At 31.9% G+C, this 72,089-nt stretch overlaps 2 protein-coding genes across 2 annotated transcripts; one reads left to right on the forward strand and one right to left on the reverse strand.

The window, feature by feature from the left end:
* Positions 1 to 3,762: 3,762 nt before the first annotated feature.
* LOC134688140 (chitin synthase chs-2-like) lies at positions 3,763 to 45,670 on the reverse strand. The gene is made up of 11 exons (XM_063548613.1): positions 45,628 to 45,670; positions 44,675 to 44,819; positions 41,518 to 41,671; positions 19,394 to 19,453; positions 19,192 to 19,357; positions 16,436 to 16,636; positions 12,667 to 13,061; positions 10,002 to 10,166; positions 8,052 to 8,260; positions 6,307 to 6,419; positions 3,763 to 4,865 (listed from the first exon to the last, which is right to left on the reverse strand). The coding sequence occupies exons 1-11, from the start codon at positions 45,668 to 45,670 to the stop codon at positions 3,763 to 3,765; spliced, it is 2,754 nt and encodes a 917-aa protein (XP_063404683.1).
* Positions 23,147 to 31,585, forward strand: LOC134688501 (collagen alpha-1(I) chain-like). Its single transcript, XM_063549272.1, has 6 exons — positions 23,147 to 23,514; positions 26,526 to 26,624; positions 26,954 to 27,007; positions 27,752 to 27,811; positions 29,181 to 29,295; positions 30,837 to 31,585. Exons 2-5 carry the CDS (start codon positions 26,583 to 26,585, stop codon positions 29,265 to 29,267), a joined length of 243 nt encoding a protein of 80 aa, XP_063405342.1. The 5' UTR covers positions 23,147 to 23,514; positions 26,526 to 26,582; the 3' UTR covers positions 29,268 to 29,295; positions 30,837 to 31,585.
* Positions 45,671 to 72,089: the final 26,419 nt, after the last annotated feature.

Genomic DNA, 72,089 nt, shown 5'->3' on the forward strand with positions numbered 1-72,089 from the left:
TGTCCCAGGTTAGGGGAAGGGTTGGGATCCCACTAACATGTTTAACCCCGCCACGTTATTTATGTATGTGCCTGTCCCATGTCAAAGGTACCAGGGTTATATTTTAATACGCCAGACGCGCGTTTCGTCTACATAAGACTCATTAGTGACGCTCAGATCAAAATAGTTATAAACCAAAACTAATACAAAGTTGAAGAGCATTGAGGACCCAAAATTCCAAAAAGTTGTGCCAAATACGGCTTAGGTAATCTACTCCTGGGCGTAAGAAAATCCTTAGTTTTTCGAAATATTCAAAGGTTTGTAAACAGAAAATTTATAAAAATGACCATATAATTGATATTCATGTCAACACCGAAGTGCTGACTACTGGCTGGTGATACCCTCGGGGACGAAACGTCCACCAGCAGTGGCATCGACCCAATGGTGTAAATAGTTATCAAAGGTACAAGGAGTATAATTTAATACGCCAGACGCGCGTTTCGTCTAGATAAGACTCATTAGTGACGCTCAGATCAAAACAGTTATAAACCAAAACAAATACAAAGTTGAAGAGTATTGAGGACCCAAAATTCCAAGAAGTTGTGCCAAATACGGCTAAGGTAATCTACTCCTGGACGTAAGTAAATCTTGAGTTTTTCGAAAAATTCAAAGGTTTGTAAACAGACAATTTATAAAAAATGACCATATAATTGATATAAATGTCAACACCGAAGTGCTGACTACTGGGCTGGTGATACCCTCGGGGACGAAACGTCCACCAGCAGTGGCATCGACCAAGTGGTGTAAATGGTCCGAGTACACAGTTATTTCGTAGTGCATTTCTGTTAGACAATAAATGTAAATAAAAAAATCCCACCTGCGCTTTCTCAATAACATTTTAACAGTGTGTACTACTTTTGGGACAAATTATATCAAAATTATAGAACACTTCATCAGCTCTAACTCAAAATATGGACAATTTTGTGTTAAGGGGGTCTTGAAATCTTTTGACAGCTTCCGAAGTGCTAAATTTTGACCTTTTTCAGCTGGACCTAATCACTACTTTACCTAAATATTTATGACCCAAATTTTTTTACAGTGTCATTTCACCCCCCAACTTGCTATATGATGCATAAAACATGGAGAATTAAATTTGGAAGGGGTATAGCAAAAATTGGCAAGTAACACACTGTCCACATTAAGGACTATATTCGTGAACAACGAAAATCAAAGGACGATAACTGTGTACTCGGACCTAATAGTTATCACGCGTTTCGTCTACATAAGACTCATCAGTGACGCTCAAATCAAAACAGTTAAAAACCCAAACAAATACAAAGTTAAAGAGCATTTAGGACCCAAAATTCCAAAAAGTTGTGCCAAATACGGCTTAGGTAATCTACTCCTGGGCGTAAGAAAATCCTGAGTTTTTTCGAAAAATTCAAAGGTTTGTAAACAGAAAATTTATAAAAATGACCATATAATTGATATTCATGTCAACACCGAAGTGCTGACTACTGGGCTGGTGATAACCTCGGGGACGAAACGTCCACCAGCAGTGGTATCGACCTTATGGTGTAAATAGTTATCTAAGGTACCAGGATAACAATTTAATACGCCAGACTCGCGTTTCGTCAGGAGCTTGTTATTCAGTGGTTGTCGTTTGTTTTTGTGTTACATATATGTTTTCTGTTCATTTGTTTTACATAAATAAGGCCGTAAGTTTTCTCGTTTGAATTGTTTTACATTGTCTTAACAGGGACTTTCATAGCTGACTATGCGGTATGGGCTTTGATCATTGTTGTAGGCTGTACGGTTACCTATAGTTGTTAATGTTTGTGTCATTTTGAACATTTGTGGATAGTTGTCTTATTGGCAAAAATACCACATCTTCTTTTTCTATATAACTAAGAAATCAAAAGAAAATTTTTATTCTAGTTAGTAAAAGATTTTTTCTGTCATTGATGAATTGCATTTGTCTATGGTGCAGAGTTGCTTCATTGGCAATCATACCACATGATACTTAGAACACTGAGTGAACATTTACAAAAACGAACAAACAAAAAAACTGAGCATATTTGATTCAAATTAATTTAATAACTCAAATTGTGCATAACTACTGTAAATAATTATAGTGCTGCATTGATTATAAATAAAAAGATATGATTAAAAAAAAATCCTATGAATCGGAATTTCAAACAAAAAGAAAATGAAATTTAATACAAGGTATAAAAAACAAACACTAATTTGAAACCAAAAACAAATATACACATGTTTCAAACAGCAAAAAATTTTTTTTTTTCTAAACACGTTTTCAATCGTTTTGTTCTAATGACCAACCAACACAAACATAGATAAATGAATCAACCTTCACTGCTTGAATACATTATTAAGATGATAAAATCAAATGAGAGAAAAGCAAAGTCGAATATAAAAATCACCATGATCCGAGAAGAAGACGACTACATATGTATCACTAGTTTCTATTTACACTGTTCAAGAACAATTTGAGTGACCATATTCATACAGATATATATATACCTGAGGTGCAATCAATATTTTTTTAGACATAACTGATAAAAATCAAAATAAAATTCTTGTAAAGAGTGTTAAGTGCCAGTCTGCCTAAAAATCAGGCAGTGTTGAAAACATGACCAAAAAAACCCACCCAACTTGACATTGATTTCAGTTCATAATATGTAGTTATGCAAAAAATAACATTCATTTGTGTTTTCTGTTCTGGTAATAGAAGATACAATTTGGTTGAAATGCACTAGAATTGTAAACCAATGCATACAAACATCATAAAGTTTGTCTTCTGTTCAAGATTTTTTCCTTTTTTTCGCATTATTTTCGTATAATCGTCAATTTTTTTTCAATCGGTCAGTGTTGTTGTGAAAAAATGGCAGGTAATTAAAGGCCATGTTTTGAAGGCGAAGTTTAACGATTGTCACCGGTTTGTCAACAATCAACAAAAAACATGGAAATTGAGGAAGTGTATTCAAATAATAGTTTATTTAAAGCACATCCATGCGTCTTGCGATCACCGGATTTTTACGAGATGTGTCACACTGAGGTCACTTTGCATACGGAACATATGTCGGGAGAATTGCTTCCTGGAAGGAAGCAATTAAAATCAAGTGAACTTCTTCTAAATATGAATAAATTAAAGAATGTTCTTCAGAAAAAAAGTATATGTACATTAGTTTTATAATGAAAACTATCCATTTAGTGATACAAATACACATGCATTAATTTGTTTAATTGAGGTTTCATATGACTTAAAGCAAGACATGAGTTGCCCATCGTGTGTGAGTGTAACAAAATTATTTGAAGAAAAATGTGTTCTTTCTTATCTCACTATAATAGATATGTGATAAATATAATTTTTATTTTTTTAGAAAACTGTTTGAGTGAAGCTTTTGTATAGCGCAAACAATGCAATTTGCAGGAGTGCTTCTTTAGTTTTGAGTTACTATTGTATCGTAAAAGTAAACTTGAAAGGAATAAAGTTAATCTTGCATGATTGCCGTAAAGACTTTATCACCTGTTTTAAATAGTTAATAATACTAATATCATTATATCATACACAATTTACACTTTTTTCTATATGTAACTTATGTAATGTTTTAAATGTACTCCTGACATGACTGCGTAATAATTCAAACACGTTACTAATCACATATTATAGTTATCGTAGGTTTTCATTGTATCCCTGTCGATAGCAATTGAAGGTAATAAAATATGATGTAATATTCATTGTTAAGGGGAGGATTTAATCAATTACGTTTCGTTACTGGGACTCACTGTTGATCCTCTACATGCCAACACACCTTCGCAGCAGCTTTGTTTCATATCTTTTGCGTTCATTTTATTTTCCACATAGGATCTCCATTTCTTGAAATATTTTGATTCTAAATTGGGTCTCCTTATAATATTCAGTAAGAAAAGCATCTTAATATTATCAACTTGTTCTCTATGTGCTTCTATCATCGTTCTGTTTCTTTCGAGTAAGTGTCTGCCTTTATCGGTTGTTGATTTAGCGACTTTTGGTTTGCCCGTAAGTTGTTCCACCAATTGTCTCACAACTTCTTGTTGTTTTAGATCATCTGATCCATTGATATTTGTTGTCGCTGCGATATGCACAAGTGTAGAAAATCGATGGTAAAGCATGCACAAAAACTGGATGAGAAGAAGAAAACCAAATACGACTGCAAAGAGAACAGCTATTGGTACAATTGGAGTACGAGTACCGCCACAGTCGAATTGAATAGACAACGATTCCGTAAAGGAGTCTACCTGCGTCAGAGAAAACATAATAGTCACAAGGAAAGCATTTAGCATGTAAACAGCTAGACACACTTTGTTTCTTAACTCAATTAATTTCTTTTTATTGATGTCATCTTTTTTTTTGTTCGTTTTCAGCGGTTTAAGATAATTTTCGATAGTTTCCTTCCAAAATGTTATTTCTTCCGAATCAATCGGTTGACCTTCTTTTTGAGAAAAGGGGATAGATTCTAATTTTCCTGGTGTAACTGTCGTTCCTCCATTTGTCTCGTTTTCTGTTTGAGATACTTGTTCAGTTTTCTGACTTTCATCCCCTTTGATATCTTTTGTGTCTTGTTTTGTCTCGTTTCCAGTTTGAGATGTTTGTTTTACCGACTGACTTTCACCTATGATATCGCTTCGATTTCCATTTGTCTGGTTTTCAGCGAGAGATGCTTGATCTGTGGATTGACTTTCACTTATGACAACATTCGGATTTTCATTTATTTCGCTTCCATTTTGAAATGTTTGTTTAGCTGATTGAATTTCATCTGTGCTTTTGCAAGATAATGGTTGAGAATTTAATTCTTGGTTAGAAGCATTTCCACTCACAGGTTTATCTAAATAAAGAAATAAGTATTTTTCTTCAATTTGAATTTGTGTGCGTATTTAGAAGTATAAGATTTAAAAAAAAAACTAAGATTTATATCCTTGGTTAGAGGTATAGGGGGAGGGTTGAGATCTCACAAACATGGTTAACCCCGCCGCATTTTTGCGCCTATCCCAAGTCAGGAGCCTCTGGCCTTTGTTAGTCTTGTATTATTTTAATTTTAGTTTCTTGTGTACAATTTGGAAATTAGTATGGCGTTTATTATCACTGAACTAGTATATATTTGTTTAGGGGCCAGCTGAAGGACGCGGCCGGGTGCGGGAATTTCTCGCTACATTGAAGACCTGTTGGTGACCTTCTGCTGTTGTTTTTTGTTTTTTATTTGGTCGGGTTGTTGTTTCTTTGACACATTCCCCATTTCCATTCTCAATTTTATTGAATAACATCTTTTTTCTTCTTATGTTGTTTTTATGAATTTTTTTAAATGGATAGACAACCATACCTCATCAATTCTTTTGAATGATACATAACTTGAAACAATGCATGCAGTTTAGTATCATTAATGCAAGAGTGGCACATGAATTGTACACGAAAATATAACACTTAGATTTAAAATTAGTTGGCAACACGTGTACAGGAAAGGTTTTTTATTCGACATAAACAGAAATTTACACTTTAATCATGTATATTATTGGTCAAAAAGAATCCCCATTATTAAAAAACTTCTGCAAATCTTTCAATATTATGTTGGTTGATATAAATATAGATAGAAATTATTTGCTTAATTTAATGGAGTGAAGTCTGCAATGATTTAAATGGATATGTTTGAAATTTTTTATCTAAACAAATGTTTTACCCGATGGAATAAATTAAAAAAATTAATAAACACTTATGTGTAAGATATCTAGTAGGTACCTCATTGGCTTGTTTCATCATATCAAGGGATCATTTCAACACGCGGTCTATTTTGGGTATTTTGCAGTTTGAATCATTTCATGTAAGAAAACGACAACACAGGTAAATACTCAAATCAGACAAAGATACATTTTGTGAGCATTCGGCGAAATGCAAATGATATGTTCAACACACACAGCTAGCTACTTATGATAAATTTCCAACCCTTGGTATTCAGAAAATGTTTGCTAATATTAGTATCATATAGATTTTCTTTGATTTACTCAAAAAATGTTCATGACTTTTTATTGAATATTCAATTTAATCAAACAGTTCAGGTCACTGTAACAGTTATAATTTGAAATCGGTGACTAAAGTGTAATGAGACTAAAATTTGTTTTAAGGGAAATCATTGCTTGGGACTTTCGTTCTAAAAAAAAAAGACCACATGTGATGCCCACTTTAACAGTTTTGAATGCTATAAATTTAAATAAACAACGTATGAGAAACGTTCTCACCAAACAAACTAAAACTAATTGTAATTGTAAATAACCTACTCGTAGTCACATTGCTGCTTCTGTTTATTTCGCTGATCTTGTCAATTTTATTGAGCAAATTATTATGAATGAGGTCTTCCTTTGTGTAATCATTAGTTGGACAGAGAATGCAACTGGAAAACAAAACAAAGGTTCAAAGTCCAATGTATGAATTCTTGAAACAACTTGTGTGTGTAAAAACTTTGTTAAATATAAATATACATAGTACGCATCAGGAATATCTAACCAAGAAATCATAAAAGTATTATTCTCTTTAGTTTAAACATATTCATTTATAGTGGATTAGAATTGTTTTTTTCGACTAATATTAATCCCTTACCACTTTGCAGGTGCGAGTGCTTCTTTGTAGCGCTAATTAGCCTGATCTTTTTTCGAAATCTACAAGGGTGTCTTTAACGTGTAAGAAATATGGCTCTCTCTAAAAACGGGTTACCTATTTATCGTCTTCTTCCGACGGACTATTATTACTATTCTCTTTGCATATTTCGACAGTGCGTACACTTTGGGTAAAATTTGAAAGAAAAAATTGAGGTAAAATCTGTTTTTATCATATAAGGACAGTTATATCAACTCTCAATTTGCAGAATTACAACTAAAACTATCCTTGAACATGTCGTTCAGTTCCCATTATGAATTGACTGTTTAAGTTCGTGAACTAGGAATAGTAAAACTCTTTCATTGATTGCCATCTTGAACTATCAATACTTTTGTTTGTTTCGAATTCGAAACATATACTTGTTTTTTTCCAAATCGTGACGTGATTGATATTGAATAATAACCATTGTATGAAAAAAAGATATTACATTATCTCCTTGACAATACCAACATATTAGTTGATATTTAATTTACTTTTTTTGTGTGCATCTTATGTATTTGAAGATATTTTTCGTCAAATAATCGATCACAGACATCATGTGTTTCAATAACATGACGTCACATATTATATCGGTTTTTAGATATTCTAAAAATAACCGTGCGATATGCTTTTTGCCGGTCAATATGCTTTTTGCTATCCGCCGTTTTCTCTCTACCTTCGAAAATATATGTGACTTTCCCTAAACGAATCAAATTTGTTAAAATATACGAATTAATAATACTAAATAATAACCATTGTATGAAATCGATACCAGGATATAGCAGACTAAAAGAAGCATATTGACTGAGGAAAAAGTCCGAGATAGACATGCTTCTCTTTATCTATATAACGTCGTATTGACCGCAACCAAAGGCAACGATGGCTATATTATCAATCATTACATATTGCTTCAACAATGTTCCATTGTTTCCTTGTTAGAGTTGATGCGTTTCCCTGTGTTTTAGTTTGAAACCCAGATTTGTTTTCTCTCAATCTTTTTATGGCTTTTGTACAGCGGTATTCTACTGTTGCATTTTGTTATTGGCATTGAAATATCTGCCGGGATTATTCAGTTACTGCGAGTACAATTTGAACTTAGTGTCTTTTGTAATCATAATGCTATATACCACAAGTTAATATTTATTGACAACACAAGATATGAATGTGAATTAACAGATTATTGCATTTTTTAAAAGCATGATGAACTTTTTGTCACATATTGGCATAAATCATTCATTATTTGATATTATATATACATATTTTTAGTATTTACAAAATGTGTTTTAGCTCGAATACAGTATATGATTATAATATTAATTGTATATCAGTGCAGCTACATGAGAAACGAAATATAGAAATCGAGTTCGTGTTCTTTGAATCAATTATTTACCTCATGAAACTACCAAATTTACAAAAGTATCCTTTTTCTTCATTTTTTGTTCTTTCGGATTTTTTATTCTTAGATGTACTTTCCTTGGTGCTTTCTCGTGTTCCCCAAGATACATCATGCAGGTTGGCGATAGAGTACAAAAACATAAGCATAGACATAGATGGAATCGCCACAAAATACAAGATACCAGGCAGCAAGCAGAGAAATTCCTGAAAAAATCATACAAAACAATTTATAAATATAATGTAAGATATTGAAATTCAACGCTTTGAATCACAGGATTGTTTCTTTGATTGATTGCTGAACTTTTCGAAGTGATTACAAAGCTTCGTGATTCTATTTTATACACTTCCTAAGTTGTTATATTAAGGTAAATTGCTGAAAATGAAAATCGGCAAACTTCAATTAATAAGCGCATTTACACAGAGTGCCTGTCTTGAAATTTTAGTTCTTTCGACCGCATGAGGTCATAACTAACTGTTTATTCCTTCGACATTCATAAGAAGTGCTTTTTCAACCTTTATATTTCCTTCAGCTTCATTTGAAATCAATTTTTTTTTATGTAGACCGTACCTTGCCAATGCAAGTTAATTACTATCTATTTACATAAATAACAAGAACTGAGCGGTACATGCATGTGTTTATTGATGCAAGTTAATTGTTTTAAGAGAATTAAATATATTACAGTGGACATATCTAACACTTGCCTGAAAAAACTAGCAATGAAATTGAATTAGGTAACCCTTTTTCACCTAATTTTTACAGTTTCATTTCTTATATGGTGTTGTTACACGAATGACCTATGTTACGGGAGTGGTTGTGGTATCACACATATGCTTGACTTCTTTCCAAAATCAGTGGCCTCTTATTAAGTGGTCATTGGCTGTTGTTAGATACATTTGTGTACATAATTGTTTTTCACACATACAAAGCGGAGAGACTTCTTGTTCAAATTGGTAAAATTTTAATTTTGAGGCCCTTTTAAGCTTGCTATCTGGTATTTAGTGTATTGATAACATTGGAGTTCATACGGTGACCTATTGTTGCTAACTTCGTCATTTGGTCTTAAGTGAAAAGTTGTCTCATATGCAATCCTACTTCATCTTCCTTATTTTGTACCTGAACCTTTTGCAAGAGGTTCAACATTGCGTAAGAGTGCTCGATGCAAATGATAGGCTTACATAAAGAAAATTTCAATCCTCTAATTGGATATGAACTGTTGTAAATAAATCATAATTTCTTTATTGTTGGAACACGACAAGTTTCGAAATATATTCATTTTGTTCTTTGAAAATTGCACTTCTTGTAAGTGTTCTCTTACACATCCATTAACAGACTTTCCTATTTGTAAAATTAGGACAACATACTAATAAATACTATGTCGATTTTACGTGAGTTATGGAGGCTTCTATGATACTTAGGTTGCTAAAAGGTTAGGAACAAATATGAGAATGGAGAATATCTTGATTATAAATGGACATAGATACACTAAAACGTTCTTATCCTGTTCACTCACCTTAGATTTATTCAAAAATATTTGATAATGCATGAATCATTTCAAAACTCTATATGTTTATACTTCTGATATGCTGTTTTGTATAATGATTAAAGCGTCAGAAATGCTTTGACCCCTACAAAGTGTGTGTGTTCATGTTCAAACATACTACTTCGTTGTAAATTAGATAATTATTGCAGAATAATGATTCTCGTATAGTGATTTGGCACTGAATTCGGGGTTTGGATGTCTTTATTAACCTCACACCTTGTCATGACCTAGACTAACTAAGAATGTATTGTATGCTGATATGTTTGTGTCCTAAATGATTATTTATTCAATATTTTGATGATTTTATCTTGCATCCTTTTTAAATGTATTCAGTTTTATCACATTGACTTTTATTGTTATGTTTATGCAGGTTCATTTTTGATTAAATAACTAAATCTCCTTACCTTTGGATGGAGTAAAGCAGATACAACAAATACACCAACAACAAACATAATAAATATTGTAGTAGTTGAACAAAATCCCTCTTCTACGGCATCCCTAATGACGCCAATAAGTACAATCAACATCACTACAGCATATATACAGGAAAGAACGGCTGCAAACTGAAGCTATAACAAATTGTTTCAGTAATTGTCAAATATATAACAGTATCATGTTACTCCTTGAGAACAATAGACAATAATAATCAGGTAAACATCATATTTGTTCATATACGACCCCAAATGATAGGAAGTTATCAGGGAATTTATATTGGTTATATTGACTGGTTTTTTTTATGATATCAGTATATCATGTGTAAGGACCTGCCATTTTTCCCTTTAATTTTACAAAAACTATTGCTAAATTGACACTCCCCAATTCAAAGTTCACGCTTCTCACTTCTAAGATTGACTGAAGAACTTGGAAATGAAAAATTAAAAATTAAAACACAAATTTATCAGTAGATATATACTTATGTGTATTTACGCAGATAAACTCAGTTACTTCGTTACTATTAATGTCTGCATTTGACCATGTGACTTTTTGTGTTTATTTTTTTCTCTTATATATGACATTGCCCTGTCCTTATACATTTTTTCTATTGTGTTATTGTTCTATTAAGAATTTTGTTCTTTAGTCTTTCATATTGCAAATGTTTTACCTATATGTCCTTTTATGTCTCTTTTATACATTATGACGTTGTTCTTTTCTCAGAAGAAATACACAACTATCCCATGGACAAGCGACACGAAGGAAATTTAAACTCCTAATTTACTTACGGCATATCTTCTACATTATGCAGAAGATGTGCCTTGAGAATTATAGACTATTATTTTCATACATTGAACGACAAAACTATTTTATATTTATATCTGTGTTCCGTTAATATTCTGACATTAAAAGTGCGATTCTACTCAAGAGCCATGTTCAGATCCCCATTCGGTCCCAATGCTTAAAATCTTTTAATAATTCATTGGTTGATTAAACATTTATCAATTAAATTCAAAAATAAGAAAACCATCAACGAGGCTGTTAAAGTTGATTTATGACTTTTTGTGCTTCTGTGTTTAATGATTGTTTTATTTATTGTTATTAAAATACTTAAGGTACATTTTTTCATTAATTTTCATGATATTCTCGTATTCTTGTCTTTTATAATGTGCTTTGTCTATATGCCATTTGGTTACTTCGAAAACTTGTTTGTTGCTTGGTTTCATTTTTGCTCTTTGCTTTGTGTTCATGTCTTTTTATGTTTCTTTGTTACATATTTGACGTGGCTCTGTACATGCTGTACTTAAAAATTCCATCATTGTGTTATTGTACTGTGGTTTTTGTAATAATGTCTTTAATTTTTGCTAATATGCTTGGTATAAATTCCATTTTGTGCTCCTGTGTTACACTTTTGTATGTTTTTGTGGGTGTTTTTTATTGTCTAAAATTATAACACAATGTTAACTGCTGTATTTGTGACAATTTTACTTTTTATGTCTGGTTGTTTTGTTCACACATCGTTGTCAATACACTAGTTATGGAATTGCAACTGTTATAAAAGTGAGAGGTTTAGCTAGCTATGAAACCAGTTAAAATCCATCATTTTCAACTTAATAAAATACCAGTACCAAGTGGGGAATATGACAGTTGTTATGTGTTTTTGCTTTTGGTTTTCCCATTTGATTAGGGACTTTCCGTTTTGGATTTTCCTCGTAGTTCAAAATTTTTGTGATTTTACTTTTAACATAGAATTAAGTATGTTTGATTTTGATACTGTCTTAAGCAGCAAAAATATCAGTCTAGTTCGCAAGGTCGAGCTAGTATTCGAGCTGATGAAGTGAGTAACAAAACATAAAATGTCATTATTGTGTTTGTTTAAGAGTTTGACATAAAATGAATTAATTAATAAAAATAAAAACCATTTACCAGTACAAAACGTTTCAATAGCTGTTTTTTGAATGATTGAAACGTGCATTTCGTTGTTAAATTCATGCTAATGTAGATGAACGGGCAATTATGTAACAGTGATGCGTGAAATCATTGCCTCATATTTTCAAGTACCCATTCCTCTCCATTACCTTAACAAATATTAAGCAATATGATCAACGAAAACATGTAGAAATACTCGAAAAACGTGTATGCTCGTGTTTGTATGTTAATGAATTTTATTGCATCAACTTTTTTCTAAAACTTCCAAATGAAACTTTATTGTTTATGTGTATAACACACATTGCTGCTTTTCAAATTTGTACATGTTTGGCTTTATAAATATTTTGATATGAGCGTCAATGACGAGTCTTATGTAGACGAAACGCGCGCCTTGCGTACTAAATTATAGTCCTGGTACAGTACTTTTGATAACTATTGACCTAAGAGTGAATGGCAATTAGCTTATTAGCATGTTATATTTAAAATAATTAGCATTCCCTTTTTAACGTTTTTCCTTTATTTTTAAGTAATTTGATGAACTGTGATATGCTTTTTGGTATATTGGCCCTTACGGCAAAATTATGTAACAATGAAAATTAAAAAAAAATATATGTTCATCTTAATACTTTATGTTTACACAAATACCATTATTTCCAAACTCGCAATCAAAATAGACCTATTTTCGTGCCTTTATTTTTATACATTTACCTGTCTTTCTGAAGATGCATATAAGCACATAAGCAGAAATAAAATCACTGGAATTAGATTCAGAATCAGAGCAAGCCAAGGTGGAATGGATCCAAATCCCACTAGAATTGCTCCTAGTATAATCATGAAGATTGTTCCTGGTGTCAATAACGTTGAACCAAAAAGCAATGCTTGGTAGAGGATATAAAGAGAAGATATATTTTCGTTCTTCGTAACATTTTTGTAATCGAGTAAAAGATCAAGTATGTTTGCCATTGTAGAAGGTGTCCAGCGGCGTCGTTGTTTAAAAAAATCATAAAATCCCTCTGGTGCATATGTGTAAGAATCAGATTCTGCACAATATTCGACTTTCCAACCTTGCTTCAGTAAAAGTGTGCATAACCACCTGTCTTCTCCTATTAAGGGGAATAATTTAATTTATTGTTGCAAAATATGCAATGTCTAAAATTCTGTGTAAGTTCATCAAGATTATATAAAAAAAGATTTGAATAAACTCATCGAATTGATTAGAAAGTAATAGAGAAACAAATGAAATGAATGACGTTTAATGTTAGTGATAATTTTCATTATATTTGAGTGTTCCTTGTGAAGGCTAATCCAAATAAATGCTTGGATCCATGCAACAAGAAGTGTTATTTCATTTTTTCGCGATAGTTGAAGTGTTTGTATTCTGATATATGATTTTAGTTTAAACATATTTATTTATAGTGGATTGGGAAACAAGTTTTACAACTTATATTAATCCCTTTCCACTTTGCGGGTGCGAGTGCTGCCTTGTAGCAGCATTAGCCTACTCTTTTTCGAAATCTACAAGGGTGTATTTAACGTGCAAGAGATATGGCTCTCTCTTAACACGGGTCAGCCATTTATCGTCCCCGTCCGACGAACTATCATAGTTTCCTCAAGACCATACTCGCAAGGGTGTCAAGGGAGAGCCGAAAATTGAGTTCCTGAAATTTTCATCCCAAACGGGAATCGAACCAGGAACCTTTGTGTTAGTAGTCCGATGCGCTAACCACTACACCACGGCCCTCTTGGTTTTGAGAAGATATTTGTCAGAAAAAGACGACTTATAGATAGTATGGAACTTATGTTATTCATGTTGGATAATGGCTAAAAGTAACTTTATTCCAAAATTAAGTTGGTGTGGCACGATCTCCATTGCGACAACTATCAACCCAATTCCGAAATGAAGTGGATGCATAAAGTAGGGGGGAAAATATTAAACTCTTTCACAGGCAAAACAACCCAAACATGTAAATCATAAGGACATTCTCCTCTATGTTCACTTATCAAATATAATTCATTTATTATGCATAAAAAGATTCACATTTGGCATATTTTTTTTTTGATAATTGTATACTTCGATATGAATTCAATATCAGGAAAACTTTTTTCTGTGTCTTTACTTGTTTGGCTTTATAAATATTTCGATTTCAGCGTCACTGATGAGCCTTATGATTACGAAACGCGCGTCTAGCGTACATAATTGTAATCCTGGTACTTTTGATAAATATAACAAATGGGAAACACGCATTGTGTCTTCGTAGTTCATAATTTAATGAAACTAGAAAAAGAAACGGGACATTTCATTGTCTTGTTAGAATAACAAATGATCCGTGAATATCAATATCTGTATTCTTCAATTAAAATATGCAATTGAAATTCCTAATATCAACCGAGGAATTTTGTATTTAATCTTTGCTAATATAGTTCATAGAGCAAATATCACTCGACATTGAACGCATAAACAAAAACTTAACATCTTAAACAAATAAAAAAAATAATGCTTACATGTACATTAAAATACACCCCTTATAATTTTATATTTTTGTCAAATGAGCGATGTCATTAAGAAGCCGTATTTTCAAATGACTAAGCGCAGTACTTTCGTATTGTATTGAAAGTAGGAATATTGTGCGAAAACATTGACTTACATAAAACTTATGAATTATTGAAGAATACCGAATGATTCTCCTGTAAGATATAATATTGTCCTGTGAAAAAAGTCCACGTGGACAGTTCTTCCTTGACATTTGGTATTTAATAATGTCCATTGCCATGGAATGGTGTCCCTTAACAGTACAGATTTTAACTGCTAGCAATATGAAATAGTGTCCACTCACAGGACAAGTTTTCATAGTTGTTACTATTAAATGTGTCCTCCAAGGGAAATAATACAATAGTCATTACAAAGTTTCTATTATACTTATAAAATATGAAGGATTGATGAGAAATTGATCAATTTAAGTTCTTAGAAATTCCCAGCAAATGGTAATGACAATGAAATGATAATAATTAAAGAAGTGTAAAATCAAATTTGAAGAACTTTACTATATTTATAATGTCAGAGAAGAAAGCAATGGAAAGTCCATTGCCATAAAATAGTGTCTCCTAAGTGGACAGCATTTTACATGTGCAGTTGTGAAAAATGGTCCTTCAACAGAAAATATTGTCGTAGTGAATGTTATTAAATTGTTATTTTTTTTAATACATGAGGCCGTTAGTTTTCTCGTTTGAATTGTTTTACATTGTCTTATCGGGGCCTTTCATAGCTGATTATGCGGTATGGGCTTTGCTCATTGGTGAAGGCCGTACGGTGACCTATAGTTGTAAATGTTTGTGTCATTTTGGTCTTTTTGTGGGTAGTTGTCTCATTGACAATCATACCACATCTTTTTTTATATGTTATTAGATTGTGTTCTCCAAGGAAAATAAAACTGAACATCATCTGTTACTTTTTTAAGTTTGAATTATACATGAACATGTATATAATAACACCTTATGTTTGTGGCATAACATCGTGGCCACAAGTTATTTGTTTTCTGTTTATTATTAAATTTATATTTAGATCGGTTTTGCTACATCTTGTGATCAATTGTATATGGCAATCGCCAATGGCAGTCAGCAGGGTTAAAGCACATCAGTTGTTTGACCTCTTAGTCAAATGCGTTTTGTTAAAATATACTTTTTCATTTTTTTGGTCTTTTGGAAAATGTTGTATGTGCTGTATTTAGACCCTTCTACAACAAAATTTGTTTTACATGCACACGTATAAAAATTGCGGTTTTTATCCAATGCAATCATTGGTTTGAACGTAGTTTTCAATTTAGACTCGATTATATTAAAAAATATAGATATGAAGATAAGGATGGTATGAGTGCCAATGAGACCATTTTTATGTCAAAGTAACAATTAATTCAAGTTCGAAATAAAAATGAAAATGCGTCCAGTAATAACAAGGCAATGGGAATGATTTAATACTTTAACCGTTTCACAAAATGCCCTGGCGGACACAATGTCCTGTGGAAAAAATGTCCACCTGGACAATATTATGGTAGTGAATAATGTCCATGAACAATCCTGAGGACATGTTTTCATAGAAAATTGTGTCCTTGGCACATTTAAATAAGTAAATATTGTCAAAAATGTGTCCGGTGGACATTTTGCATTGATTAAATCCTACACTCCCTCAAGTAGTACCTATCGTTGGTTGAGTGAAATACTGGTCCTTGTTATAATCGTATCAGAGTGGTTTTTATATGTTTTGCGTTTTCAATTTCTTTTGCCTCGTCTATTGCTCACCCAAAATTCAATGTCATAATGTGAATCTGGTGCATTAAACAAAATTTATTATCATCTCGTTTGTTAGTTGAGATATGAAAATTTCCCTGGCGTTTTGAATTTATTGTTTGTTGTTTACGCTTGGTTTCACTTGTTATTGGTTATAATTATACTAGGAAATGATATACTAGTAATTATCACTTACCTTGGTCATATTGTATATAATCTTTTGGTTCTGTCGATACAGTTGTATAAGTTTCTAGCACATCAGGATCTATAATTGCAGCCCCACGGAATAAACTAAAGCAACCAGGGCTACAAAGTACACACCCAGTAACATGTTCTGTTGCCTTTTGCAACCAATGACTTATTGCATATTCAAACTTCTGGTACCACACCATTGGACCTAAGAAAACGAAATATAAAAAAGAATTATTCAAGACTATCAAAGAAGTTTGTGTTAATACCGGCCGACACAGCAGTTCAAAATGTGGTTGTGGTATGCCGTAATTACTAAATGAGCGTTCTTAAGAATTTAGAATTAATCTACTATCAATTCCGTGCTCTTTACATTGAGTCATATAGTAAACAGATATATCATAAATACACAGTGTAATGCCTCTTCTGATCATTTACCATCCCTACTGTGTATCGGTTGCCTACACTATTAAAATAAACAGTAAACTATCGTTTCATATAGGTTTCTAGACGATGTAGCTGCGAGTCCTCTCAGATCTGTACCCATTGGTTTTTTTTATGTTGTTGGGAAGTGCAAGTACACGGTCACGTCCATGTCTGTTTTTTTATACGTCTTTCCATTTGAATCAATCTGATGAGTGAAGCCTTTTTCAATGATTTTGTAGTTCGTTCTTATGTTGTGCTGTTACACTTCTGTTCCAACAGGTTATGGGAGGTCGGGATCCCGCTAACATGTTCCTCGTTCATTCTTTGTACATTAACTAGGCTCTCGGATTTTTTGTTAAAATTTCTCATTGTTGAAGGCAGTACGGTGACCTATAGCTGTTAATTTCTGTCTATATGCCATTTGGTTACTTCGAAAACTTGTTTGTTGCTTGGTTTCATTTTGGCTCTTTGCTTTGTGTTCATGTCTTTTTATGTTTCTTTGTTACATATTTGACGTGGCTCTGTACATGCTGTACTTAAAAATCCATCATTGTGTTATTGTACTGTGGTTCAATATTTCTGTGTCATTTTGTCTCCTATGGAGAGCTGTCTCTTGGCAATGATCGTTCCACAATCTAATTTTATATTCTAACATAATAAGATATAAAGACAATATAAAAAATGCTCTTCATAACATTCTCGATCACCTTTTTATTAAATGCTCTGTAACAACTCCCAAACCCAATAAAATTTTCAAATCTGCCAAGAAATGAAATTAACCCAAATGTTTACATTATTCCTCTTTCCTGAACTATTTGCATTTTATTATCAATTGTCACGATATTTACTACCATTTTAGTAAGATAAGTGGATTCTTACCTCTTCCAGAAAATTCTAAAATTCCTAATTTATTGTTTCATTTCAAAAAGTAAAAGTAAAAGTTTGAAAACGAAAGCATGGTTATTTCATAGAAGTAAACATTTTCAGCGCAACCGATCAAACTTGAGAACACTTTCTTTTGATCATATTTTTCCAGGAAAGGGTTGACAAAATATCATTCATGTGCGTTTAAATTTCAATCTACAGAACAAGATTATTACTGTCCTTGTTAAAAATTTTACAGCCCTGTCAGGCACTATCTGTAGAGTTTAAAAATATTCATGAAATATCTTTCAACCATGATTTGTTATAACTTCCAGTACAGATATGAAAAAATGGATTTTATGTGACATCGATTTGCTGTACAATATTTTTGGATTTATTATTTTAAATTAAAAAATATCTCCCCGGTGAGTATGTAAAAAAATGTTCGAATTAGCTAACACCGCGATATAGCTTGTTGTGTTAATTCAGCGTAAAGCAACTCACAATAAACCAAATCCCTCGCGAATAGCTCTGATTCCTTGATCCGGATTTAGCTATAATAAATGTTTGTCCTTTTAAGTCTATAGCTCTACGTCTGTTTCAGAATGAAACTATAAAATGAATTATTTTGTAGGGGAACATAAGTGCTTCAAATATATGAAACGTAAGTATATTGACTTTTAAATCTAAAACAAATGACAAATTAGATTTAAAAACATAACAAACAAAGACTGAGATGAGGGCATGAAGATACAATGGCGCTATATCGAGTTCGTCAACAAGGGAAGCTTTTCGAACTATAAATTGTTCATTCGCCATGCATATTCACACTAATTTAAAACAACTCAGTCGGGATTACGATAGAAAATTTCGAACATTAAAGATTAAAGTTATATAGCTATCATGGTAGATAAAGATTTGAGGCTGCGATACCATGTCGCTAGTCAAAACAATATCTTTAAAGATGTCATTCAATAGATATAAGAAGATGTGGTGTGAGTGCCAATGAGACAACTCTTCATCCGAATAACAATTTAAAAAGTAAACCATTATAGGTTAAAGTACGGCCTTTAACACGGAGCCTTGGCTCACACCGAACAACAAGCTATAAAGGGCCCCAAAATTACTAGTGTAAAACCATTCAAACGGGAAAACCAACGGTCTAATCTATATAAACAAAACGAGAAACACGTATATATTACATAAACAAACGACAACTACTGTAACCTTATTTTGAATACAATCTGATCTGATTCAAATCTAGGAACGCATGATTTAATTCGGTAACAATTCTTAACGAACACTAACCGATAATGAAAATTAAGAAAGAAAATCCATCTTTCGTAAAAAGAAATGTTCATGTAGTAATGTAAAGATAGTTATTTTGAATCTGATGAATTTTAGCACTTGTGAATAATTTTTGAAATGAAAATCATATAATTAGTTAGGTTTGTGTTGTTGGTACTCATATACCTGATCCTATTGGATGAATTCTTCCACAAGCTGCTCCAACCAGATGTGATTTTTTCATCCGTCGCACTAAACTAAGGACCGCTTCCGGTTCAAAATCGACATCTCCGTCAAGAGCCAAAATGTAGGAATGTTCTGCCAATTTCAGCATTTCTGATTCCTTAAATCTCTTAACATCATGGGCATTTCCAATGAATGAATTTACCATATTTTTCTTCACTTCTTGTTCCAATTTCCATTTAAGAATATAATACATATACATAACCTGTAAATAAACTTATCAATAAATCGGATAAAAAAATATGGTGCTGATACTATAAACGACTGTTTTATAAGTAGTTATCCCTATGAGACTAGACCACCTTTTCCCCATAGACCCAATGTTAAAGCCGCCGTTTTGTTTGCGGAGGGAATTTTCGATAAGGGTCAAGTGGTCATTTTTTTGTATTAGTAATATAATTAAGGAAATGTTGTGTTTTCTTAATTAATAATTAATTGTGACAATTAATAATATAATTAAGTTTATTGATTAATTTTAATCAATATTTAGTGATGACAATGGTTCAAATTTAATAAATATTATTGATTTATATCTACTCTTGTAGCGCGAGTATTAGGGTTTGACCAAATCAATTAATGAAGACAAAACCTTTAGTTTGTTGATGACCAGTGAAAGAATAAACAGTATGCTATCTTTTGTGGAAAAACAATACGTATACCCTTGAAAACAGCGGACGTATTCCAAAATATTTTCTTCAACTTTGTCAAATTTAAAATGACCTACTTAATGAACCTTACATTCAATGTTTACATGAGTATATAAATAGATGTTTGTATACATATTTTATTTTTTTTAAGATTGAAAAATTCTGTTTTTGATTGTGAAAGTCGTGAATAAATAAACATAGTATGTAGGGTCAATGAAATACTTATTTCAATCCGATTTTTCTCTTTTAATTAAGACTAAATAAACAAAGAAAATACACGCATGTATGTGAATGCGGCTCTAGTTGAGGTTATTTAACTAATAGCGGATGTTTGGTGCTTGAAATTTCCCGTCTTTTAGTATATAATATAAAGTTTGTCTGGTCCCCCGAAAAACTAGCAGGATTTGATGGAATGTGGAAGATTTCCTTTAGATATTTCTCCAATGCAGACATGTTGTGAATACAAATATTAAAATGGATACAATGAAATTAGTGTAATATTATTAAGGACAAGTCTTCCTCTTGTATATCTTCGTCAGTGTCCTCTTCATCATCCTCATCGTCTCTATCCTCAGTATCAGTATTCGTTTCAAAGTAATCATCATCAAATATTTCATTAAATTGATGTCCATTTTTCATGAGAATACGCCGAATGTGAGTTTAGTTATCTGTATTGTTTTCAACAACATCCTATACACAGCCAAATTTTGCTCACGTGAATTTCACGTGAATCTCATTTCACGTGAATTTCACATGAATTTCACATTAATTTCACATGAATTTCACGTGAAGTGATTTCACGTGAAATTCACGTTAACTTTTCACGTGAATTTCATGTGAAGAGATTTCACGTGGAATTCACATTAAATTTTCACATGAATTTCATGTGAAATTATTTCACATGAATTTCATGTGAAATTATTTCACATGAATTTCACGTAAAATTTTCACGTGAATTTCACGTGAAAAAATATAAATGGTTTCTAAGTTATAAAAAATTAAATCAAAATCAAAAATTTTGTCAACATCTCATACCTTGTATTTATGTATCATATATTCGCTTGGAATCTCAATTAAATTTAAAAATTTATATTTTCACGTGAAATTCACGTGAATATTTCACATTAAATTCACGTTAAAAAAATCATGTTAAATTCACGTGAAAAATTTCACATTAAATTCATGTGAACAATTTCATCAGAAATAAACATGAATCAAAACCCCTGTGAAATTTATGTTTCATTTTATCTGAATTAAACCATGAGTTCATAAGAGAAATTTGAATTTATTGAGTTAGTTTTTTGCAATATATAAATGAAAACAAATTCACATGAAATTTACACATACTATTGTTCATTTCAATTTTGCAGAAGTGAATCATTTCAAAGCTGTTATTCTTTGTGTCTAAAGATGTACATAAAAGAAGGACATAGAACCAATGTTAATGGTTAATATTTATCATTTTTAAGCATGAATTATCTCCCTTGATAGTGAATTAAATGCAACTACAAAAATATGTTGGTCTTTAAATATATATTTTTATCACTGTTTATATTAACTATCTCTAGTAGAATCACAAAAATGGAATTTTGTATACACATGTGTAACTCTCATTTGAATTTCAAATTCATAGATGCATATATTATAGTGATGGACTAATTGATTTAGTAGTAGTGTTTCTATAATTATTAATTTGTAAATTTAATTACTTTCACACATCTAATATCTTCTTTACTTTTAAACTTTTAAAAAATGAAAGTAACTCCACCTTATGAAATAGATACTAGCTGTTACTGTAAATAGATCATTTACTTCCGAAAAATGAGTTATCTCCCTTTTTTTTTACTGTGCATGAAACTTTTCCTCAAACTATTAAATTTAGGTAAAAAAAAATTGTGAGCAATTTCAATCTGCACAGTAGTTAAACATTAAATAGTACATGTGAATAAAAACAGTAAGCATACTAAGAAAAGAGTTTTATATGTACTATACTTTGTCAATAAATGTAAATTAATTTGAATGTATATTAATTTTTGAAGTTTCTATATTTAAAGTGCAGTATAAAACTGCTATGTTTTCACAAATTATATATATCAAAAATGTCTGATTCAACATGAATTATAAAAGTGGCGAATGTTAATAACTTAATCCCTTAACCAAATTTAAAGGAAGAAAAAATATCATATCAAGGATTGTTTGTGTATTGACTAGATAGCAATTTATTTGTTTGTACCCTTTCCAAATATTCCATACTGTTTTTTATACTGTAAAATATTTCTCAATTTCCCTAAAGAGTTGATGAGTTATCCGGGTTTGTCAAACAATGGGGAAAATTTAAACTAAAACATGTAAAAAGCTTTATCTTTATTTAGTTTTTATATTTTTTGGTATTAAATATTAGGTATATTTTAAGTAGTTTATTTAGGATTGTCCTTATTACTCTGGAAAAGGTTAATGTAAAATTTTGAGTGTCCCCATTCTTATGGGAATTATTTTCCAATCAATGTAGGAAAATAGTTACAGAAAAAAAAGGCAAAGTAAATAAAGTTGCAATAATTGACGGATATGGGTCAAGGATATTGAAAAAGTGTGAGAAGACTTGTAAAAAGAAGAGGTACCTTGGGAATGTGGTAAATCAAATCCCCCGCACCCCCCCTTTTCCCATACAATCTGCTTCAGAACTGATTTCAAATTTTTAATTATCTTTTTAAACTTTATTTATAATGAATAAATTTATGGTCTTTAATATACATAATGTCTTAAATTATTAGTCTGTTTATTGTCTGCTATTTGGACAGGTTGTTGTCTCTTTGACAATTGTTTTCCACTTCCATTCAAATTTTATGTGTTAAATTATGAAAACTTATTGACTGACAGTAAAATATTATTTTAGAGACAGACTCTTTTTTGGAAAATAATTGGTTGCTTATGTAAAAAATCACTGAAGCGTGACTGGAGCAGCCCCCTCTTAGCGAGTCAGTGGGCCCCCATTTATGAACATTTCTGGACCCCCCCCCCCTGTATTCTAATTCATGGTATTTGAAAGCTAATTGTGTGGTAAATGATTGCTAATTAGACAAGGGTCCTTAGACAAGGCTGGTTTATTTCTCATTGAATTTAAGTTATAAACATTTATCTTTATAAATATATATTATCTGTGATTATACTAAACAATATAAAAGTCCCAGTTATTAATTGAAATAATAGTTAAATAAGTTATTATATTTTATAAATTAAAGCCATATAAAAGGGTTGTAAGGGTTGTCCATGTGGAGGTGCTCCTTTGTAAAGGATGCTTATAAAACAAAACAATTTGTTATATGTTCCAAGAATTTGTTTTGTATTTAATATATAGTCACTATATATTACAAGATTGGGGATACCTTTTTTTTCACATGGAGAAATACTTTGAACATCAGCAAAATATCCGCCAATCTGTAGTCCGGATTCGGATTTTTTTAAAACGCTTGAAAGATACAGATTATGACGCGTTTTGAAGAAGAGAAGAACGCAGCCGATAATAATTTGTCAACAACAATAGTACTTGTTTTAGCTAATTCAACAAGACAACCAATGCCAAGGAGCTATGAATTAATAAATACTCGAGGATATACTTCAGGTAACTAAAAAAATATGATTAAATAGTGCAGGAATAAACAGAAATCTGCAATGACTGAAAGCTTCCATCTTCTGTTCGACATAAATTTATTTATTACTTCACGTTCACCCAAGTACCTGTTTGCCCTGATTTGTTTTTTTATATGTTGTCTGCTTGCATAATGTTTATTATTTGAACAGAGTATGGCAAAGAATGTTGAAAAATTCGGCAAATATGTATATGGCTGCAAACGAAAAATTATTTTCCCTTTCATTTTGCAGTATTTAACAGTCTTCACAATTAACTGTTAAATCTACAGGCACAGAGCTCAATTTTTGAAATTTTTTAGTTAGATTCTGAAGGCCTGTCCTGTAGATAGGATTTTTACATGCCTGATAGCAATTAAACATGCCTGAGCTGCCACTCATCGTGAAGACTTAAGTATTATAACAGAGACATATAATAAATAAACTGTCTGTTCTTTGTCTTTTACATCATTCCACATTTCTATTCTCAATTTTATTAAAATACTTTTCATGTTTTACAATACGTACATACGTATATGTACATCATTGTTTTTACTCATTTTTTACTAGTTTATCAAAACAAAACCTAATTTACAGTCTCACTAATTAGCGACAAGAAGAATATTTTTTTATCATTCAAACCGATACTACATTGTTTATGTTGTACTACATGTATCTTATCTATGATCAACTCAGTCATATATAGATAACAAAACACTTGCAGTTTAATATCACATACATTTGTACATGTATGACACAGGACAATAGTTATCACATACATGTACATTTGTACATGACATAGGACAATCACTGACAAGTTTCAAGACTTCCTAGCAGTAACTGAAAGCCCAAATACCTAATCTGTGGTACACTTTTATTCTGCAGGTGGCTGTACCCCACTTTTAACATTAGATATCATTTAACGTCATATCATAAGGAAACAACTGTGTTGATTTCTCTTATTCAAACATATCTGGATAACAATTTATAGAAAACTACCACAAGGGCCAGAGAATTTCCAGCATGGGGAGGGAAATGTTCCCATACATTTTTGTAAGTCTTGAACTGGCAAAAATATATGAATCGATAACTACAACAAGACGATACAATATAAAACAGATGTGGAATTGATTGTCAATGAGACAACTCTCCACAAGACACCAAATGACAGAAAAGTAACAGCTTAAGGATGTCTGCTGCTCTAATTTAAAATAACAAGGATTTCATGTGGTTGCTTAAAATGAAAACAACTTTGATATTTAAACAAAATAAAGTAATAAAATCATTAGTCTCGTGTGTAGTTTTCAAAATACGAGACATTTAGAAAATGGCGGGAAAAGGGTTTTCTTCAGACTTTACTATTTGTTAACATTGGAATTGTTTTTTACCCTTTAAACCAAGAAAAAATAACAAGAATCTCATGCCGCCGGATCACTAAATCTTAAATGATCTATTGAACAGATTTATGAAGACAAAAGTGGGGTGTCGTTAAAAAAAAAATTTAATACATTTGGATGGATAAAACCTGAGAAAATCGAAAATATGACAAGAATTCAAAAACATGACCAGCAGACATCCTTAAGGTCATCGTACACCCTTCAACAATAAGCAAAGGTTTAAGCCAATATCACCTACTCAGCTACATTTACATGTACATTGTACATTGACATGATGGAAGACCCCAAAATCACAAATGTATATAAAACATTAAAACAAGAAAACTAATGGCTAATTAATAAACAGAACAATGATAAAAAAACAAGTATCATTAAGTAACTAACAAAGCAACAAAGAAGAACCACTAAATTACAGGTTCCGGACTTGGGACTGGCACATACATGTACAGATAGGGGCAGGCTTAAACATCATTGACATGTAAGGAAAATCCCAACTCTCACCCTTATTATAGTTATATTTATTTTAGATCATGACAAGCAGTAACAAGTTTACAGATCAACATGATCAAGCTCAATATATATTCTGTTAAGAAAATAATAACTTCAGATGTTTTATTTTTGCAGAGCTATGTAGTCCTTGGACAGTGGCGCAAAAAAAATCATGCAAATAATCAGTTAATTTATTTTTTTGGGGTTATATATATATTTTAGGAATTAGGGGCCAAAAAGGGCCAAAATAAGCATTTTCTTGGTTTTTGCACAATAACTTTAGTTTCAGTAAATAGAAATCTATGAAATTTTGACACAAGGTTTATGACCACAAAAGGAAGGTTGGGATAGATTTTTGGAAGTTTAGTTCCAACAGTTTGTGAATGAGGGGCCAAAAAAAGGGCCCAATAAGCATTATTCTTGGTTTTTGCACAATAACTTTAGTTTAAGTTAATAGAAATCAATGAAATTTAAACACAAGGTTTATGTCAGACCACAAAAGAAAGGTTGGTATTGATTTTGGGAGTTGAGGTCCCAACATTTTTAGGAATTAGGGGCCAAAAAGGGGCCCAAATAAGCATTTTTCTTGGTTTTCTCACCATAACTTCAGTTTAAGTGAATAGAAAGATATAAAATTTGAACACAAGGTTTATAACCATAAAAGGAAGGTTGGTAATGATTTTGGGAGTTTTGGTCCAAACAGTTTAGGAATAAGGGGCCCAAAGGGTTCAAAATTAAACTTTTTGTTTGATTTCATCAAAAACTGAATAATTGGGGATCTTTGATATGCTGAATCTAATTATGTATGTAGATTCTTAATTTTTGGTCCCGTTTTTAAATTGGTCTACATTAAGGTCCAAAGGGTCCAAAATTAAACTAAGGTAGTATGTTACATTACAGGGAGACAACTCTGTAAAAGTCAGTTGAACAATTTAATAATATTCTATTGTTGAGGAAAAATTAAGCTTCTCAATGATCAAAATTAGTGTTTGTCAAATTGCAATATAGACAATAATTTTTTTTTCTGATAATGTGTGTGGAAAATAGCTTAAGTTACAAACTTTTAGAAGAAGTAATTTTTGATGTTGATTGGTGTAATTTTACACAATATTATTTTCAGGGAGACTCGGGAGCACCTGGTGTACTCGGGGCAATAGGAGAAGTTGGAATTAAAGGAATGAAAGGAAATTCTGGACCAAGAGGACCAACTGGACCTCCAGTAAGTACATGTACTATCTAAAAAAAAAAAAAAATATAAAAAACAGTTGGATAGCAAATATTTGTAAGAATATAAATTGTGTAAAAACTGTTAAACTTTGATAATTTTTATTTGGAAAATTATGTCTTAAGCAAAAAAAAGATGGCTATGAAAAAAATTAATGTAGATCTGAATGCATAGTCATTAGTGCATAACCTTATATTTTTATAAAGACTTTCTAGTGATTAATATAAGCAAAGAATCACAAAGTATTACTATAAAGGATTTTTTATTTGAGCATACCTTTTGATGGAAGGTCAATATTAAAATGATTACTTTGTTTACTTTAGGGCCAACCAGGAGTACAAGGAACTTCAGGACCTAGAGGAAATCCAGGCCCTGTGGTATGTATTCAGCAGTGTTTGTCACATGTAGATTTAATGTATAAAGTAGGCTTTGTTTGGTAGCAAATATTGTAGGATTGATTGATAAGTGTTTGAGTTATGCTCACATTAGTATGCTTATACACCACTTATAAATAAGTAAAAAGACAACTCAATTAACATTACTCTTGTACAATATATAGGCTTTTATCGGACCACAGATAAATTATCACGTTGTGATTGGTTAAACGCCGTCACGTGGTGACCCCCTATGAGACCGCATGGGGTTAGTAAGTTTCATATGGGTTTCATGACGCGTTAATGGCGACGTCATCTATTAATGTTGTTGTGTTTCTTTTCTTTTTTTTAACAAAACACCGCAGAAAAAGTCCAGCGTCCGATAAATTCGTTATACTATTAACTACTGACCCCCTACGGATCCATAGAGGGTGAATAAAACTCATAGGGGACTCGGCCTCCGGCCTCACCCCCTATGGATTTTACTTACCCTCTATGGATCCGTATGGGGTCAGTAGCGAACCATAAAACTTATAATATCTATTTTAATGAATGTTGTATATATATGTTGTTGTGAGAACAGATATATTGAAAATATTGAAAACAAATTCATATATGGTTGAAATTAATGCCAAAGGAATTAGAAAATTATGTATCGTTAATGATTAAAAAATGTATAAAGTAATGAATGGTAAAAAGTATGTTTTTCATTGATTTAAATTAATAATACAAATGTGCATATTTTAGGGAGGAGCTGGTTCCACAGGACCACCTGGCCATGGGTTATCAGGAGAACAGGGACTACTTGTAAGTAAACATCACAATATAGATTTTATTACATTTCAAGTATTATGGGGAGTCACAATTTGTATGAAGAGGGAAAGGTATTCTGCTATAATAAAAAATTGTTAAATCTGACTTAATATTGAAACGATTTGACCTAAAACAGAGGAAGGAGACCACTGAAAAGAGATTACATCAACCAGCAACAATTGATAGCTGTAAGAAAAACAACAGCTAACCATGCAATCTATTTGACAATAATTTAATGAACAAACAGTTACTTAAGTTAGAGTCAAATAGATATAATTAAGAGATATCTTTATCAGAAAGTTTGAGATTTTACCCTCATTTCAGAAGACTGGTAACCAGAGAAAGATTTTCAATACATGTTTTAAGAAATTACAATTATGGTCCTTGAAAGATTTGAAATTAGAAAAATCTATAAACTGTGCTTTGACAGTTTGTTTACTTATACAATAAAGAACATTCAAGAGTTTGATTTTCAAAAAGAGTTAAAGTGCATGTAAAGCTGACAAGCTAGATAAGGTTTATTAAGCCTTTATGTTAATGGTATCTGGGTTAGAATTAATGACTTTTCTCATCACTTGGCGTCTGTCGTCCGTCGTTGCTAACTTTTACAAAAATCTTCTCCTCTGAAACTACTGGGCCAAATTTAACCAAACTTGACAACAATTATTGGGGTATCTAGTTTAAAAAATGTGTCCGGTGACCTGGCCAACCAACGAAGATGGCTGTCATGGCTAAAAATAGAACATAGGGGGTAAAATGCAGTTTTTGGCTTATAACTCAAAAACCAAAGCAAATCTGACATGGTTAAATTGTTCACCAGGCCAAGATCTATCTGCCCTGAAATTTTCAGATGAATTGGACAACCCCTTGTTTGGTTGCTGTCCCTGAATTGGTAATTTTAAGGAAATTTTGCTGTTTTTGATTATTATCTTGAATATTATTATGGATAGAGATAAACTGTACACAGCAATAATGTACAACAAAGTAAAACCTTAAATTAGTCAACATGACCAAAATGCTCAATTGACCCCCTAAGGAGTTATTGCTCTTCATTGTCAATTCTTAACAATTTTAATAAAATTTGTAGATTTTCACTAATATTTTCCACGGAAACTACTGGGCCAAGTTCATTATAGATAGAGATAATTGTAATCAGCAAGAATGTTTAGTAAAGTAAGATCTGCAAACACATCACTATCACCAAAACACAATTTTGTCATGAATCCATCTGTTTCTTTTGTTTAATATTCACATAAACCAAGGTGAGCGACACAGGCTCTTTAGAGCCTCTAGTTTTATTTGGAAAACATTAATCCGGTTCAGGGCTTATATTTATAATAATTAATGTAATTTAAATTTTCAGAAATACACATTTGTTGCTCCAAAGATGAAAGAGGATTTAAAGTTATACAATGACATGAATGAATTGATTAAAAATGCATGTAGATGAGACCCTGTATCTACAGTACATGTGACTGGTATGTACAGTTTTTGTTATGTAGTTTTTATAGTCAAAATGGTATTAAAAAAAATTTTAATGATGAAATCTGCAAATTTAAAAAGGAGTCAACTCAAACTGACAAAATAAAAAAAACCCACTACCAACCAACAGATCAAGGGAAAAATTAATCTGCTTTACATGTATGGAATAGACACTGTAAATTTATGAGAATAGAATTTTATATTCTGGATTTTCCTAAGATTCAATTCTTATTACATATAAATATACCCATGTGTTATGCTTGTAGTTCGAGGAAAACAACTTATCAAAATAGCTCGACCAAGATTAAACAATTACTGATATCATGAATTAGTTTATGTAGGTATATTTTGTCTCGTCTGCAACTGATTGTATGGTGAAGTACATGTCTTTCTGGGCATGGTTCATCTTACAATGACCTGATATTCATTGTGATGGTTCATTGGTCAATATCAAGTTTCATATTTTAGTCTGTTTGTTGTATACTGTATAAAATCAATTAAGATATCAGCTATAGTTGGTGTAAGCAATGATTGTAAGGGGTTAAGACATGAAAGAAGGGGGCTTGAAAATGATGAGTTGTGTTTTTATAGGCACTAAGTATACTTACATATACATAGTACAGGTTATGTGTAGTACAAATACATGAATAGAGTTTGTTTTCCTAAGAAGTTTATTATACAAATTTAACATGGTACGATTGCCAATAAGACAACTATTCACTAGAGTCCAAATGACTGAATTTTGCTAACTATAAATGAGCATATTTACAGCTTTCACCAATAAGAAAACTGATACAGAATAGTGAGCTATAAGGTGTCAGATCACCAATTAAAAATACCTATCTGTTCAACCAAATTTTGCAATTTTCACAGCTTTCGAAATATTTTACCTTAAGTTTAACTTCATAGAAACCAGGTATATCCTGATTTGTACATGTATCAGCTTTTGACATGCCAATTTTTTACCATACCTTAAAAGCCTTCTAACAAAATAACTGGCCTTCGAACAGAGGTACATGTACTCCAAAAATAATCCCTGGTTTTCTGGAAATCTTAAATTAGTATACTATGGAGCTTATAAATCCTCAATTGTTATTGCAAACTCATAGACAAGTAAATTTTGGCTCAAAATGATCTAGATATATTTCTCTTTCACCAAAAGTTTCATTTCTGCAAATTTGTTGATTAGTTTAAGTAAACAAGGACATCAAACACGCTATTTTTTTTGTCAGAGTAGGGCTACTTTTACATACATTCTAAATTGAAGGGAGTAATTGGTAGTCTGGCACCATAAAATGTCCTGAAACTGGGTTTGTGAGTTTGTGGGAAATACTGGATAAACCCAGGTTTTACTGTCAAAATTTTACTGGGTAAATCACCATAAAATCACCAATTTATCATGTCAGAGCTTAAAATACAATACAGTTTTCTCCTGATTATAAGTTTGGTAAATTATTGGAGATTAAATTGATGTTACCTTTTTTGCTGGACTACAATACAGAAATAAACATTACATGCTGATTTTATTATATTACAGGAACTGTAGGAAGTATTCCAAAGTCTGATTGCAAAGTATGCATTACAGGATTCTATCATTGGAGCAACATCTTAGGAGGATAAGTGGAAATGTATGAAGGAATCCTTGGGTACAAATATCAATTATATGCAGAAGTGGACTCTTAAACTTTATTAACAGACATGGTAGTCAAGAAATTTATACCATTACCAACTGGAATTAACTATTGTGTTTATTTTTTCAACCATAAGTACTTTCAGAATACAATACAATTCAAAATCAGATTATTGCGTGAACATACAAAAATGTACAAGTTACATTTAAAAAAAATGAAAATGCATATATCATGTACACGATGTATTGAAAATAAATTTTATATAAAAAATGAAGTAACAAAAATGTTTAGCTTTATATTGTGCAGCCAAACTTTGAAATCTTTAAATGGTATATAGATGCCTGTTATTTGTCAACATTTTGCCTTCACCTTAAGATCAGTGTCAAATGAGAAAACTATTTTGCATATATGAAAAAAGAAGTAGATGGTTGTAAATTAGAGACTTTCAATTTGGTACATTTGTATATCAGCTAGCCTTTGTTTCATAGAACTTTCTATTTTAGTTTATTAGTACAATGAGATATGAGGTATACACAGCTACTTTTGTATAGGTACTATTTCTGTACTAAAAATATGTAGTACTGGAAATTTACTTTTAATTTTTAGCACTATTTCTTTACTTTAAAATTATTGTAATATTTGGGTACTTGTATTTTACAGTACTTGATTTGTACTAAATATTTTGGTACAGACATGATACAATATTCCATGTTTGAAAATCATAATTTTAAGAGATTTGAAATAAAAAAACTTTCAAAATGCTGAAAATGTAACAGTAATAACCAAAAATCTGTAGTACCTAAATTTCCAGTACAAATTAAGTACTGTAAAATACAGGTACGTAAATATTATAATAATTTTAAAGTAATAAAATAGTACCGAATTTTAAAAGTAAATTTCCAGTACTACATATTTTTAGTACAGAAATAGTACCTATGCAAAAGTAGCTGTGTTTATCAATCTGATTATCAGACAGCAATAACACAACAAAAACACCCGATAGGCATTTAGCTATAGGTGCTAACATGCAGTCCTCAACAAAAGCCAGGTGTCTAAAAGATAGGCCATGATATATTGAATTGACCAGAGACTATAAACAATTACAATATGAGTCAAAATAGAGCTGCCATCAAAACCAAATTCTTTAAATAATTTTTTTTTAATAAATATGAGAGTATAGACAACCACTGAAAAGGTTTCTGACTATAAATGGGTACGTGAGGTGAACTAGTTATTTCTTCAAAACCATATAAAAAAATTGGCATCTTTCGCAAATAGTTCTTATACAGAATATGATTAGTTTGTATCATAACTGATGACCACATATTATGACTTTACATATATGTATACATTTGAACATGATATAAATCGTTTCTAATGTTATAGTACATGTAGTACATCAGTGCAAATATCTTCTTTAAATGGCCACAATCCATAAATCATTTACAGTTTTGTTTTAGACAAAAAAATGGATACAAAGAAAATAAAATAGAATGGAAGCATGAACACATGACCAAGAAGAAAATTTTTCATGCTTATATATGTATCAAAACAGAATTTGTATTAGATTAGAATTGACTTGCATGAAGAAGCTCAAATCCTGTGAAATTTGTGTTATTACGGCTGAATTCACGTGAATTTCACGTGAAGGCTCAATTCACGTGAATTTCACATGAAAAATTTAACGTGAATTTCACGTGAATCAGATATTTCACGTGAAATTCACGTGAATTAAGCTTTCACGTGAAATTCACGTAAATTTTTCATGTGAAATTCACGTGAAATATTTCACGTGAATTACGCGTATAAGCTCGATTAACGTGAAATTCACGTGATTTTTTTCACGTGAAATTTATGTTAATTTCACGTTAATTTCACGTGAACAAAATTTGCCTGTGTATTTGTCGTACAATGTCAGATAGGCGAGTGACATTTTCAGAAAAGACGATTAGTTAGTGACTTTAATGCACCCACCTAACACACTGAATTTTTTATATGTTCACCTAACACACTGAATTTTTTATATGTTATAGTATAATATCTGAACTTCATTTTTTGGTTGGTCGTAAAAAAATCATACGGTGCAATTTTTGTAAAAAATGAATTAAAATCGAGAAATAATTCCAAATTGAAAAATGACCAACAGTTTTGAAGCGTGAAAAATTAACATGTAGCTTTACTTTATGTTTTCATAATGCAAAACGTATGTACGTTTAACATGTCAATGTATAAAGAAAATACTTTTCGAAAATAAAAGAACTAGTTTTTGAAAGAAAAAAAAAGTTGTAACCATTATTTTTTATAAAAATGGTGCCAATTTTCATAATTTTTTTTCATTTCTTAGATATTTGCGGCTTAAAACACAAATGAATGATGTTCTTATTATTCAAAAATTCATTGGTTGTTTAACACATATCGTTATCACTGTATTTATCTGGATTTTATACATTTTTACAAACTCCCCCTTTTCAATAAAATTTCCGAAATCGGTTTCTCTATTAATTTCCCTCAAGTTAACTGACCAACACGTTTCAAAAAAGATTATGAATAACCATGAAGGCATTATTTTTTATACAAATATAACGCAAAGTTTAAAAAAGGACCATATAAGCTGAGATGTTTTTACTTGGTAGAAAAACCAATATCTTATTGTTCTTAGTCAATTTGCACAAAAAGCAGAGATTATGAATTACTATTGTAAAATACTTCTTTCTCAATTGGATCAATGCACATTTTAGTTTTGCAACTAAAAGTACGCAAAAATGAGTCAAATCTGATATTTTCCTCTTGGACTTGAACGTGAGAAATGTCCACCTTTTAAATGTCCTACCATTTTAACTTTCGCATACGGTAGACTTATTGATGGTGCAAATTTGGTCAGTATTTAAGAGGAAGCATAGCGTATGTGCTATGGCAACGTCAAGAACCTGTATGTTGACATGCTATAAACACTTTAGTATATGGGGGATATCTATTCATTCAGTTGACAATTTTGAATTCTTTGTAGATATTTGAAATTCTATAAGTGTTTTACCTCATGGGGTATATATTACCTAATTTGTATTTTAAATAGGATTACGTGTTTTTAAATATTCTTCGAAGTTTTACTTGGTTCGAGCATCACAGATGAGTCTTATGTCGACGAAACGCGTGTCTAACGTAAACAATCGATCATATGCCTGATATCTTTCAAATTGATTTGTTATTCATTATGGCTGTCATAGCTTAGTTGCTTTTATGATTTTTACTTTTGTTTGTAGATTTGATCATAAATCAATCTTTTGGGTAACTAATTAAAATTGTTTTAGAACCTTTATAGCTCATTATACAGTGTTGGCTATTGCTTCTTGTTTTAGGCCATACGATAAGTTATAGTTGTTTCCCTCAAAGCAGTTAGACTCTGGTATACAGAGATCCTAGAGTCCTTTTATCATACTTATCAAAGGAACTGGGCTTATAATATGATATCATCAGGCTTCTTATTCTAAATACGGATTAACAATTTAAGAGAAGTAATGTCAGAGGGCCTCACACTTCGTTGTATTCTACATATGGAACAACTGTGTGCTGTTTGCGAGTTCTTTAACCAGTGGGAATTATGGTTGGCGATGCACCATGTTTATTGTGCATGTATAGTTTCTTTTATTAAATATATATACCTTTACCAGCAGTTCTTGCTCTTACAGGTTAAATAGCTCATCATATATCTTTGTTTCTAAGTAAACTCTCTTTTAACGCTTTCGAAATCATCAATTTTAGATCTATCACAAATTAAACAAAATTCATATTGACACGTAAATCGATGCTGCAAGAAAACTCTAAAGTGTCCGAAACAAAAAATAAGTATGTGTAAGTCTTTTTGACGATTTAGAGCAAGCTACATAATATCAGACTTCCAACCAAAAAGATTGCCATCGTGTCATGCCTACCACCAAGTGCATTATCATTCAAACTACATGTTCTGGCAAACAAATACATGGCGTCATAACAAACAAATACGGTATTAAGTTTACCTAAGGATGAGTACGGATGACAAAAGTGGTCTTAATACGTCATACTTTCTTTAGGATTAGATAAATTTGGTCTTTTGCAGGAAAAATATATGCATTAGGGAACTTGTACACGTACTGAAATCATTGTAAGCATCTGTCACATAGAGTTATGTCAGTAAAAGCGAAGTATCAGGAATGGTTCCAGTTCAGCAAAAGCTTCACAGGTCTAGTTTTAAAATATGAATTTTGACTGTCTTTTATTGTTAAAAATCACAAATTAGAAAATTGCCTTATTTGTTATAAATTGATTTATTTCGTTTCTTTTAAAGGAATAGATTATTCACAGAAACTCCTCCAGAATGACAAAAAAACTATATATAGGTTAAGCCGAACTATATCCCGCAAATTCATATAAGTTGATTAATATATAATAAGTTCAAAATACGGGTAAGACATTGTAAAATGCTTGCATTTTTAATTTCAAACCTTTTGATTGCACACACGTGAGTGAAAATAATGCAGTCGTAAAAAAAAACACGTTAAGAAATTAAGGTGTTTGTAAAGTATATAATCCCAAATGTCAAAACAAAGGTCACCGTGGGACAGCTGTATATGTCGCAGACAGGATTTCATTTTGATGTAAATGCATACTTAGTTACGAAACCCCATGTTCAACGGTTCAAAAGATATGGACCAGACAAGAACGAATAAAACAATGTTTGAAAACTTGACGGCTTAAATGTCAATGCCAATGTCAAAATGAACTGATTTAATGTATTAATAACCACTAGCCATCCCATAATACATCTCTGAACTAAGTGTGTTTAACATCACTTCTACAGTTCAAAGCAATGCATTTTATATTTGAAATCATTGGTTTTTGGATGAACTGTATATCTGTATACATGTATAAGTTACCTGATTTAATTCGACACGGACCGCAAACAAGTGGGGACCCGACGGACGGACAGACTTAAAATGTGATTCATATATCCTCTTTAACTTTGCTTGTGGTTGTATTAAACATGTAAGATATTGAATTTCGATCTTGACACGGTTTGAAGGCTGTTAACAAACAGTAGACTATTGCCACTATTGATGTGACAAGAACGTCTACTTTTACTCTCTTTATTGCGTTGTTTTCTCTCCCTTTTACTCGTCCAACTTACAAATATTTCATCATATTTTTTATTTTACATGGCACACCATTATTTATAGTAAATATTAACACATTTAAGGTCAAATATTTTTTATTATACGTCGTTTTTGTAGAAAGAACCGTTTTACCTATAGCAGAGTGAAAACGTCAAAATGACGTCAATTATCGCAAACCCATGAACGATATGCAACTAAGAATCAGAGAGACGTTATCATAGTATCGTGAAAGGTAAAATTTGAATTAGCTTTATTACCAGCTACCTCAAATAAGACAACAATACTACAAAAGTGTTATTCTTATTTTATGTTATTTGTTATTTTTTTTATGAATGACCTTTGACTCCAATTTAAAAAAACAAATGCACCATATTTCACTTTTACGACCGGAAAAATGGAATCTACACATCTTTTCCCTCCGAATGATATATAATATAGCTGTGTGTAAGATAGGTGCATTAAAAATATTTTTTTGGTCTGAATGTCACTCGCCTAAGAGTGCAAATTGCTTTTATCTAGGGGAACAATCAGTTTCAACAATTCAGTATAGCGTTTAAAAAACTGACGTTGAACATTAGGAATAAGGAACCGCCCCTCCGCCACAGCCGCCGCCCCAGAAAGAAGAAACAGAACACTTGGTTTTTAAACATCCATTCACGATAACAGTAAGTGAATCAACATCATGTGGCAACACTTGTTGTGTGAAACAACTTCTCCAAAATTCAAGATTTATTCAGCCTACTATTCAGAGAATAATATGGCTTAACAGATGTTGGCAACCACTCTACGACGAAATTCATAGGAAGGTTAGACCGTATGTCGAATTTATACAAGGATGGCTTGATTGATCAGAGTGTAAGAAATATGATAGTTTGGGACGATTTAATGTCAACATCAGCAAAAGATTCTAGAATCACTGACTTGTTTACGGAAGGTAGCCATCATAGGAATCTATCAGTAGTAGTATTAAATCAGATTCTTTACTTCAGTAAAGATCCTACACAAAGAAGAAATCGTCACTACTTGGTATTATTTAACAATCCTGTCGATAAACAACAGATAATGACTGTAGGCAGACAAATGTATCCAGAAAAAGTACTATACTTTTTAGAAAAGTTTCAGGAATCAACATGTAAACCATTTTGATATCTTCTTGTGGATTTAAAACCAACGACATCAGAACTGAACCGATTGCTTGGAAACGTTTTACAGTAACAATTAGAAAAGACCAATGAAGTAATTCCTTCTTCAAATGATATAAATACGGAGCAACATTCGGCCGCTCCTTATTCTTAGGAAGACAATCCTAGTAAACAGACGTATGGAAATATGCCCTCTTGTGGCGATTGTGGAGTAGTGCTTGACAGCATGCACGATTTACAAGGACATATCAAACATTTGTGTCCAAAAATCGAATCTTTCAAAAGATAAAGAGACAACGAAGACCTAGATAACGAAATCCTTCAAAAAATTCAGTCTCAGAATGGATTGAACATGATAGTGTTTCAGACGATAGTAGTGAAGATGTTGATATAGACGACAATGAATGATTTAAAACTATTACATGCAGCCATTGATACAGCTAAAGATACTTGGGATAAAAAAAATACGACAAGTACGTGAAAGAGGGTATAAAGGAAAATGACGCAGGTCAACAAAGCAATAAAAAAATAAGCGCTATTGTTCAACTTTAGTTTTTAAACGCTATACTGAAATGTTGAAACTGATTGTTTCCCTAGTTAAAAGCAATTTGCATTCTGACATTGTACGACAAACTTAGGATGTTGTTGATAACAATACAGATAACGAAATTCAAATTCAGCGTATTCTCATGAAAAGTAGACATCAATTAAATGAAATATTTGGCGATGATTAATTTGAAACGAATAGTGACACTGAGGATAAAGACGATGAAGACGATGAAGAGGACACTGACGAAGATGCACAGGAGACAGACTTTATAACATACTGTACTACACTTATTTCATTATATCCATTTTAATATGTGTATTAACAACATGTCTGCATTGGAAATATATTTAAAGGAAATCTACTACATTCCATCAAATCCTGCTAGTTTTTCGGGACCAGACAAACTTTATAATTATATACTAAAAGACGGGAAATTCAAAATTAGTTAATATAAGATACGAAAATGGTTACAAAGCCAGGAACCATACAGTTTACAACGACCATTAAGGAGACCACGGAATAGAACGGAAATCGTTATTGCCGGGATATATGACCAATGGTCTGCTGACCTTATGGATATGGTGAAGTTTTCACAATACAATAGAGAATATAAATACGTACTTGTAGTCATCGATATGTTTTCAAAGTATTTATGGCTACGTAAACTTTAAAAGACAAAAAAGGAGAGTTCATGACAGCTGCATTTCAAGACATATTTAAAACAGGAAGAGTTTCAAATAGAATAAGAACGAAAATTGGACAGGAGTACAAGGCAAAGAGAGTTCAGACAGTTTTGAAAAAGGAAGAAATTAATTATTTTTATGCGTTTAATGAGGTCAAAGAATCAGTGTGCGAGCTTGTTATAAAAACAATAAATACGAAAATAAATCGCTACTTTTCGTACAATCAGTCTTACAGATACATAGACAAGCTTCAAAGCTTTGTAAATGAATACAACCATACTATTCATAGCACTATCGATATGACACCTGTAGAAATGAAAAAGGAAAATGAAGAACATATTCGTTTATCGACATATTTTTAAAGGCGGCATTCTGAAAGTTAAATAAACAGTACCACTTCAGGTTTAAACTTGGAGATCGTGTTAGACTTACGTATTTGAGAAATATTTTTTCTCGGTAATATGACGAAAAATGCACACGCGAAGTATTCACGATATCCTGACGATTCTGGAAAAGCATGACACCGTTATATCGCATCAAAGATTACCATGGAGAAGAAATTTCTGGATCCTACTACCAATCTGAACTTCAACGAATAAACGTCAAAGAAAATTCCTTGTGGAAAATTGAGGAAGTTATGAAAACAAAAGGAAGAGGATCCTCTAAAAATATTTGATCAAATGGTTAAAATGGCCAACAAAGTTTAATTCATGGGTGAAAGCCAGTGATGTTAAAGACTTTTAGTCTCATTGATTTCTGTTATAATTGTATAACAAATAAAAAAAATATTGAATTGACAGTGTATATTATTTTTATACCAAACCTTTTTTCATCTTACTGCAAATGCAATTTCTCGTATATACCAACTAATAATCATAAAAAAGATAAATATACATGAACATCTTAACATTTCTGATGCCCTTAACGAGAAAATGTTCCGCAGATTTCACACTGAAAGGGATTAACGAGACCATCCATGCATGTGAAGGATCGAACGAATAGTCAGACTCATAACAGTTGACAGGTCACGTCAAGCACCAAACATCCGCTATTGGCTAAATAACCTCAACAAGAGCTTCATTCACATGCATGCGTGTATATTCTTTGTTCATTTAGTCTTGATTAAAAGAGAAAAATCGGATTGAAATTAGTATTTCATTGACCCAACATACTATGTTTATTCATTCACAACTTTCACAATCAAAAACAGAATTAACGTTCACTCTTATAAAAATAAAAAATAACATTTGTATACAAAAATCTATTTGTACTCATGTAAACATTGAATGTAATGTTCATTTAGTAGGTCATTTAAAATTTGACAAAGTTGAAGAAAATATTTTGGAATACGTCCGCTTTTAACAATGGTATACGTATTGTTTTTACACAAAGAATGACATACTGTTTATTCTTCCACTGGTCATCAACATAAAAAAGTTTTGGCTTGATTAATTGATTTGGTCAAACCCAATTACACGCACTACAAGAGTAGATATAAATCAATAATATTAATTAGATTTGAACCATTGTCATCACGTAATATTGATTAAAATTAATCAATATACTTAATTATATTATTATTGTCACAATTAATTATTATTTAAGAAAACACAACATTTCCTAAATTATATTACTAATTAAAAATAAATGACCACTTGACCCTTGTCGAAAATCTCCTCCGCAAAAACAAACCGGTGGCTTTAACATTGGGTCTATGGGGAAAGTGGTCTAGTCTCATAGAGATGACTACTTTTATAAATCAAATTCTTTCAGAGCGCTTGTCTGGATGAACCTTCATCAGGACTAATCCCTCCATGGATGTAAAGAAATCGATATAGTCAAAACATATAATACCAAAACTGACTTTAAAAAATATTTGCACAAACTGGCCACCTACATATAATAAAAAGGGGAATAGTGAATCGTTATTAAAGGTCCAGCTCCAAATCCTTATCTTACTAGTGTACCAAAAAAAATTAAAAAAAGAAACATTACCCATGTGTAACTCTTCTTTAATAACACCGTATTGCGGTATGATATCAATAAAATCTCTCAGCATGGGAAAAAATTCGGACAAAATTAGTAAAATCAGTTACCAGTTACTGTTACAGTAGATAGAAAATGCTTGTTTTATATCATATACAGCCTTGTATTGTCTATGTTTCAGACATATGTAACGTTAAAAACTCGCAAGACGAATGCCACAGGCTTTTCATAATCGTCTGTGGATATTGCGATTAGGATTATTTTTGTTTCAAAATGTTCAATCATCGTCAGCTTTCTCCTGTTTTGATTCGATTCGTGAATCTCAAGTAGACGAAACGAACATATGGCGTACTTAATTAAAAGCGTATTCGATACGTTTTTTTTGTACAGTGAATTGTAATGTCTGAACTGACATATGCACTCTTTTGTAGAATTTTTGGGTTAATTCGCTTTTTCGGAGATCGAGTCGGGTCCATTCTAGCTTTGGGTTGTTGTTTAATTGTTAAATGTAGCATTGCTGCGTCCAGGCCTTATTTTTGGATGGCAATATTCAAAGCAATTTTTATAATCCTGCCGCCCACACCAATAGTATTATTGGCTAGTAGCTTGCTTTGCTTCTTCTTTAGCTTTAATTGTGCGTTTTAAATCTAATGTCTGTTCAGTTCTGAGCTAAATTAGCTCATGCTTAATATTTTTGAAGCTTCAATTTTCTTTTTAGTCATATAATATTGCTTATTGTATTTTTTAAACATTCACCATGTTTTTATGTGATTATTTACTAAGCATAGCTATATAACAGCTCATATAGAGTAGTACTTTTCGTAGCAGTAAGCTTTTATTATGCCTTTTTGCTTTTTATGACATGCTTTATCATTTATTTATATTGATTGCTCTGTTATATTTGTAATTGTGTTTATGTGATACGTGTAGTAAATAGTTGCATCCAGTACTCGCTTTATAGTAAGTTCATAGTAAACTAGTATCATCGCAGCAGAGATTGTTGAAGAGCATACGTTTAAAGTGTGTGGACTGCAGACTTTTCAATAAATCTTTACACTCAAAAGCAATTATCTTTATACCTGACTCCATCTTTTTTTATGTCGTATTTTCCGCTTATTCTTCAAATGTAAAACCAAACTATTTTCACCAGGGAGTGTCCATGTAAGCCTAGCGCCATATGGCGTACGTTCTTTTTTATAATCTTTAATTTCAAGACTTTCATTATATACTGATCTACAAAACATAAACATGATAAATGTCATTTCTAATTACATATTACTTTTGACAGACAGCATATAGCATGATAGCTGCTTTTCGCAACCTTCTTGCGATATATGGTTTATAGTCGTTACGTGATAGGACATGAATAAAACAACAAAATGAATGATCAATGTAAATAAAAGCTGTAACAAGGTGCATTTCAAATATGAAACCTATATGTTAAATTCCTGAACAAATTGCTTATAGATAGATTAATACATTTTGTACATTGAAAGACTCCGTTTACACCACTTCATTGTCAAGTCAGCTGTACAAACATTGATCGATCACTAGAATACATTCCCCTCACTTTTGCGATTGCCAAATAAAATTGATCACAGGTTGTAACAAAATGGATCTTATTATAAATTTAATACGTCACAGAAAAAAAAAATTGTTAACTTGTGGACAGGATGTTGTGCCACAAACATTCGGTGTCAATATTTCTTTAGTACACCATATCCGGATTTCGACAATAAATGTATCTTCAGTGATGTTAGGGATCGAAACGGTATTTGGAAGGCCATATAAAAAGCACCCTCATTTTTAGAGAAAGTACCCTCATTTTTAGATTAACTCTTGAATTTTAAGAGTCAATATATAGGATGAACGGATCATATAAACCGGAGGGAAAATATGATACATGCCTAAACAAAAAATATAAACGAGTCTAAATTGAAAACTACGTTCAAACCTATGACTGCGTTGGATAAAAACCGCAATTTTTATACGTGTGCATGTCAAACAAATTTCGTTGTAGAAGGGTCTAAAAACAGCACAAACAACATTTTCCAAAAGACAAAAAGAGTGAAAAAGTATATTTAAACAAAACGCATTTGACTAACAGGTCGAACAACTGATGTTCTTTAACCCTGCTGACTGCCATTGGCGATTGCCAAATAAAATTGATCACAGGTTGTAACAAAATGGATCTTATTATAAATTTAATACGTCACAGAAAAAAAAATTGTTAACTTGTTGACAGGATGTTGTGCCACAAACATTCGGTGTCAATATTCCTTTAGTACACCATATCCGGATTTCAACAATAAATGTCTCTTCAGTGATGTTAGGGATCGAAACGGTATTTGGAAGGCCATATAAAAAGCACCCTCATTTTTAGATTTACTCTTGAATTTTAAGAGTCAATATATAGGATGAACGGATCATATAAACCGGAGGGAAAATATGATACATGCCCAAACAAAAAATATAAACGAGTCTAAATTGAAAACTACGTTAAAACCTATTCATCCCAACAATGTTAGATTTGTAAATTTGCTTTTGCAAATACTTTGTTCTGCCCTTGCCGAGATTCTAACCCACGACCACATGGGCTTTATAAAAATGAAGCTTTCGGTGGCCGGTGTTAAGAATACCTTTCCACGTCAGTTTTAATCTAGCGTCAAACTACAGTACAAATCAAAATCAAATCAAATCAAATCATTTTATTGGTATAAAATCCAAATATTGGATTGTTACCAAGACAAACATGACAATCATTACAAACATATAATATATAAATTTAAACAACATTCATATTCTTATAAGACTATATATTTAATTGTTTTGGAGGAGGTGATACCTTTGCAAATTAAAAGTCCAAGTACAAACATTCATATTAATGCAATTGTTATAAAATATATCATTACAAATACTATAAGAAAATATACGTACACTAGTTTTTCTTATCAGCTAGGCTGTTTCTTAATACATATAAATCATTTACCCCCTTGACAATAATTTTAGTTACGTCATACTCATTAAAAGTAAACATAAATACAAATTTTTCCTCATCAGACATTTTGGTGAAATCTGGAATTATATTCTCTAATTCTTGAAAAAGATTTTGCCTACATTTTTCTAAAATTTGACATTTTAAAGTAAAATGATATTCATCTTCTACATCCTTTTTACAGAGAGGACATAATCTTTTTTCCAACGGTAATTTACGGTGTCTACCCTGTTCAATATTTAGATAACTATTACTTATTCTTATTTTGTATACATGATGTATAAGGCATAGATATGTTATTTTTACAGATCAGCTTAATTATCTATAATAGTAGATTTAAAGGATCCTACAAATTAATGTAAAAAATTATAACCGTTTTGATCCGTAACATCACCGAAGAGACATTAATTGTCGAAATCCGATTATGGTGTACTAATTTGTGCACCCCATAGTTGTGGTATAATATCTTTGCCGCAAGTTAATTGTTTTTTATTTGGTTTTAAATTAATATTACGATCCATATTGTTTTACACCTTGTGATCCATTTATTAGACAATCGTCAATGGCAGTCAGCAGGGATCAAGAACATCAGATGTCAACTTGTTAATCAAATGTGTTTTGTTAAAATATACTCTTTCACTTTTTTGGTCTTTCAGGAAATGTTGTTTCTGCTGTTTTCAGACTCCTCCACAACGAATAAAATTGAGAATGGAAATACAGAATGTGTCAAAGAGACAACTACCCGACCATAGAAAAGCAGTAGAAGGTCACCAACAGGTCTTAAATGTAGCGAGAAATTCCCGCACCCGGGGGCGTCCTTCAGCTGTTCCCTAAACAAATATATACTAGTTCAGTGATAATGAACGCCATACTTAACTCCAAATTGAACACAAGAAATTAAAATTAAAAATAATAGGAGAAACTTGCTTTACATGCACACGTATAAAAATTGCGGTTTTATCCAACGCAATCATAGGTTGTTTTCAATTTATACTTGTGTATGTGTAAACATACATAGTATGCAAACATACAATACAAACATGTAATACAGATCCATCTGTCCGTCTTTACATACATCCATCCGTAAAACCATCAGTGCTAAAAGAAAACACAAATAATACTAACAGCAACCATCGATAATCACGATAATCACTGACATACAGACTCTCGGTTTAAGAAAGCTTGAGCAAAAAACTGTTTAAAATGGTTCTTTGAAACTGTGGATATAAACAAACAATTACCTTCCAGCTTTTTTAACTACTTCGATGAAAGTACAGGCATGATCATTCAGGTCTCGATGCTTTCCAGTCTTTTCCAGTTTAAAAGCGTCGTCAAAGAAAACGTGAGCTAAACAGAAAGCAGGTCTCAAATACATATACTTTGTAGCTGTCAAACAGCTCAATTTAATAGATATATGGAATACAGAAAAAAGAAATACATAATTATAGTATTCACAATCAATCTTGGTTAATGAACTTCAAATGCCAAATATAAGTAATTCTAATTCATTTACCACATAGAATCATATTCAAAACAGTGTGGTCCTGGCCATGGATTGACGACCTAAATTATCCCATTGACTGGGACAGATTAGGTGAATGTTTGTAACGACCATTGCTCACTTTTTACTTATTATAGAATTTAAACTGTGGGGTCACCAAAGGTTCTTAACGCCTTTAATAACAAAATAATTCGAAAAATTATTCAGGAATAACCTTTATGTTTTGATTTATATTATTGATATAAATCAACACATCGTATTATTCCGGATTCGTTTTTCGAATTGCTTTTTTAAGGTGTTGAGAACCTTTGGTGACCCCACAGATTCGGTGTCTTTAACAAATACATAGTGAGCAGTGATTGTTACCGACAAACGTTCACCTAATCTGTCCCAGTCAATGGGATAGTTTAGGTCGTCAATCAATGGCCAGGACCACACTGTTTTGAATATGATTCTATGTGACACAAATAATTGAACAAAGTTAATATAGTTTATGTTAACATGAAAAGTTGACATTGACATATTCTTAAACATAAAAAGTTTATTTATTTTATTTTATTTTACAATGTTTTAAAAGAGGATTTTATGTTCGTTCTGAAAGCGTAAACTAAAGTGCAATGTATATTACAATAACATAAAATGGCCATCAGTTAACGAATATATCAAAGAAAATAAAGTTAGCACATTAGTTACCTTCGAGGTCAAAACTGTCTTCTTCATTAACATTACCTTTCATTATCGATATGTTGTTCGCAGATTGCCATAAATCTAACCTGTATTTAAATGAATAATCCAGCAAATAGTTTTCACCAAAGAAATCACTGTATATGAAATATATAAACCTTAAACATGCAAATATCATACATCTGCCCATAGCCTCAATATAGAGTTAGGCATGAATTATAATGTAGATAGAGAGAAAACAGATGATCTCTGTGCAATAAAAATATTGAAGAAGATGAATATTATCTAATTTAGAATGCTAAAGGTGCATGTATATTGATGTAAGAAAAAATATATATTTTGAAATATTGTTGGCAAAAATCCATCTTCTTAATATAAAGTTGTTAGCAAGGCCAATTTAGATTTTGTACTGCTTGCATCAGAAATTTTGGCTTTCCTTCATGTAATGAAATACAGTATTTTTGTGCAGCACTCGACGTGCGCATATAAGTTAGATTATTATACGGTGTTACTTAAATTTCTTCCGCTACATCGCAATCCTCTACGGTATTACCCACAAAAGAAGTGAGTTCTCGGTATATATTTGATATATTTGTACTTTACTGTACCTTTAGAGATGTCAAATTCATACACAAAAGTAAGTTCTAAAAAATATTGTTAACAACATGATAATTTCATTTGTCAAATATCGCTGTTTACAAGAACCATTACATGTCCGACACCCGACTTCCCGAGAGATTGTTCGGTTAATCTTTATTGAGTATGCGGCTATATCGGCGGTTGGTCTGTTAATAGGGTCGGCTAAAGTCTGTTAACCATGTGTTATGGAGAAAATCATTGTAAGTTCAGCATGTTTCATTGTATAACTTTTTAGATATATTGTTATAATAAGAATTAATCATGTCCAACAAAACATTTGAATGTAACGAATGCAGTGGAGTAATAATTATTTTTCTAGCTTCGATGTACGATCTATAAAATGAAAAGCGGGTTGCTCATCAATAAAATTACACACACATAAAGTACTCAAAATGACACGTTGGTTGAATTTAGTTGCAAGCAATAATTTGAACATCGAAAAAGACAGGCATTATGATTGTTAAAAATATTGCTATTACTGTGTGAAAAATCTACACGAAAAACTGTATTTTGGTAACATAAATCAATCTTCATTTAAAACCTGGTCTGCTAATGGGTCGGATGTATAAAACCCAGTCTGGTAATTGGTCTGTTAAGAGTTCTGAATGGCAAAAAAGTATAATTGTATTGCTATATTGGATGTGATTGGATCAAATGGGTAGGGGCGAGAGGCTAAAATATACAAAAACAGCACATGTGCAATGAAACATAAGATAATCGGAAACAACACATGAACAATGAGCAATTTAAACAATGCAAATTGGAAATTGATAAAAATGGTTTCAAAAAGTGTAATATTGTTGTTATAGTAATAATCATTTCATCCAAGAATGGTCGCATATATCATGTGGATTCTGTTAAATTGTCATAAACGCCACTACTTTGTCGTCTACATTTGTAACCATTATATAAATCAAAGATAAACGTCGTAATGTAACTCAACCTCAGTAAGTAAAATATATTGGGATGCTAAAATATAAAGAATAGAGAAAGAATAATGGTTAAGATAAATAAAATGGAACGAAAAGTTACATAACAATTTAAATATCACAGAAATAAATAACACCCGATCCGGTCCCTCGTGGTACAGTATACACGAGAATCTGGATGGAGATGCAGAGTATAGAAAAAAGATACGAACAGTAGAGACTGATGCATTGCTTAAAAAAAGAGAGAACAAATTTTTTTTTTTTTAAAGAATATAGACATGAAACCCCTGAATTTTAAACAGTAACGGATTGCAATGTGCTCATATTGGTGACAAATGCTAGAAGTTGAGATGTGAAGTACTCTTCTGCACTTATGTAGAAAGAAACTAAATGGAATGAAATGTGTTAAAACTTAAGGTAACTATATGTAGCTGCATTCACTCCTTTCCATTTACTTCTTCAGAATGATTTGTATACAACAATTGATTAAGTAATAGAAAAGAATCAAATGGATGCTTCTAACGAATTCGGATTTAACGTCCAGTGACAAACAGTTTGCGTATATGAGAACGACAACACGTTATATGTACCTTGTGCTGTATTAGAAAGACACTTTCAGTCGGATTGGAGAACGTGCTACTTTGAACAGACATAAAAAAAAAGGCTGATTAAAAACGTTGATAATAAATGCATGCATATTCCAGCGGCCAATCCATAGACACATATTTCAATAAAATGCACAAAGAAATTAAAAATAAAAATGCTCTTACTAGAAGGATACTGTTGCACCGTATTCAGTGTCAATTTTTGTTTACTCGAGGACATTTCATTCTTAACTTTTTCAATGGGAAAATATAAAAGTAGCAAAACTATTGTCGTGGCTAAATAACTCTTAACTGACACAATTTCAATTTTCCAACCCATTAACAGACTTTATTCCTATAATTTTCACTAAAACGTGGTATTATTCACGTTATATTACAATTATGAAATATTTACTAATGTCAATTTTTTTTTTAGAACCAAAGAACTAATTGAGTCCTGTAAATGATATTTAAAATTGTTTGTTTCTTCTTTTATATAAAAAAAAATAATATAGCTATGCGTATAAGCATAAATAAAACATACTTGCGCGACACCTTTAAGCTTTATTGACAACTGCAGAGACTATGAAATGTTTTGACAGATGGGAAAATTGGACAAAAGTGAGTTCCCAGTCAAAACAAGTCCTATCATTTCAACTCAAATCGATAATTTTTACAAAATTATTACATAGTAACTGTATGAGCGATTTTCTAAATATAGATACCAAAAGATGTGTAGAAATATCTGAAGTTTTATTGTTTATTTAATTATAAAATTATTCATACTCATTTTAATTTTCTGACAAGATAAACACAATAAAAAAAAATCTAGAAAAGTTTGCTATCATTCTTACCAAATTAAAATCGTAAAAAATTGCATTTGTATTTAACTAATCAGATGATGAAAACATAACTCAAGAACATTTTGACTAAATAAACAATATAACTTCAGACATTTTTACATCTTTTGGTATCTATTTTATAAAAATCGCTCATACAGTTGGTGGGTAATATTTTTTGGAAAAATTTGTAAGGGTTCCGCGGAACCCAGTGTCTCGCCTAATTTTGCTGTAAATGGCAGGCTCAACAAAATGAGGAAAAAAATCAATAAAATTATTCCTCTTGATACAATCTTTTGATTGTAAGAATCTTCTGTCCAAGTTTGGTAAAAATCCAGCATAGTTTATAAATCTATTAAATGCTTTAAAAACTTTAACTGCAGACTTTATACATATGTAATGTTAACTGGAAGAAAAACTAAGTCCATCAAATGTTAAATATGGAAAAAATGGATTTATTGTTTTACAAAATTTACTTCTGGGTATTATCTTATGATCATAAATAAGCTTCTGTCCAATTTTGGTACAAAACCAGGATAGTTTACGAAAGTAATTAAAATTTTAAAAACTTTAACCACAGAGTGAATGTTATGTTTCCCCGCAGAAAAACTAAGTCCATTCAAATGTAAAATATGGAAAAAATGGAATTTTATTTTTTCAAATTTACTTCTGGATACTATCTTATGATCATAAATAAGCTTCTGTCTAATTTTGGTACAAAACCAGGATAGTTTAAGAAAGTTATAAAAAAAATTAAAAACTTTAACCACAGAGTGAATGTAATGTTTCCCCGCGGAAAAACTAAGTCCATTCAAATGTAAAATATGGAAAAAATGGATTTATTTTTTTACAAAATTTACTTCTGGATACTATCTTATGATCATAAACAAGCTTCTGTCCAAGTTTGGTAGAAATCCAGTATAGTTTAAGAAAGTTATTAAAATTTCAAAACCCACAGAGTTAATATTTGTGGACGACGACGACGACGGAATGTAGGATCGCTTAGTCTCGCTTTTTCGACTAAGTCGATGGCTCGACAAAAATATCGATTTTGGTTGAAATGATAGGACATTTTTTGAGTGAGAACTCACTTTTGTCCCGTGACTGTAGATACCATTTTGTCAGACACTTTTCTTTTTTTTTGATTTGGTACTTATAATAGGCCAAAAATCAGAACAGTTCAATCGCCTTTATAGCCAGCCACACACTCAATATAGATTAACCGACCAATCTCTCGGTTCGCATTAAAATCAATGCTTCGCTTGACGCACAGTATAAAACTCCAATGACTACTCTGGGAAGAATCAGCTGATATATGCATTTTATTTATATATAACACTAGAATAACAATAAAAGAAAACTATTTATTGATTAATTCCTTTTAACTGTAAGTCACACAAGTCACATTGGACTTATCATCATATAGTATCCATTAATATGAACAATGAGAGTTGATATATATAGATTTTACCACTGCATCGAGTGTAATACGATATCTAAGAATGTAGAGCCGTGGTGTGGTGGTTAGTGCATCTATTGATACAAAGGTTTCTGGTTCGATTCCCGTTTGGGATGAAACTTTCAGGAACTCCATTTTTGGCTCTCCCTTGACACCATTTGCGTGTATGGTCTTAAGGAAACGATGATAGTCCGTCGGAAGGGGACGATAAATGGCTGACCCGTGTTAAGAGAGAGCCATATCTTTTGCACGTTAAAGACACCCTTGTAGATTTTGAAAAAAGAGTAGGCTAATTCCGCTACAAGGCATCACCCGCACCTGCAAAGTGGAAAGGAATGAATATAAGTTGCAAAACTTGTTTCCCAATCCACTTCAAATAAATATGTTTGAACTAATACGATAATATTTATCACCTCGAGACAGTTAAATTTAAAGTCCGAGCCGCCTCGAGAGTGGATAAATATCGTATTTGGTGGTAGAATCTGTTGCTCTAATAATTTTCTAACATTATGCAGGCAACCTTATTCCTTCTTTCGAATGATCTGCAAAAAGATGTGTTCTTTCTATGTCACGTCGTCAGACATGGTCGCCTTTTTTCATGCCGTCACAATAGGAAATTCAGAGGAAAGCAAGAAAATACGACGTCACAATCGGATTTTAACCAATGAAGTACTGAGATCAAACGAACAATACGTTGATTATTTTTTTTTATATACAATGGGTGCGGTGCAGAAAGGGATAAATTGACGAAGAATTAAAGAAATACAGATATATAGATGGACGTCAAGTTGGTTACTAATTCCCTATTTGTTACTTATTCCCTATTCCCTATTCGTTTCCTATTCGTTCCCTATTCGTTACTTATTCCCTTTTCCCTATTCGTTACTTATTCCCTATTCCCTATTCGTTACTTATTCCCTATTTCCTATTCGTTACTTATTCCCTATTCCTTATTCGTTACTTATTCGATTTTTAATATCCTTCCCCCTTTTTAATTGTTTATACTCTTATATCTGGTAATAGTTCTAAATTTTTTGAGGTAAAATTATCTTTTTATGACCTATTTATATGTGTTTGTGCTCAACCGATCCTTTTACTTTATGTTCGATACTCATTTGTTCCTTATCTAATTCTTTCCATCACTCGCTTATAATTCGTTTATAGTACGTGTATTATACGTTGCACCTTTTAAAACATGTTTTTCAATTGTTTTGTTGTCTCTGGTGGAAGATTTGGGTTCTTAGAGGTGATATAACTCTATATAATACGTTTGTTGTACGTTGCACCTTTTAGAAAAGGATTTTCAATTGTGTTCATATCTCTAGTGGTAATAATGTGTTCTAAGAGATGAAATGACCCTATAAGCGCGCATGTACCCATTCCAGCGCTCGGTGAATACCCTGTTACTAATTCGTTACTTATTCGCCTATCATACGTGTGTTATACGTTGAAACTTTTAGAAAAGGATTTTCAATTGTGTCCATGTCTCTATTGGTAACAATGTGTTCTTAGAGATGAAATGACCCTATTAGCGCGCATGTACCCGTTCCAGCGCTCGGTTTATACCCTGTTCCTTATTCGTTACCTATTCGTTACTTATTCGCTTATAATACGTTTGTTGTACGTTGCACCTTTTAAAAAGGATTTTAAACCCTTTTATGCTGTACAGTGGAGCTTATGGGATCACAATATAAATTCTGAATCACCGAAAATCAATCTATATTTTCATGTAAAATGTATAATTTGATAATTAGATTTAAACACATATATACATTTTTTTTTAATTTGTTCTTGACATTTTTTTGTTCATTTAAAAATATAGACACAACAGAGTTGGTGTATGTGGGTTCGATTCCCATCCTAGGCATTCATTTATATTGGTTTGTGCAAAGCAGGCAGTTTAGCTTAGTGGTCCCACACTGACTCTGTTATTCATATGTCACTTAAAATAATCTGGCGGCCTCGTTCAGGTCTTGCCATCTTTATTTTTCTTTTCGAAAACATACACAACAAAACCATTAAAAAATTGTCTTTGGCATAATTATCCTTGGCTGCCAAGATTCAAATTTTTTTTATATTGATGAATTATATATATATATATCAGATTTGCATTCTTTTGGATACAAAACATTTTAAATGGTAGGTGGCGGCCAAATCTTTATTCCTTAAGGCTTAAACATTCAGGTCTGAAAATCGCTCAAAATCATCACATTTTGACAAATTTGAACATAAAATGTACTTTTATGAAAAGAGCTATATTATTGAGCGTTAAGACTTTTGAAATAGACACATTGACGAACCAAATTATGAACTTTTTTGAGTTCTATGGTAAAGTTTATATTTTATCCCATTTTGGACAATAAGTGAAACTTGTCCTTTAAATCAGTTGTTTCACAATAACCATAATACTAAGTGTCTGTTAGAAGAAAGCTCTTTCACAGTTCATTGTTAAACTTAAAGATAAATATACATGTATACCAACAATGACCAGTATTAATGATGGAATGAGATTAAACATGTATATATACTGTTTTATATTGTTACATAAATGAAAATAAAAACCAAACTGTTGATATTATTTATAAAAAAAAGATACGAAAAAGGAGATATGATTGGTAATCAGACACCAGTTCTAGACAAAATGATGAAAAAGAAATAAAGCTTACCATACACTATCGTTACAATCAGAAAAATAACTACACATAAATCAATTAGAAATAGCCATGAATTGACAAATGTTAAACAATATATACAAGAAAACTAATGGCAACATTAATGTACAAACGGAAAATCAAGATATACACCAAAAAATTACAAGCCCTATTTTACAGGCTTCTTACTTAGGAACGACACATATATATGGTAGTTGTGTTCTATATGTATGGTGCAAAATTTTTGCCATGCTCAAACCAGTGGTACCCAAAGTATTAAATCCAAAACAAAGTAAAACAAGACTAACAGTTACAAAACTATCCAGATGTTGTAAAATTCAATTAACAAATATGCCAGCATTAGCTAATGGCTATCTACATATATAATACATTGTAATATTTACAATAAATCATTTAATAATTAGAAAACAGAGCCTATAATGCACATTTTAAGCTGCTGATTAAAAAAATGGATAATTGATTGACTGTGTTACAATAAAACCAAAATAACCCAATTAAGCTATTAATGAACATTCAAAGAGTTTGTGTTGACTGCAAAAAAAATCTAGAATAAGGGATAATAATCTTGCTGTTTTAACATTCCTTTAATTAGCTTTTGATTCAAAAGCTAATTTTTTCAGAAAATAGAAGACATGTACAAACATTGTTAATAAATGCCATTTGTAGAGCAGGATCTGCTCACCCATCCGGAGCACCTGAGATCACCTGCTTTGGGTGGTTTCGTGTTGCTCAGTCTTTAATTTTCAATAATCATTGATAATTCACAAAGTTAAGTTGCCTAGTTCAAGTCAGTATCTCAGATATGATAGCAAATTATATTTTTTTTACTATATTGTAAGGTGAACATATCTGTCTGGTAGGTATAATATAAACACCTGTCATTTATCAATAAGTCAAAATAACTTGAGGTCCTCTGGTGTTCAGTTCTTTAAGCGAAGTACTTTGATTTATGATAATTACCAACAATAGTTTAGTACTGCTACACGTGATCCACTTATCCACCTTTCCACGAAGTTATTACATACCGCGTATATGCTGCCTTGATAAAGATATGATTTGTATGTTCACGAATTTTAATGTTCTATATCCTCTCAGACAACAAAAGTTAAGACATTGAATCAGTCATTAGGCTGCAACATACAAGTTTGTATAACTCATTTCAAACTTATAACTATTTAACAATGCCTCTACTAGTACTATTGAAATTATCTTTACATGGAGGAAAACAAAATATTTTACAAACCTGAATATAGACTTCAAAAGCTGACACATTTCAAATTCTTCCTCGTGCCACATAGTTGCGCAAGCATAAAGCTTAGTCTTTGCTTTTGAGTGCTTTCGTTCGGACTCCTGTTTTCCTTTTGAATGATTAAGTTTGGACTCCTGTTAACACGTTTAACCAAATAACACTTTAAATGTGTAAAGAGTAATATACTGTTACAAAAATATAGTTTAGTCATAAGACAATATTTGTAATTTAAAGTTTAATCATCATCCATCATTAACTAACAGTTTGAGCATCATTAAGTACTTTATTGACAATTATCCCTTTATGTCTGGTTGCCATTATACACTTTAACTTTACATATACTGCTAGGGTTCTTTTTTCGAAGTCCGCACTATTGTCAAGTATAAGAACACCAATACCCTGTAACTCAAAGTTATATCAATTTTCATAATACCGCAGTTCCACTAGTCCACGATCGAACTTCGATCTGTGAAAAAAAATAATATTTGGACGATCTAAGTGCGATCGTGCAGATCGCAGTAAGATTGTTGTACGGTCGTGGTTATGTGTTCATGATCGTGAACAGCGTGGCCAACTTTGAACATGTTGAAGACAATCGTGGTGCGGTTGTTGCGAAATCAGGTCATAGTAAAAGCATAGTATAGTGTGAGCACAGTAAGGTCGTGGTAACATCGCAAATGTCGCCGACTTTATTTTTACCTCACTATGACTATCACGCTCTGACTGCGACCCAAACACGCTTCCACTTCGACTATACCACGTTTATAATAAGCTTATGTCGCGCTGTTCAAAACCATAGAACGATTTATGCTAGGTTTAAACTGCCATTCCGATCAACTCGCTGATTCCGATTGTCCAAATTTCCACGACCAAGCGTTGCCAGATTCTTGATCCTTACGACTTCTACCCGACTACCATCTGACAGTACACGAACGTATTTCGAGCATTCACGACTCCATCACGACTCTACCACTAATTGAATACATATTCGATAACTCCGACCAATTTACGATTCATACACAATTTTTATTCGACACGCTAGACTGATTCAACTATAGTTAATGTTTGTGTCATTTTGATCTTTTGTAGATAGTTGTCTCATTGGCAATTATACCACATCTTCTTTTTTATATACTCGTTCTCTGCCTAATCTTGGCTAGACTGGATCGACTTGATCGTATAGGGATCGTAGGGAAAGTTGAGCATTGGTCGAGAATGTACAATTTCAGTAAAAGAACATACTACAGCGGAGGAGGTATTCAAAGTTACCCATGTCCGTCCGTAAGTTCGTCCCAACAATTTTTTTTGCATCAACCATATTTTATGAAACCGTGATACCATAAAACACAGATTAAGGTGTTTAGAGCTCAGATATACAGGTAAATAGCTGTGACGGAGCTTGAAGATAGCGTAGAAGATGAACAAAAAAGGGTAGACAACAAAGGGTGTCGAGAAATCTAGGTAATGTCGTTGATAACAAGGCGACCACTTTGTAGGCAGTATTAATTGTAATCACAAAACTATTGAACTTCGAGGAAAATGTCCCTAATCAAATGGCAAAATCAAATGTATGAGAGACTTGCAGGAGCTGAACAAAGGGGATCCAAACAGAAAGAAAAGGTTCTTGAAAGGAAAGTAGGACGCTGATTTGTTATGGGAGTTTTACTTCTCTTTTCCGCAAAATGAGATTGTTCACTGAATAAGTACTGATGTGAGATAACAATATACATACAGTTTACCATTCCCTTTTCCTTGCTTTCTTACAAATTTGGGTCACATATATAAATGAATATCTTAGTACACAGTATTTTCCATAGATCTGAAACTGTTTACAAATATCCATCACGAATTCACAAAAAAATAGTTTGTCTTTCGTCTATTTTATTTTTGATAAAAATTTTGTCAAAACGCGTATAAAAAAGTGTGTGTAAACTTACGACCGTACGGTGAGATAAAGTTGTATATATTTGTTAATTTCTGTATCATGTGCTGTCCTGTAAAGAGTTGTTTTTATTAGCAATTATACCACGTCATCTTTTTTTTATACTACAAATTTTTCTGAACATACGGAAAATACGGACAGTCAAACAATATATCCCATTAAATCGGTATAGTATTATATTGATGTTCTTATAAACCATCTTTGAATTCTAACTTAGTCATCAGCTGTCTAATAATTAATTTTAATGCACACTTACTTTTCATTTTTAAAAAATCCTCTGGGCCAAAACCAAATACAGGATTTACGTCCTTTTTAAAACACCTCAGATCATCCGATGTTTCGTGTTGCTAAGTTTTTAGTTTTCTATATTGTTTTATTCAGACGTCTGTTTGTTTTTTCTTCGGATTTGGTTTTTCGCTATGACTGTGTCGGTTTGTTTTCTACCTTTGAGTTTGATATCTTTGTTCTCTCTTTTAAAATTTCAAATCTCCTTGCAAAAGTACAGACGCGTTCTGTACATAGTGGAATTTGTGTACAGTTAGAAATAAATAGTGGCAATGTATTTTTGCAGAAGCAAAGTAATGAAAGTTAGCCCATCTTTAAATCAGAGCTGCACCTACTTTTAGAATATTGTATATCAGTCATGTATACTTGTGTATGGCCGATGTGAGATAGAAGAGTGGTCGATTGTGGTCGCGTAGATAGATATCACATGAAAAACGTATAGAACTTGCAGTGACCATGAGGCAATCTGGCATTTGTCGAGTTAATCGTAACCACATATCGTACAGGTTGTCGTGATCCGGAAATTATCGCATATTAGACGAGCAAAGATCAAAACTATTTGTATTCCGTCCAAACTCGATCTCTTCACCATATAATAACATAATTCTTCCAGAGTAAACCATGAAAAAACGTTGATGACGCCAGGGTCACATGACTAAAAAATGTTATCAAAGATATCAGGATTATAATTTAGTACGCCAGACGCGCAATTCGTCTACATAAGACTCATCAGTGACGCTCATATCAAAATAGTTATAAAGCCAAACAAATACAAAGTTGAAAAGCATTGAGGATACAAAATTCCAAAAAGTTGTGCCAAATACGGCTAAGGTAATCTATGCCTGGGATAAGAAGTCCTTAGTTTTTTGAAAAATTCAAAGTTTGTTAACTTTATAAAAATGACCACATTATTGATATCCATGTCAACACCGAAGTGCTGACTACTGGGCTGGTGATACCCTCGGGGACGCAACGTCCACCAGCAGAGGCATCGACCCAGTGGTGTAAATAGTTAGCAAAGGTACCAGGATTATAATTTAGTAGATTTTTTAATTATAAATTATATGTAAAAATTCTCTACCTATATCATGTCTTCTTCATAATTGTGTGTAACGTAACTTTTTCTACAGACAACCACTGGGTCGATGCCACTGCTGGTGGAGATTTATTTCCCCGAGGGTGTCACAAGCCCTGTAGTCAGCATTTGTTGTGCTCACATGAACTGTCATTGATATGGTTATATTTATAAACTAACTGTTTACATTTTTTCTTAAATTTTTTAAAATGCTATTAAAGGACTTTCTACCTCAGGCAAAGATTACTTCAGCTGTATTTTGCAAAATTTTTAGGAATTTTGGTCCTCAATGCTCTTCAACTTCGTACTTTATTTGGCCTTTTTTAACTTTTTCGGATTTTCGAGCGCCACTGATGAGTTTTTTGTAGACGAAACGCGCGTCTGGCGTATATACTAAATTTAGTTCTGGTATTTATGATGAGTTTATTTACAACCACTGGGTCGATGCCACTGCTAGTGGAGATTTATTTCCCCGAAGGTATCACAAGCCAAGTAGTAAGCACTTATTTGTGCTGACAAGAATTGTCATTGATATGGTTATATTTATAAACTAACTGTTTACAAATTTATGAATTTTTAAAAAATACTAAGGCTTTTCTACCTCAGGCATAGATGACCTTAGCTGTATTTGGCAAAACATTTAGGAGTTTAGGTCCTCAAGGCTCTTCAACTTCGTTTTTTATTTGGCCTTTTTTTATTTGGCCTTTTTTTTTTTTTTTTTTTTTTTTTCACTTTTTTTGGATTTGAGCGTCGCTGATGAGTCTTTTGTAGACGAAACGCGCGTCTGGCGTATATACTAAATTTAGTCCTGGTATCTATGATGAGTTTATTATATAGCACAAACGTTTAGTCATATGTTCAATTATTGTGATATCTATAATATTTGTTCTGCAGTTTTTTGTGTGGGCCTCATAGTAGATTAGTGAATGCTTATCGAGTCCAGCTTTTTAAATAAAGTCATTATAATCATTATTAAATAAATAAGTAACCTCGTTTATAAACACAGAAACACATACTTGGGTAAAATAGTTAACAAACCTGTGTGAAATATTCCTCGTCATTTCTTCTACGGTTTTGTAAAAGCGAAAGGTCCATGAATACTCCACAGTAGAAAGGTGATACAAATATCCTAATAAACATAAAGGCATTACATAACTGTTACATACTGGTATTTATAAGACCTACGAAAATAATATTTTATTATGGTAACATATAATACATAAAAAATTAAATAGTTTGCTAACAATTTTTGGAAATACTGATACAGCCAGTTTTAAGAATTGATACCCCAATGACACAGAGCTGAAGAAAATTATAGGTTCATATAGAATACAATTAAGCTAAGTTGACGAGTAAAACTTGAAGAAATTTTCGTATGAATAAGCGGTGGGTCTAACTTTATGATTTCGACGCTCCTCCTTTAAAATTGTATCTTATTAACCCATACCTTTTTCAATTCTTATTTCATAAAAGTAAATGGAGAAAGTTTCAATCGAACCATAAATATTGTCTATCTTTGTTCTGTATTTAGCAAATTAATAGCATTACCTTGCCGTTTGTCCAAGTCTGTATCCATCCTTCCATACATGTGCTGTTATTAAAATGAGTGAAACGTATAACGCAACGTAAGCACACACCAACAAATTAAAGTTCTCTGCTAAATTCAATGCACCAGTCAAACACCAATTGGAAAACATTATGTCACAGGAGCTGATATTTAACACTCCAGGATAATACATAAGTAACAGAAACGAACTTGTAGTGGCGAGTGGAAGGATAAACATAGGTATGGTGAAACCGAGAACCTGGCAATTTATAACACAGGCAGTTTTAGCGGCTTTATAACATAAGTAATCACATATGATGTTAATCATACAAATTGTAAAGGGAACCTGTCTCTCACAATTTTCATTCTGTCCAATTTCATATTCCCCAAAAGATGATAAACCAATGTTAAATAAAGATCGAATTCCTTTCATTGTATTATCGGATCGTATTGCGTATATAACAATGACTGATAAAAATGAAACTATTATCTTTATAAAATTTGAAATGCATGTCACCCTTGTTCTTCCCTTGTTCAGTTCGTGTTTAACTGTTCGCACAAAATTATCCTTTCCTAGAAAAATAAAGTTTTCCCAATATTTTAAAGAAACTAAAATTGTTGACAGTGCTAAATAGAACGACAATTGTCCACTGTTAATGTAAAAAACTAACAGTATCAAAGCTGTTACTTGACATAGGAAACCGGTGATTGACATTATTGTACTTATAATAGTAGCTGTTTTCCTTGGAATTTTGCAGCACGAGCTCGACAAATTCTGATCATTTGTACTATCAACCGAATTGTCCTTTGCTTGACAACAAACAGTAAATGCCTTGTCAATAACATCGATCAATGGTGGGAATATAACAGTTGTCATGTAAATCACTGACGCTGTTGCTGGATCAAACGAAGGTAAGACGAGAAACACCATGATGCTGAGTCCAATGGAATGCAGTGTTTCGATTAGAAGAACCTACAAATTTAAATAAAATTAGAACATTATCGTAATATTTTACGTATCCAGGAACAAATGCATATAAGTTAATAATTATCTCTTTGTAACCTTGGTTATAATTTTGCTAATGCCGTCTTGACTAAGGATAATAAATGAATAATTGGTCATGTCGGTATGACCGTGCTGTCCTATCATTTGATATAATGTATAAACGTATTTCAAGGACACCTTATCACGAATTGATTAATCCATACGATGAACCTTTGTCCAAACTAAATATTGACATCTTTACCACGTGTTATATTGTGGTTTGTCATTACGTCGTCTGATCTTTTATTACTGAACGTGACTTATTCCCGAATTTGACTGTTTTGCTGAGTGTGAATTCGTATTGCTTTAAGACGTGGCACAGTACTTTTCTTACTCAAATTAATTTGTTGGGTTTTGATGTTGTGTTTGTTGTTGTCATCGGATTTTGTCAAATGTCTTAACGTTTGTAGTAGTAAATCGTATTTTTTTCTGTTGTATTCGTGTGTTATATTGGGGATGACTACTAATCCAGTTCATATGGTAGATTTGATTTTGGATCAACAAAATGTCATATCATATAGGAAGTTCAAAAAAGAAAATTCAAAACAGAATTTTTTTTCCAAATAAGCATTTATTAGTCATGTATAATTTTTAATTTTAGTCATTTATATATTTCGGAGTTTAGTATGATGTCCATTATAACTGAACTAGTACACATTCTTGTCAAGGGGGCATTTGTAGCGCGCCTCCGGGTGCGTTTTTTTTTGTTGTTGTGTTGAAGGCCCATTGGTGGGTTTCGACTGCTTACTGGTCGGGATGTTGTCTCTTTGACACATTCCCTATTTCCATACTAAATTTTAATGCAATAAATGACTTAAGTAATTGACACCTGCGTGCATCGAATAACCCAAAATTTTATTAACAAAAGGTAAACAAGTTAGTGATATTTCACAAACACAAAAGAGATGACTACTGGAGTGGTGATACCATACAATTTATCATTAGGTAAATTCTAATTATATGCATGGCAATTAATAAATGTCTTTCTGGATTTATTTCAGATTAGATATGAATGAAAAGGATACCACAGGGACATTCAAACTGATAAGTCGACAATAAACTAACAACGCAACAATAAAAACGGAAAAAGACCAAACAACAAGCAGTACACAAAACATAGAATACTTAAAACTGATTTCCACGAACTCTACTATAAACTTGTTATCTGAAGTGCCTCGGACGGGTTATCTAATCCTACTACAAATGTGACACCCATCGTGTTGGTCGTGTAAGTTCAAACCCGATGATTTGTCTAAATCGGTAGTTCACATTCCGAAAAAGTTGACAAGTTTGTTTTTGGCTTTTTTATTTTGACAATCGGAACATGTTCGTCAAAGTCTGAGAAACAGATATTCCTAATCTTTAACTAATTGCACAAGGTCATGTTTTGCTCTGGCTGTTTATAACCTTTTTACACTAAATCCATTGGATGTTGGATGTGTACAGATTGGTTGTTTAGTCTTAGATGCATGATTTTGTTTAGTTGTTAGAGGCTTTGAACTAGATGTCAGATAACTGCGAGTACTCTCAGATCTGTTCATTATGTCTGTTTGTGTCGGGATGTATAAGTACACGGCCACATTATTTATGTATGTGCCTCTCCCTAGTCAGGAGCCTGTAAATTCAGTGGTTGTCGTTGTTTTATGTGTTACATATTTGTTTTTCGTTCATTTTTTTTTACATAAATAAGACCGTTAGTTTTCTCGTTTAAATTGTTTACATTGTCTTATCGGGGCCTTTTATAGCTGACTATGCGGTTTGGGCTTTGCTCATTGTTGAAGGCCGTACGATGACCTATAGTTGTTAATGTCTGTGTCTTTTTGGTCTTTTGTGGATAGTTGTCTTATTGTCAATAATATCTTATCTTCTTTTTTATAACTCGTTATGATGTCAGTAAAATTTACGAAGGGATGAAAATTCAAAAACTGCATATATATTAAATATTATGACCCAATTTTTGGATATTAGAAAAGACGTGTAATTGTTATACGGATGTTAAAACATGTCCGTCATGTCAAAAAACAATATGTGTATGAATATCAAAATGACCCTGCGACCGTTTTAGTTTTTGGGGTTTTGCTAGACAAGTGCAAATATAATATGAAGATTTTTAGTCGCAAATATTTTTAACTTGAATCTTATTTACTTTTATATCTAATATATACATCATTATGGCCATATATCTTCAACTATTTCAGTTCTTAAACATCCTTGACGTGTATGACATTGTCTTTCCTGTTAGCTTTTAATGATTGAGTACCTACCCATAAAAGCACTGTACAGTTTACTCCTATATTCGTTTTGAAGCAAATTCTAGAAAGTCCCGACAGACAGGTAAGGCAATATGGTGCTATAATTACAACATATAACGCCCAAATCCAATTTTCGTCAACACCAGTTGCGTCAGCTTGCCTAGAACAAGTTGTATCATTATTTGAACGGCAACTAGAACAGTTAGGTTTCAATAAACGACCAAACGTTTTCAAATGAGTCGATGTTTCGGATTCAAATGGTGGACCAATATGCCAAATAAGTAAATGAAGAGTTACTCTTGCCATATAACCACTGACTATTACTATAGCAACCAAAAAACTCGCAAAGAGAATTTTCAAACATTTCTCTGCAGAACAAGTTGGTATACGTTGACCTTCTTTGTCTTTTGTTGATCTGAAAATCATTTCAAGAATAAAAAACAAATATAATTATGATATATACAAAAATACAAAAGATATATCGTATGTGTTGAATCTAAACTGACACAATGGAGGTCACAAGCGATTCAATGGTCGAATAATATAAAACGTTACATCAACGTGTTCTTAAATGAAAGGTGTAAAGTGTAAATATGATAAAAAGAACGAAAGGCCATGCTTGGATATACTATTTGTACATTTTGTTTTTATCAGTACACTAAGTATTCTCCAGGAGTATCACAGAACTCACATTTATTGTCGAAATGCGCATCTTACTTAGCAGAATTGGGTCTGTTAAAGTTATTGCAAAGAATCATCGCAGTCCAATAGATCACGATTTAAGAACCAGATTTTATGTCTTGTCTTACGTAAAACTTCAACAAAATATTTTATAAACTCCCATCTCTTTTTATCAATATAGTGGCCTTATCAGTGTAAAAGCTACTAACGAAGATAGAGGAACTAGACATAAGACTACGCATCCGTTCTAATTGTCTTATCCATTATCCCGTCATACCGTTGCTTGTGGCATCATCGTTTAATTAAAGAAGCAGTTTTTTACCGATATTAAAATCTTTATCAAGTTATAGTAATATTACTTTTCTTACAAAAGCGTTGCAATCATATTAACCTGTTATTTATACCTGAGACCACTATAACACACTGTGTTATAGTAGTCTCAGTTTATACTAAAAATAGTGACAATACTTTTAAGGGTACGAACAAGTTTATTAGTTTTGCAATTTCAATAAATAATCATATATAATTGTGCAATTTTTGACTTGTTTAGACATCTTTCAAAATAAATTTTCAGTTTTAGTTTACATTTTTGTACAATGAAGATGACAATAAAATATTGTATAGTTTTTAAAGCAATACTTCTTTTTTCTAAGATTTCAAGTTTCTTTTATGAAATTCAGTTTGGTGAACTATTTTAATTTATTGACGTATGATCCCTATCGGCTATTATAAATATTCTATTTTACGTTTCTGAGTTATGAGGTTTGATTCATTCAAAAATGATTTTCGGACAATAACTATAAAATACTTTTATATCATTTCAAGGAAACTTTGGTGATTTTATTTATATCAATTGACATGAGATCCCTTTCTAAGTTTTAGATTTTATTTTTCCATGTTATTGGAGATTTTATTCATTGTAAAGAAGAGATTTTCAAATTATCGAACAAGAACTTTAAAATGCTTTGAATAGTTATCATAAAACTTTGATCGTGTTGATGAATTGATAAGATATATTGGCTAAAGCTCCTTTAATAATTCTATATAGTTCAGATTATACGTTTCCGATTTATGGGATTTTCGAAATACAAAAGGGTTAGTACTCCATTATTAAGTAAAAATAATTGAAGAGCTTTGCTGTTGCCTTTATTTGAACAGTTTTCATGAAACTTTAGAGACTGGTTTATATTTGTTAAATATTATAATTTTATAGATTTAAGCTTTGACGTTTGCAATTTATGGGAATTTATTCACGAAACAGGGATGATTTTCCATTATTAAGCTAGATAGGTGTCTTCCTCCATCTTGGATTTTGACATACCAGAAAACAATCGGTCTGAATCTTCATTAAAATGTGAAAATTTTGAGAGTAGTAGGTAAACTCCATCATAGATACCAGGACGAAATTAATTCATTTGTATTTCATTATAGAAAATTACATGTTTTGTTCATATATATGGTTGTATTTAACAACAAAAATAACCAGAATACTTTTGTTTGATTTAATTTTTTTTCAACTTTGTAACATAAGGGGGTGCAACTCAAATGTAAGGTTGGATAATTCAGATAAAGTTACTTTTACAATATAATGTGTTAGGAATTTACCTATTTATAAAGTAGCAAGAAAACGGTTCCCTTGACCCCATTTATTTTCTTATCGGAAAGCATAATATTAGATCTATCTTCTCATATTTTTTCTCAAAATGATATGATGTAGTTTTCGTTTTATGACAGCAAATTGGTTTATCCATGCATAACCTATACAAAATCTGACAATTTTGCACACAACTTGTAGCGTAAAAATTAGCCATGTGAGCATGAAATAAACTACATTTTGGCAAATTATCAAAGAAAAAAATATGGATTATAATTTAGACATCTACCAATGAGTGTTTATTGTTCATGTAATGTTTTCAAATTGGAAAGAGTACTATGCTTTGTGTCTTTGGCTAATCAAAACAAATTTACTGTGCGTTCTTGTCTTCATTAGAGGTTATACTCAACTCATTGTTTGGCAAAGAATACAACGTATTATGAAACAAATATGACGTGTCATGTTTCTTAGCAAAAAAGAGGGAGATTCAAACACCTAAATCGAAAACAAACTGACAACGCCATGACCAAAACTATAAAGTAGACAAATGGACAAACACCAGTACACTGAACAGAACATAGACAACCAAAGAAAAAGCGTCACGAACCTCACCAAATACTTAGGGTGATAACATTTAATGTCGAACAGCAACAAGAGTATCCTTGGTCTTAGTGATAATTGCTTCTTAAATCACTGTTTGAGCTTATTTTATATAACCAGTTTTATTTGCTAATTTAAAAAAAATTAAGCGGAATAAAATAATCTAAGACAGCAGAGAAGATAATTCTGACATATTGACATGATATTAGTTGATGTAATTTCGTAGTAATTATGTATTATTATTTCATATTAAATTAAATATGAACTTTTATGTCAAATGCTTTATTTGCAAAATGTATTTTTTGCATTTTATGATTTTGAATAAATGACATTTTTTCGTCAGTTTAGTTTTTATATCATATAGCAAATCAAGCTCAGACTCGGGCTTGTGTATACGTAGTATGTTTATGGTATCTAGCTGTCTGTCTTAAATTATATTCCTTTCATAAGTTTAAAGTATAACTATATTTATTTATCAAAACTTTATATTTGTTATTCTCAAAATAATTAATAATGTGTGAAATTTCAGTTTCAATCATTTTGTCTTATCAAGTTAAAGTGTAGCCAAACTGTTATTGCTCAAATAACGCATACAATGAAAAAAAAAGATTGGAATAGGAGAATGTGCCAAAGAGACCAAAACGGCAAAAAAAGCACACCGGCTCAACAAGTTTCTGTTTATGTCATTTTTGTTGATAAACCTCCTCCAATCAGCGTGTTTACATGAGTATACATGGTGTGTCAGCAATCTTGATATTTAAAGTCTACCAAATTCGATTTAGCTATCAATATTCAGAACTCAAGTTCATTAATAAATATTCCACATTTAAACAAAGCTATGTTCTTATGCTTTGGTTATGCGAACAAGCACATTTCGGGTTATAAGAGATACTTGAGTTTACTCGTTTCTAAAGTACATTCCTTCGCAATAAATACGAAAATAGTTTTTTTGTTGCTATGCATGCGGAAAATAATTTGTGTTTATGTTTCAAAATAACAATATCTATGCAAATCAGAGTACCATACATTTGTCTACCTTTTTGTTTTTTCACCAATAAAAGAATACATTAGGGCTACGAAAAGTACAAACCTATTTTGATATTAACAGCTTTGATTTTGCATAAATGATGAAAAATCAAATACTTAAATCTGTGATTGATTGATTGATTGATTGATTGATTGATTGATTGATTGATTGATTGATTGATTAATTAATGTGTAACGCCATCTTCAGCCGTTATTTAAAGTGAAAATTGAATTATTGGCATTTTTTAAATATGGATTAAATAAAATCTACAACTATTGAATACATGATGCTATTTGTTTTTCGTTGTATATCCCTTTGACTCTGTTGGTAATGGTCTTTGAAAAAAACATTAGATATTGATATATTATTCTCCATGTTATCACATGGAAAAATACAATTTGGATTTTTTTTTATTTTGGTTTATTTTTGCTTACTTTGATGTTTCACTGTCGTGACTATTTGTTGCTTGATTACTGGCATTTGAAAGTATTGGATTGTTCCGGTACTTAGAGCCACTGGAACCTGCTTCCATTGCCGTAGAAGTACTTGGGTCATCTTCTATTCTGGACATTTTTCTGCAAAAAGAACATTTATACCCTACTGTCAATTTTCACATAGAAGTCTATTTACTAGGATACAATGCAATTGCGTTCATGTTATACAACCGATTCACTTGATGTGATCATCACACAATGTTTCGTGTGATTTTTGCATGGCCCATGTAGAGTATACTTAACTAGTGACATGCTTGTCTATCATTTGTCGTACATTGAACGTTACACATGTAATATATGTTCACATCCAATTCATTTTGACTCTGTTGGATATTTGTTTGAATTGTAATTAGACCAAATATGCAGATCTTGATATACTTCGAACGATGCATAATAAAAGATGTAAGGCTGAGTAAGTTTATTCATTATAACAGCAAACAGTCGACTTTTTAGTAACAGTTACAACTTTTGTGTGGCTTATTCATTAGGGACAAACATCATTAGTAAGCGATATTGATATTTTCACTGTTTACACAAATTTAAAAAATTCAAAACCTCAAATATATTATGTTTAGTTTTCATTTTATTGTAAGCAAAGTGAGTATTATTTGTTGACATGTAAATTGACAGGTGTCATTACGGTCCATTAAAGTCAAAGAAGACAGGAACTGGTATTTTACTCGGGTAAATCTATGCTGAATATTTATTTCTACAATGTTATTAACCAGAAACTACAAATCAGATGTCTAATTATCATCCAAAAGAAGGAAAACTACAATCAAGTGTCTAAAACGATATTAATATTACAAGAATCTATGCTGAACGATACGGTTTCAATTTTGAAATAATCATTTACCCCCATATTAGTTGAAATATACCGAATTCACCTGCATATGGAATATATTTCCCGACTTATTCGGTATTCAAGAGCTTGCAGCTCCTAATCGTCAGTGTCTTAGCAGAAAGATGAGGGATATGTCAAAGAACAGCTCGTCCTTTTTCTAAAAAGAAATCATCAGACGGTACCAAGACCTTTTTGATTATCAAAATTCCGTATCAACCTCACAAATAATAAATGATGACCTTGAATATAAATTCAGAGTACTGACATTGCTTATAATCTTGGTAATGTGCTTTGGTAATCTTTCATTTGTTTTTATAAATATATATCTTTTACTGTTAAGACTAGTTTTGGTGATATCAATTTAACATCGCTCTGTATTACCGTAACTGTGTCTATGGTAAAGATTTTTTTTATTATTATCTTTCATTTTTTATTAATGTGCCTTGTCCAGATGCATTTTTGTGTTTCAAGTCTTTTTTTACATATGATGTGGCTCTGTATTTATCCTGTCGTTGTGTTATCGTTATTATAATATAGTATTTATGTATTATTATCTATCATTTTGTTAATGTGCTTTGTTGTATATATGTAACACCTAGAAACGTGTCCTTCCCCCCAAACGTGTCCGATACTCCCAAACGTGTCCACATCGACGTCACTGAACTGCAAAACATGTCTAGTTGTAAAAGAGGCGTCAAAGCGTGTCATTTATATTATTTAAACGCCTAAACGTGTCCATTTTTAAATAAACACCCAAACGTGCCCAATCCATCTAACGTGCCCAATCCCCCAAACTTGTCCTATAATATAAAGGGAACTAAAAGATTGTTACACTGATATTCCGTAAAAATAAAACTGTCCTTTTCCGCTCCAAAAAATATTATTTAATTCCGAGTTACGATAAGTGTAGATACCTAAAAACCGTAAAGTGTAAATTCTTATAACTGTACACAATTCTTTTAGGCCTAAACCCAAATTCTCGGAATAATTAAGGTACAATCCAAGAGTTCCGGCAAATATTCTTCTGCATCACATTATATAACTTATCCAAAGTATGTTGTCGTCCTGTCCATGCATGAAATATTTACCATTGGACGTAATGTCTCTTATTTGCGTGTATTTAAGTGATGCTCGAAACTAAAAGTTCATAATAAAAAACCTTACTACCAGTTTATAATTTTTAGAGCTTTTTTTCCATTTTTTTTTAGAGAATCAAATAGTTTCTTAGTGAAGTTTTGAAAAAAATCGGTCTTTACTGGCTCTTTAGATTTTTAAGTTTAACTAAGGTTTATCCCGAATAATCGTAAACAAATTTAGGCCCAATCCTAAATACCCGGTATGATAGTAAAACTTATGTATAGTATTTATTGTTAATATGATATCGTTCAAATGATGCATGCAATATTTGGCACTGGACTTATGACTCTTGTTTGTATGTCTTCACTTTAGTAGTGATGCTGGAAATCTAAAATTTATTAAAATACCTGATAACCAGTTTATGATTTGAATATATTTTAAAATATCAGAACTGTTGAAAAAAAGGAAGTCAATTCCATTAAAATCCTACCGTGCAGTATTCGCGGATTACAGCTGATTTCCTAATGCTTGCGAAGTAAAACTTTGTTTGGCTTGCTTGCTTTGTTTGTGTAATTTTTAATACAAGCTTTGTAAATAAGACTGACATCTTTAAACAATATGTATAGGCATAGTTTAACCTGAATATATTATATTTGAATTTAATTTGGTGTTATCCTATGGTAAACGCTTAATCCAACTGAACTAGAATTGTTTGTACATGTATGTGCGCTCTAAACGAGCATTATACTTGCAACTGGAATATAAGCAATTTCAGTCAAAAGTCGATTTATATGTTACAGGTCAAAACCATCTTTGAAAAAGAGGAACATGAACATACACATGATCAGAAAACACTCAGTTCAATAACAAACTTAGCAAGTCTGAAATTAAAAGTAAACAAATGCAGACCAGTTACAAAATGTAATAAATATTTATTCATAATCCTACTTGCAAATGCCTTCGATACTGAAACAAACCCAGGGCCTAGAAGTCCTAGATGGCCATGTGGTACTTGTAACAAAGCAGTTACCTGGAAGCACAAAGCTGTATGTTGTGACAGCTGTGATACCTGGTTCCATATTAACTGTCAAGGTATACACTCAAATATTTACAAATTTATGGATGCAAGCAACATCTCGTGGGAGTGCTTACAATGTGGTATGCCAAATTTTTCAACATCATTATTCAACTCCACATACTCAATAGATACAGAAAATCAGTATTCTAATCTTAGTAAATGCTCAGACTTGAGCAGCCCAGGTGTACCAAATGCAACATCATCACCTATAGAATTACCAGTACATAAAAACAACAAGGATTCACAACAGAAAAGGCAAAAATCAAAAATAAGAAAACCAATACGAGTAATCAATGTAAATTTCCAATCACTTTGCAATAAAAAACCTGATCTACTTGAAATAATCAATTCATGAAAACCAGACATTATCATTGGTACAGAGACATGGCTAGACAAGTCAATACCATCAACTGACTTTTTTCCTAGCAACTTGTACAATGTATACAGAAATGATAGACCAACAAACAACAAAAATCAAAGCCATGGTGGTGTTCTAATAGCTATCACCAAAGAGTTTATTAGTTCTGAAATTGTTGAACTAAAAACAGATTGTGAAATAGTATGGGCAGAAATAAACATCTCTGGCACATAAAAGATCTGTGTTGGTAGTTACTATAGACCCCATCAGATAAAGGTACATCTCTGGAACAACTCAACATCTCCTTAAATAGACTGGATAATACAACAACCACAAATATATGGTTAGGAGGGGACTTTAATCTTGGACACAAAGACTGGTCAATACCAGCATTCATCTTAGGCAAACCAGATGCTAAAAAACATCAGCTGTTACTAGACATAATATCAAATCATAACTTGCACCAAGCCACAGACAAACCAACACGTAAAGACAGAATATTAGATCTCATTCTTGTAAACAATCGAACTAGTATAAACAAACTCAACACTTTACCACCTATTGGCTCAGCGGATCACGATATAGTTTATGTAGAAATGGACACCTGGCTTAAAAGAGTAAGAGAAACACCAAGAAAAATACTTAAATATAAAGAGGCAAACTGGAACAACATAAAAAATGTCCTTACTACAACACTTAATACCATCAATAATATATATGACTCGAGTGATGCAGATACACTATGGAACACCTTCAAAAACGATCTTCTAAAATCAATAGAGTTAAATGTACCTCAAAAAATGCTCACATACAAGCATAGACTACCATTGATAAACAACAACCTTAGGAAACTCATTTCAGAGGAAGATGTAGATATGGCCGAAATTATAATAGAGGAGATCGATCTAGGAGAATGGACAGTAGCTGAAGTTAAAAGAGCACTGAAGAAGACACAAAATGGGAAGTCAGCAGGAATAGATAGTGTAACACCAGATCTTATAAAGGCAGACATCGACCTTACAGCAGAGAAAATGGCAGAAATATTTAACAGCCTATGGGAAGAAGAAATTTGGCCATCAGACTGGAGAAAGGGATTGATTTGTAAGATCTTTAAGAAGGGCGATATGACGGATTGTAACAACTGGAGGGGAGTGACTCTTTTACCTGTTTTCAGTAAAGTTTTCTGCAGAATGCTAATAGAAAGAATAAAAGAAGGAATAGACAAGAGATTGAGGAATGAGCAGGCAGGATTTAGACCAAAAAGAGGAACAACTGAACAGATTTTTATCCTTCGAAACATACTTGAGCAAACAAATGAATGGAGGGCAGCTTTAATAATACTTTTTATAGACTTCGAAAAAGCATTTGACTCAGTCCACCGAGAGAGTCTATGGTATATCATGAAGAGCTATGGAATACCAGACAAGATCATAAGAACCATAAAGGAGATATATAAAGGATTTAAGTGTTCTGTCATCGATCAGGGAGAAACATCAGAATGGTTTGAGATAAAATCAGGAGTGAAACAGGGATGCGTAATGTCCGGTTTTCTTTTCCTTCTAGTCATAGACTGGATCATGCGGAAAACAACTGCAGACAAAGCAAGAGGGATACGATGGAACTTTAATACTGTTCTAGAAGATCTTGACTTTGCGGACGACATCGCACTCCTTTCCTCAAAATTTAGCGACCTTGATGAAAAAGCACAGAAATTAACGACTGAAGCTGAAAGAGTTGGAATGAAACTAAACCCCAAAAAGTGTAAAACTCTGAGATCCAAGCAAACAAAGAATAAAGAGTTGATAACGTTATACGACCAGAAAATAGAAGATGTAGATAAGTTTACATACCTTGGAGCAATCATGGACAAAGAGGGAGGAGGCAGTTGTGACATCAAAAACAGAATACAGAAAGCAAGAGGGACATTCCATCGCCTAAGAAATATATGGTATGCAAGAGGAATTGACCGAAAAACAAAAATTCACCTTTATAAATCATTAATAAGACCTGTATTATTGTATGGATGCGAAACATGGAAATTAACAAACATTGAAGAAAAGAAACTTAATACTGTAGAACACCAATGCCTAAGAAAGATCCTAAAAATAAGATGGCAGAGTAAAACATCAAACAAAACAGTAAACGAAATAGCTAACACCAGAAACATCAGTTATGAAATCAGAAGGAGACGGTGGACATGGA

The sequence above is a fragment of the Mytilus trossulus genome, chromosome 10 (assembly GCF_036588685.1).
Source record: "Mytilus trossulus isolate FHL-02 chromosome 10, PNRI_Mtr1.1.1.hap1, whole genome shotgun sequence".
Lineage (NCBI taxonomy): Eukaryota > Metazoa > Mollusca > Bivalvia > Mytilida > Mytilidae > Mytilus > Mytilus trossulus.

Excerpts from the sequence above, each read along its gene's own strand:
- LOC134688501 (XM_063549272.1), top strand. The coding sequence starts at position 26,583 with ATGAAAGGAAATTCTGGACCAAGAGGACCAACTGGACCTCCA. Across the intron at positions 27,008-27,751 it reads GAGGAAATCCAGGCCCTGTG|GGAGGAGCTGGTTCCACAGG; the intron begins GTATGTATTCAG and ends TGCATATTTTAG. Across the intron at positions 27,812-29,180 it reads CAGGAGAACAGGGACTACTT|AAATACACATTTGTTGCTCC; the intron begins GTAAGTAAACAT and ends TTAAATTTTCAG.
- LOC134688140 (XM_063548613.1), bottom strand. The coding sequence starts at position 45,670 with ATGAAAGGTAATGTTAATGAAGAAGACAGTTTTGACCTCGAAG. Across the intron at positions 13,062-16,435 it reads TTATATACAATATGACCAAG|GAGAAGACAGGTGGTTATGC; the intron begins GTAAGTGATAAT and ends TCCCCTTAATAG. Across the intron at positions 10,167-12,666 it reads ATGCATCTTCAGAAAGACAG|CTTCAGTTTGCAGCCGTTCT; the intron begins GTAAATGTATAA and ends AATTTGTTATAG.